The sequence below is a fragment of the Saccostrea cucullata genome, unplaced genomic scaffold, assembly GCF_032062105.1.
Source record: "Saccostrea cucullata isolate Sc308-1 unplaced genomic scaffold, CSIRO_AGI_Scuc_v1 ctg3892, whole genome shotgun sequence".
Taxonomy (NCBI): Eukaryota; Metazoa; Mollusca; class Bivalvia; order Ostreida; family Ostreidae; genus Saccostrea; species Saccostrea cuccullata.
This window is the reverse complement of record NW_026919622.1, coordinates 82,786-154,874: the sequence shown is the minus strand read 5'-3', so window position 1 is coordinate 154,874 and position 72,089 is coordinate 82,786. Positions and strand designations below refer to the sequence as shown.

General features: G+C 35.8%; 2 protein-coding genes across 2 annotated transcripts; one reads left to right on the top strand and one right to left on the bottom strand.

Moving 5' to 3' along the window:
• Positions 1 to 27,493: 27,493 nt before the first annotated feature.
• LOC134234614 (uncharacterized) lies at positions 27,494 to 31,517 on the bottom strand. Its single transcript, XM_062716694.1, has 2 exons — positions 31,270 to 31,517; positions 27,494 to 30,125 (listed from the first exon to the last, which is right to left on the bottom strand). Exons 1-2 carry the CDS (start codon positions 31,449 to 31,451, stop codon positions 27,494 to 27,496), a joined length of 2,814 nt encoding a protein of 937 aa, XP_062572678.1. The 5' UTR covers positions 31,452 to 31,517.
• A 16,708-nt stretch (positions 31,518 to 48,225) lies between these two features.
• LOC134234674 (uncharacterized protein K02A2.6-like) lies at positions 48,226 to 52,290 on the top strand. The gene has a single exon (XM_062716737.1). It carries the CDS (start codon positions 48,226 to 48,228, stop codon positions 52,288 to 52,290), a length of 4,065 nt encoding a protein of 1,354 aa, XP_062572721.1.
• Positions 52,291 to 72,089: the final 19,799 nt, after the last annotated feature.

Here is a 72,089-nt window from a genome sequence, read left to right as displayed (position 1 = left end):
CCTTCACCCAAGGATACTTTGTGGTAAGTTTGGTTGAAATTGGCCCATGGGTTCTTGAGAAGAAGTCGAAAATGTGAAAAGTTTACAGACAGACAGACGGACAGACAGACAGACGGACGCCGGACAAAATGTGATCAGAAAAGCTCACTTGAGCCTTCGGCTCAGGTGAGCTAAAAACTAAATCATGTTGATATTAATCGGCAATGCATTTTAAATTTTCCACGGTCGTAATATCCTGCCAAGAAATAATCATAAAAAGGATATGGCGGAAAAGCAATATCTGATTCTTATTCTCATAAATAAAACTTTATTTAACATGATAAAGAAGAATATAGAAGTTTTAAATTCATAATTTATGATGCAATAGGTGAAGGTAAGTTTTGCCAAGAATCTTGGCATTTAGACGTTGACAGAGGTTTTATAACGAAGCGAACGACAACTCTGGGTAGAGATTGCCCCTTCTGGTGTATTGTCCGGCAAGCGGTATATCTAGTCTTCCCCACTCCCGACGCCCGACTCCCGACGGTCCCGGATTTGGGATTTTTAGCGATTTCTTTTTTACCGGTGCACAGATTTTATTAAAATTTTTCAGGCACATTTTCTCGGTTTATATAAATTCATTAGTGCATAAAAACTTTAGGGAAACTTGTCTTTTGTTACTGAATCAGCAGTATCACCTGCCAAAAAGCGGTAAATCTAGTACTCTGTTATAAATGTTAAAACCAAAAACGGACACCGATGTTTTCGTAAAATCGCGATTAAAACAACAAAATGAAGAATATATTTTTTAACAAATAACTGGAAAACCCCTTTTAAATGCTAGATAATTTTTACGCACTGAAAATCACATGTATATTTTTTTTTAAATTAAGAGTTATGCTTATTAATTATCGATACATAGCGATGAGCGGAGACGTGAGTTTTCATAGATCATATTGATATTATTTGGGAAGATATATCCTCTTTTAAAAAGATAGAATTCATGTTTCAGTGAAATTGAAGGTGTAAGAAAAGTATGAACAATTTATTTTATAGATTCCAACATCAAAATGACTTTTAAAGTCGGGTTCCTTTTAAACCTGTTAATCGTGTTAATGAAGACGATAATCACTTATCATAAAAGCTTTATTAAAACAGCGTTAGCTTGATTAAAATAATTAATTTCCTAATCACATGGCTGATACATGGAAAATGGAGAGATATATTCTGTCAAATTAAAAAAAAAGTAATTATATATTGTAAACTGCTTCTAAATCAAAGCTATTAGTTATTAACCATTTTATTTCCTTTACGAACTTTGGTTATTTTTTCTCAAACCAGGAACAATGTTTATTTAGTCTTATTTAATTTTTGATTTGATTCTTATGCATTTATTAATGATTTAGTGTTTGCACTATAGTTAATTAGATGACTAATATCGATGTTAATTGGGGGGATACACACGTGTTGTTTTTACGAATTGGGTTTGTTTTGAAAACAATTAAGGGACTGAGATGTTAATAGATCCCTTATAGAACTGAGCAGCGGATCCTGAAGTTTTACCTTTGAAGTATCTCCCTTTGATCTCAAAAACTGTAAAAAGAAATCTGGGCGAACGGACCCTGTGCGAACGAGAAATTGGGAGAACGGACTCTGGGCGAACGAAAAATCGGGCGAACGGGATATCGGGCGAACAATTTTTAGGGCGAACGAACATGGAACCCTTGTTAACATAACATGTAACCGGGGACAAACCATGGTCCTTAAAATATTACTGGTAATCTGATAACATTTTTGTCATTGTTTAGAATAAGTAGAATTTAGAGTTAACTTAAAATCAGTCAACAAAAAGTAAAGTCAAATAAAACTAAATTAATTAATAGGGGGGGGGGGGGCTCCGACGTATATATTATGTCAATGTCGTACGTAGAGCCTGTGAACATAATGTGGCAATGAACGATTTATACTCGGAAAAAAAGAAATTATATTGGTGTTTTAGGCATACAAATTATCTGGTATGTAAATGAGGTTTTCCGCTTATTTGTTGAAAAAAATATTATTCATTTTGTTGTTTTTAATCGCTATTCTACAAAAGCATCGGTGCCCGTTTTGGGTTTTAACATTTATAACAGAGTACTAGATTTACCGCTTTTTGGCATGTGAAACATCTAGTTCGGTAACAAAAAACAAGTTACCTAAAGTTTTTATGCACTAATGAATTCATATAAACCCAGAAAATATGCCTAATAAGTTTTAATAAAATCTGTGCACCGGTAAAAAAGAAATCGCTAAAAATCCTAAATCCGGGACCGTCGGGAGTCGGGAAGACTAGATATACCGCTTGCCGTATTGTCCTGACCGGTGCGCTTATTCTTTCCGCTTTAAATAATTAGGCAAACCTCGTCTGACAAGCTCTTTAGGAAAGCTATTACTTGTATAAATAAGTTAAATTCACTTTACAATTCACGTCTTCTCTAGTAACATAGATAAACTTGTTTGTTGTGTTTGTGCTTGTATTTAATTAAAAAAGTTAGCTTCAACGAATAGTTTATAGAATGAATTACTTTTCAATTTCACAGACGTTTTAAGTAACTCGGACCAGAAATAATTCGGTTAAACAGAGTCCCTGCATGCACGTGATAATGTGGTACCAACAATAACACGCATAGTCTCGTTCAACCAGACGCTCGGCTGTCTCCGGAAATCTCAGACAAGCAGAGAGTCTGGTAAAGAGTCACGTTGGCGACTGTTACCGACAGAGGGCGCTATATTTTTCTTTCACTTTGGTTAATGGCGACTCCTCTGAAAACAAACGTTTTATCAATTGTTGTTCCCTCTGTAGAATTGTGTGTGTCCTGTTCTACTTTATCCGTACTGAAATATTATATACTAAAAAAGTCAGGTGAGAAAGGACCTAGTTTTTAAATTGCAAGTGAAGTTTTTAAGACTTCGTTTGTAAGCGAACAAAATTATGGATCTTATGTTTGCAAGGCATGTTACAGAATTTTAAAAAGGATAATAAACACAGGCGAAACACTTAGAAAAACTTTTAACCAGTGTGAAAGTGAAGACACAAAGTTTGCATATCAAGAAAGTTGAGAAAAGAGTTATAGCAAGGACGCCAAACAGCAAGGAAAAGAGGATTTTTGTGTCTTCATGTTCTCAAACAACCAGTAAGATCATTTACGATTGTTTAATACATGTGTAACCGGAAGTAGAACTCTTCAGTGTATAAATAACCAAAGTTACTAGCCAGTTCGGCTTAAAGGAGTAAACTATCTCCAGTTATCAATGATCAACCCAGGTAAGGGGATTTCTGAACTAGGGTCAACGCTAAATGAAAACACAGTTGTAAGTTTTAACAATTTAATAAAGTGAGAATTAACCGTTGTAAATGATAACAAATAATAAATAATGATCAAAATTTAACAAACAGAAAAGTCTTTGAAAATGGCACAGGATAAATAAAGCTTTATCAAAAATTGATTTAATCTGTTAAGTGAATCTCTATAATTTCAATGATAATAATCTCAAATAATAAATAATTGAAAAATGTAATGAAAAATGGGAGGAATGTGGCAAACTTATGAAAAATAATTTATGTCCCTACTGGGCTTCCATACTTATGAAAATGGTCAAAAATCCTAAAAGGATAAAAAAAAAAATGTAAAGGGAATGAGCTACATCACCCAATATGACACTATCAACACTCTAGAGTTAATCTGAAAATATCAATACAAATTTTAGGCTCTAAATAATAACTAACCCAGAAAATAAACAACACCCAAAATAAATAATGAATAGTGGTTCCAGAAAATAAACCTGTAATCTACATATCCCTAGACCAGGCTGGACTTGGAAAGGAAACTTAAATTACTTTCAATACCCTACATCCTAACTGTTTCCTAACATGAGAAAAACGTGAAACTAAATCTAAACCAAAACCTAGAGAACTGTTAAACTAACCATGAGGTTTTCTTAGTCCACTAAGTATCTAATCAAACAGTGCTCATAAACCATGAGGTTTTCTTAGCACAGAAAAGAGGAACTAACCATGAGAGCGTTTAGAATCGTGTAAATTTCGTTTTGTAAGTTTTTATCGGAATGTTATTTCTATAATAAGCCTTTCCCTTGTTTGTTTTTCTTAATTTATTGGATAAAATCAAAATAAAATGAAAAAGCGCAATTTGCATAATAGAATGCAGAACGAACTACTTATCGCTCGTAAACAAGCAATAAAGTAAGTCGTACAATATTATGTTCTCGTCAAATAGCGCGATCAATATTGTGATAAACCGTACTTAGATCTCTTACGCCTTTCCTGAAAAATCTGATTTAATTATACCCCCCGCAAACGAAGTTTAGGGGGGGTATATTGGAATCACCATGTCCGTCTGTCTGTCTGTCCGTCTGTCTGTCTGTAGACGAGATTTTGTCCAGACCATTACTCAGAAACTATTCGAAGGATTTGTCTAAAAATTTGTACACATATTATTCACCATATGAAGTTGTGCACCTGATATTTTTCATCTTGATTGGATTATTATTTTTAATTTTACAGGTGTTTTTTCATTTTTATTTTGTGGTTTTGTTTGGACCGTTTCTCAGAAACTATTGCAAGGATTAATCTGAAAATTTGTACAATTATTATTCACCATATGAAGTTGTGAACCTGCAATTTTCAACTCTTTTTGTTCATTTTTCTGCATTTTACAGGCTTTTTAAGATTTTAATTGACTTGTTCATTTTGGGCTCATGTATAAGGTTTGAGACATAGAATCAAGAATATCTGTACAAAAACGTGAACTACAGCTTAAAACTACTCATAAAACCTTTTAAAAAAAAGAAACATCAAGTGTTAAAAACAGTTTTTACATTGCACAGAAGATAATGTAATTTCATTTGTCTCTTGGGAATAATGACTGGACATGCATCCAATTAAAGATAAATTAATGAGTTTGGTGTTGGAAGTTGTTAAGGCATATCTCTTATCAAGTGTGTGTGTGTTATCAAATCTTCAGGGAATAAGGCACAAGAATTAAAGATCTCTCTTCTCTTATTCTCTTAATTGTAATTTATTGTCTGTCAAAACACTTCATTACTGGATGACCAGTTCTTTATTTTCAAAATGCCTTTCAAATTGATATATCAAGATTAATTTGATTTTGTATATAAATGTTTTTTTTTTCAACAATCAGTTTGCAGAGTGACATAACACATAATTGCAATATATTTTTTTAATGCAGTAATAAAGAAAAATTTAAATGAAAAAAATGTTACAGTGGAATTACAATGTATTGATATTGATGTTTCATTTGGTTGCACCTCCGTTTCATTCATTAAGAAACATGATGAGCAATTATATTTCATTGCAAATTTTTTTAAGTAAATTGTGAACATCTCTAGATCCATAAAGTATTTTTGAATTGGCACCTTCTCTGAAAAACCCAGCGGGGGGTATTTGTCCCTATTGGACAGTTCTAGTTATTATTTACTTCTTATTGTGGTTAAGATAATCTTGAAATCAATTCATTGAAAATATTTTTTTTTTTTTACAAAAAAAAAAAAAAAAATTCAATGCTTACATAGCTACATGTAGTTAGTCGACAAGTATACATGCACACGGCATGATTTTCGGGAGTTTTGATTATATGTGTTATCTCTTGAGCTTATTTGTTACTAATTAAGAGGCCGTGTCAGTAACCATTGAGTATTGTATATAAAGTGAGTGGAATGTGAAAAAAAATATTTTGCTTTAATATTTGGGTGCATGGAAGTATAGATGAATGTCCTTTCAAACATGAGTTTTTTGGGTCACATCTTCCTTGTTACCATAGCAACGGTGATTTTAATGCTTGAAAAGTGTGAAATTTGATTATTGATAACCCTGTCAAAATTAATTACAGAATCAAACTATGTTTTTCTTAATTTCAATATACATGGAAGATTTAATTTTTCCCATGTTTATTTTAAAGCATTTGGGGCCTACTTTGCTTTGTTTCTACCAAATGCTGTAAAATCAACATGATTTTTATAAATATTTTACACGAAAACGCAACCAAACTCTATCATAACCATACATGCAATAGAAACTACGAGCTTTGAAGTTATAAATCCAATAATAAAATATGGTAGTTGGGTACTCTATAGCAAATAATTTGATTTAGAATGTACTACAAATATGAAAACGCGCGAACAATTATCTCCCTTTTGTGGAACTCTCCTGCTGATAAAGAACAGAAAGTTGCTGTTGCAGCAGAAGTCGGAGAAGAAAAACACCATGTAAAGATGTTAAAGCAGGTCTTGTGCATTTACAGAGGACATGACAGCATCAACAGTTTGTAGGTGACTGAAAAGTCTTATTTATAGTCAGAAATATCTGACGTTTTCCTGGCTTTTTAACTATTTCTATATTTTACGTGCGAGGAAAACGCCAGAACCGGCGCCTTTACGAAAACTGGGAATTCCAAGCAGAGGCAGCATTCTCGGGTGTATTTTTGATACTTGCAATTACTTGTCAAACTCACAATTTATCAATAGTACAATGCCTCTAGTACTTACCAATATAGTTTTTATGTTTTTTTTTGTAAATATATGATCCGATGGAAACATTTTCTCTGACTGTCGAGATTTGTTTTCATTTCGTGCGTTTACAAATTAAAAAAAAATATACAAGTCCTGTATCGAAATGATGAGTGATTATTTTCTTTTCATTGATATTGTCAAGTACTTAAAGCATTGTGCCATTGATAAATTGTGACAACGGCATTTAATGCGGTTCCCAAATATGGGAAATCAACTCTGACTGGAAATGGCGATATTTCCAGTTTTCGTAATGGCGCTGGTTCTGACGTTTGCCTGGCACAGAAAATATAAAAAAAAACAACTGGAAAATGCCAGATATTTCAGACTTTATTATTTAGAGCATATTTATCAATCACTGATAAGGTCAAATTGGTAGATTTCCACTCATGTATGTCTGCGTATTAGTGTTCTTTTGATAAGTAATATTTCAAACAATATTTCTTAAAATTTATAGCCATACCCGCTATACCTCATTATCTCAGGTCTATCAATATGTATTTTTTCGGAGAGCTACAGTTCTGCAGCTACACTAAAACAAGATAACAAAACTTGAGGTTGCTAATATTGATTTGAAAAGGGGAAGGGAAACTAGGATAACAGACTCAACTCTGGTTTCAAAATTTGCTCCTGACCCTTAAAGTGGAGGGGAGGGGAACCAGGATATATAAATGTGAACTACAGGAAATAAGGAGTGGGTGGGGTGCTATTCCTCCTAAGCCCTTGATCCGGTTGGGCACAATTTCCGAATACGATAATTCTGAAAATGTGAGACTAAATATGTAATATCGCGATTACCTCTCAGTTATCTAACTTAGTACCACTCTTTTGCGGGGGAGTCGAAAAAGCTCGTATCTCAGATTACAGGGGCACAATGGCATTGTCTACAAAATGACAATCAAATGATTTGAACAATTTTATGCTGAAAGTACAATGTATTGCCAAGAATTGAATTCCAAGTAGATTGTCAAATAAAGAAAGCTTAGATTATTTCATCAGCTTTAAAATGCCATGATTTTCAATGAAAATTTAATGAGAAGAGCCCGCTTAGTTAAGAATATTGTGAAAAATGTAACATTGAAGGATTAGCTCCTCTCAAAAATTAATTAGGCTGGTTCAGCAATTGTTAAGGACGGTATTCCACCAGGATTTTTTTACTTATCTGTCCTCAAAAATTCTACAATGATCGATCTTGCTTTGTATTCAATAGCACATTTGTCCCAAGCCAACAGACGTTCCCTACCTCCATTGCAAAAGAGTTCCACTAAGTTAAGTAATCGTGATATCAAGTATTGGAGTATCCCCTTTGTGCAGTTTAATGTCTTAATATATCATATCCCAGTCACTATATATGCTATAGGCTCAAGTAAGTTTGTAAACAGGTCTAAATATTTTCAGGAGAATCATGATGATGATCAGTTGCAATGTGAACTACCAAATCTCCATGAAGTACAAGCAGATCCAATTAATGTGGAACAAATAAAGGTTTGTATTGAAATTTTTACATGTACTGAATTATTATGCCCAAAGAGCATGAACATATTTTTGTTTGTCCTTTCTGTCTATCTGTTGTCAGCTTTAACCTTTACCATGACTTTTGAACTGTGAGATCATATTTGGTATACTTAATCCACTAATTAAGTTCTTTTAGATTACACCAACATCAGTAACCTTTAGACCTTGATCTTTTTGCTAAAACTAGCTTTTCTATATTTGTTGACGCTGGGGGCATACTGTTTCACAAACTTATCTTGCTTTAAATTACTTATAGCATCAGCTTGTTTATTATAAAGAATCAGCAACTATATGCAGTAGGGTCTTGTAAATTTGTAAACAGATATGAAATACTTTCAGGAGAATCATGATGATGATGAGCTGCTGTGTGAACTACCAAATAACCATGAAGTACAACCAGATTCAAAGCATATGGAACAAATAGAGGTTTGTACTGAATTTTTTACATGTACTAAATTGTTTAGAACTACTTTGAGCATCAGCTTGTTCTTAAGAGCCCAGCCTCAGAGAGTACCAGTAATCACTTTGTTCATCCATTTCTTTGTTGAGAGATAACTCAAATGCTATATGTCCTGGAAACTTCAAACTTGAAAGGATTGTGACTCAATAACTTAAATCCATTTGACCTATGAACTTCATATTTTAAACCCAGACAAGAAGCCTAAAATGGGCCAATATTGCTCACCTGGTCTTCTGTCAAAGGTTGTTAAAGACTGATATCATGAGGCACATTTGTGTCATGTAAGCTGTGCTTTTGAGGCAGGTATGAAATGCATTTCAGATAAGACAATTTCATTGAAGTCTACTGTGACCTTAGCATTGAAGTTCGACATTGAGTTAGGGTCATGGCACACCACCTTATCATTAGGAGCATTGTATGCCAAGTATGAAGCTGTTCCATGAGGCATATAGAAATACAGACCTGAAAACTCCATCAAATTTTACCTTGACCTTGAAGGTGTGACTTTGGCTCAGGGCTGTGAAACACTGTCTCAGCATGCATATTATTTGTGTCAAAATGAACTTGTTTTAAATGAAGTTGTTAGTTGGATTGATTTTGTATCTTTCTTTTGTAGGTGGAATCAACTTCAGGCGACAACTTTTCCAAACACCTTGTGAAAGTCATCTGAATGCCAGGATTCTCAAGAGCATGAAGATAGTCCATTACATAGAAGGAAGACCTTGATTATGTATCTTGATGCCATTGGTGAAAAGGCAGAAGTCTAACACTGACTGTGAAGAAAATGACTTGACAGCTGAAGGGAACATGAACTATTTGAATCAGATTTCTGATATGGCTCTTAAAGCAGTGAACTAAAAAACATTTTCTTACTAAGTTTAAGATTTTGATATCAAAGTTTTTGGAAGGGGGATATAGGAATCGCCCTGTTTGTTTGTCCATCTGTTTGTGGACAACACTTAGATTATACTGCTCTAGCTCTAGTTGTTTAAAACAGATAATATCTAAAATCAAATGTGTCATACTTCTTGTTTATTGTGCATAAATGTACTTTGAAGAACATACTGTATAAGTAGAATTTTTAGCGAGGATTTAATTTTTGCATTATTAGAGATGGTGCTGACATCACTAAAATTGAATATTGCTAAAAATTAATGCCTTATTATTTGAAATAGCTTCTTTAGTAAACATTTTAAAATCGCTAAAATTACTTCTGGCTAAAAATAAAATACCAGACTTTGGTAGAAATTGCTAAATTTGCATCTCGCTAAAATTTCCACTTATACGATATATTATTATTTCTAGCAAAATATTTCTGTAAAATATTTGACTGTACACTTCAGAAAAAATTCAGTCTCAGAATCAGGTACAAGGTGCTGTAATAGCAAGGGGACTCTTAGGGATCACTTCTCCATTGTCTGTCAGTCTGACTAGCTGACCATCAGTCTATCTGTCTGTCACAATTTGATATGTCATTCCTGAGGCACACATTTTCAATGGAAAACTCTTCTTTTATGTTCATATCTGTGATACTTTTAGTGAGCATTGATATTTGACCAGTTGATTGGTCTTTGATAGTAAAATAAGATAAAACTTGAAATATAAAGTTGCTGTAGACTATATTTTCACAAGCCTTGCTGATGTTAAGGTTTATCTTCATTTGAATAAGTATAAGGTCGTCTTGTGTTTAACAGGTACGACTTCTCATTATACCCCCTGTTAACGAAGTTTGGGGGGTGTATATAAGAATCAGCTTGTCTGTCTGTATATGTCTAATGTCTGTCCGTCTGTTTAGCTGTGCAAACATGTACGGTCCATATCTTTCTTATGGAGGAACATTAGAATCTTCTACTCCATACAAAGATTGCTCATGACTTAAGAGTTTGTCATGACCTTGACACAAGGTCATTTGGGGAGGTTCAAGGTCACTGGAAGAAAAATTTCATTATTTGTGTCCGTTCCATATCTTTCTTATGGATTAACTTGGTAAGTTCCCATTTTACAAAAAGATTCCTCATGACCTAAGGGTGTGTCATGACCTTGACCCAAGGTCATCTGTGCATGTTCAAGGTCACTAAAAGAAAAATTGTAAAATTCATGTTTGGCACATATCTTTATTTTGGATTAACTTGAATCTACTACTACACACAAAGAGGGTTTATGACCTGGTGTGTTATGACCTTCAGCAAAGTTTATTTAAGTTCAAGGTCACCAAAAGGAAAACTTCTTAATATGTGCATGGTCCATATATTGCTTATGGGTAAACTGGTTAGTTCCTATTTCACATAAAGATTCCTTATAACCTAAGGGTGTATCATTACCTTGATGCAATGCTATCTATGCAAGTTCAAGGTTATAAAAGCAACAAGTTCATAATTCATGTTTTGTTCATATCTGTCTTATGGAAAAACTTGGTAAGTTCCTAATTTACACAAAAATCGCTTATTGTATTGAGGATGTGTCATGACCTTGACCCAAGGTTCTTTGTGTAAGTTTAATGTCACTGAAAGGAAACAATTCATAATTTGTGCCTGGTCCATATCATTCTTATTGATAAACTTGGATAATTTCTTGTTTACACAAAGATTACTTATGACATAAGGGTGTGTCATGACTTTGACCCAAGGTCAATTGTCCAAGTTCAAGGGCACAGACAGTAAAAAAAAATAGGGGTATTTTGTCCCATTTGGACAGTTCTAGTTGTTTTAATGTTTATAAGTTGAATAATAAACATGGTACAGCAATGTAAATTAGCCAGTAGACAGCATTGGAGTCCCTTTGGGTTGAACATTGCGTCAATTTGACATATAACTTCAGCTTTTGTTATGTCATTTATGGTCAAGTTTTTGCGTATTTGGTCCACATTCTGACTATATTGTATAACTATTAGACACTGTAGAGCAATGGTACTTATTATTACTTATATGATGGGGTAAGTACAACAGGGTTGACAGTTGATCAGGATGCCATGACCCAAATATTCCACTTGAAAGGCTTTAATTTCCCGAGTGTATGTTTTATGTTTTGCCGATCCTAGTCAAGTCAGTTGCTAGGGTATAAATTCCGTTGCTATGGAGATTACTTTTCCTATTGTTTTGTAAAAAAGTCCTACATTTTACGGAGTTTTTTTCTAAAGTACTATGTTTCTGTAGATATGGCATCCAACTGTTAAATATATGTTGTAATATTAAAAAAAAATTACCAAAACTTGCGAAAATCCATTGAAAATGTTTTGAAAAAATGCAAATTTTGATTTCTGAAAAAAAAAATTGGGACATCTGACTACCAATTTTTATTTTATTATTTCATAGTATTGGGATATATCTTTAACTTTGTATGACATACAATATCTACGGTTGTTGCGTTTTTAAGTATTCAACTTTTGAAAAAACTTAATTTTCTACAGATATTCCCATCATGAAAACCTTGTCATTTTTCGGTTGCCATAGCAACCATATCAAAATTTTTATAAATACTTACAGACATAAAGATATTTTCTTCTGATGCATCTTTAATTATTTCAGTATAAGAAAACAAATTTAGACCTTCCAATTTTCCCCTCCTCTGCATTTAAATATGTCTAAATTTGTATTATTTTACCAAGTTTCATTGAGAATTTACTATGCAAAACACATTTGTTGCCATGGAAACCTATCATGATGAATAAATTTGTAAAATTTGTCTTAAATGTGTTTTTTGCTGTTGTTCAAATATTTTAGGGTGGTTTTTCCCCAATTCAAAATTTTTGACTTTCCATGTAAATCTCAATGGTTACTGACACGACCTCTTAATTTTAAATTTCTGCTAATAAAAAAGTTGAATAATTAGCAAGTTTATCAGACATTGAATAAATGGAAACATAAGGATAAAATTTGTAATTATTATTTAAGTCATTCAATGCTACCATTTTTGTTGAATCGTATCCCTCTTTCTGCATATCATGATATCCAATTCAATCAAATTATACGACCCATATACATGTACATCGTCTTAATAGAACGAACAAAATCCGTTTTCTTTGATCGGGGAATTACCTTAGAAATAATTATTTTTAATCTGAATTATCAAGTCTTGCATGTGTTTATTTACAGAAATATCATTTTCTTTTTTTTCAAAGTCTATGAAATAATATTAATAATTCTTTGAAATCTTAAATAAATTTTAAGCTTTATTTCGTTTTGAAAATATTAATTCCTAAATCGTTTGAACTATTTTGAGTGAAGAAACGTGCGTTTGCGTTAACAATCGTGCAAGATCGTGTAACGTGTAGAATCGTGAACGTGAACGATCGTTCGTGTAACAGGTTTAATCGTGCGTTAATCGTGCGGAATCGTTCGTGTAAAACTTAAGTGTTGATTTCAGCACAGTGCAAGGGAGATATTTTAAAGATCATCTACGGTCAGTATTAAACTAAGAATACCAAGCTCTCAATGAATCATATCTATTATTACTGTATCTGAATAAGCCGAAAAACTGAAATATACTGTTTTGACTTCTAGATAACTATAAATCATTGCCAACTACTGTGTCTTATCAAATAAATAAAACATCTATCATTGACCTTGTATCCACAAAAATCAAATACAGAGCTAACTTGAATTTTATTCTCAAAAGAAAATAAATGACTACCAAAAACTAACTCATTAATAATGTAATTAAGATCTACTGTTAAAACTAGACTGAGATATTTCAAAAATTAAATATCATTTGTTATCACTACAAAAGGTCAACTCAAACCTTTTATATATCAAGTTATATTATATAAAGAATTCAAAACTAAAAATAACTATTTACAAAGGCATTTAAAAAAAATTAAAAAATAAAATAAAATACCTAGATACATGCCTGGCCTCAATGAGAGTAGATAACAGGGGGTTTGATTGTTCTACCCCACCTTGACTGTCTAAGGGGTTCAGGACTAGGTAAATTAAAACAGGAGGATCAGTCTCCTCATCTTCCTCTTGATCATTATAATCTACAGGAGTATGATCTACAGGGGTTCTAATGACTCATCAAGGGAAGTAACTACTGGTGTCCAGTTTCTAGGAGGTAAAATGCCTTCATAGGGTTTTAACTGATCTACATGTACCACAATGAGAGGGCTTTTAGGGTCTTTTTGAACTTGATAAGTTACATCTGTAATCTTCTCAATAACCTTATATGGCCCTATCCATCCTAACCCTAACTTAACACCAGCTGAGGGTGGATACCACCTCCAGACAAAGTCATTTTCTGTAAACTCTCTAGGTTTTAATCCCCTGTCATAGTACTTCTTCTGTTTTGATGCTGCCTGTCTAAGATTTTCTGACACAAAATTGTAAGAATCAGATAAAACTATTCTTAACCACTCTAAATATTCTACAGGGCAAGTGGAGATAGGTGAAACAGGAGGATTCCCTAACATCAGATCAACTGGGCTCATAATTTCATGGTCAAACATGACTAAATTTGGTGAGCAACCTGAACTTTCTTGAATGGTTGACCTATATGCCATAAGAACAAAGGGTATATTGTCATCCCAATTATCCCTATTTTTATTTGCATAAGCTGACAACATTTGCAAAAGTGTCCTATTCATCCTCTCAACTAAACCATCTGACTGTGGCCTATATGGAGTAGTACGTGTCTTTTCAATGCCTAACTTCTCACATAAGACAGAAAATAGTTCCGACTCGAACTCGCGACCTTGGTCTTAGTGAATCTGTTTAGGGACACCAAATCTACAGATGAATTCACTAACTATCTTATCTGCTACTGTCAAAGCTGTGTGATTAGGTACTGGATAAGCTTCAGCCCACTTAGAAAAATAATCACAGACAACTATGATGTATTCATTACCATTACTTGTTCTGGGTAAAGGGCCTAAAATATCAACTCCTAACCTATCTAAAGGAGCACCTATGACTGATTGATGAAGAGATGACCTCCCAAGACCTGGACCAGCTTTTGCTCGGGCACAAACATCACACTCTCTACACCAACGTTTAATGTCTGAAGACATACCAGGCCAATATACCCTACGCTTTATGGATTTAATGGTACGTTCCCTACCTAAGTGACCAGCAGTTTTATTCTCATGCAGCTCGTGAAATATCTGAGATCTAATGTGTCTAGGAGCAATCAACAACAAACACTCCTTATCATCTAATGACTTCCATTTGTAATACATGTTTTCTTTGACTTCTAGAGATTCTCATAATCCCCAATAAGTTTTTAAGTCAGGAGAAGCATCCAATACAACATGCCTAGGGGGTTTAACAATGGAACTTTCTTTTAACCTAATAAATTGCCTAATTGCAGGTTCTTCTTGTTGCCAAGTTCTCAACTAATCAACTGACCAAGTATCCAACCAGTTAGGTACAACATCATAACTATCATCACCATTGTCATCGACAGAATTGTGGGACCCTGACTCCGCCGAGTTGAACCATTGGTCGGTTCTCACAGGAGCAACCTTAGTGGCCGAGGACAATAATATGCTGTCCATTTGCTTTGGTGTACCTGTTCGACCACCAGAATCCACACAACCCCCCAAATGACAATCAGGACAATCCGCACGCTTACAATAACTGGAAGGCCTTTTTGACAAACTATCAGCATTGCAATGATATTTCCCTGGCCTATGTTGAATGGAAAAATCATAAGTCTCCAAAACTGAAAGCCATCTAGCCAAAATTCCTTCTGGATTCTTAAAGTTCTTCAACCACACAAGGGAAGCATGATCTGTTCTAACCGTGAAATGTCTACCCCAAAGGAAATGTCTATACAGGCGAATGAAAGTAACTACTGCCAATAACTCCTTATAAGTGGTACAGTATCTGACTTTGGATTTATTCAAAGTCCTACTAGCATAAGCAATGACCTTCTCCTTGCCATTTTGTACTTGAGATAGAACAGCACCTAAACCTGTCAAACTAGCATCTGTATCTAAGATGAACTCTGAGGTACTATCAGGATAAGCTAACACAGGAGCTGAACAAAGGAGTTCCTTAAGTTTCTCAAATTATTTCTGACAATCTGAAGTCCAACAAAATTTCTTCCCTTTTCTTGTCAAATATGTTAAAGGGGCTGCAAAAGTGGAAAACTCAGGAATAAACCTCCTATAATATCCTGCTAACCCTAAGAAGCTTCTAACCTCTGTGACATTACTAGGTACAGGCCATTTCTTAACTTTGTCAATTTTACTAGGATCACATTGAATACCTTTATCAGACACCACATGACCTAAAAATGACACTTCTTTCTGGAATAGTCCATCAGTCCTGAAGCAAGTCCATCAGAGTGCATCCTAAGATGAATCATCCATGCAAGTTTGGTAAACATAGGGCTTATAGTTACTTGCAAATGAAACCTGTATAAAAAAAAATTAACCTTTCCACTAATCCAAAAAATGTAGGTCAGATTCAGTATCCGAAGCCAGCCTAGTAGAATGCACCCTCAGATGTACCTTCCATGCAAATTTGGTCATTATAGGGCTCAAAGTTACTTGGAAATGAATCCTGCACCATAAACTTTAACCTCTTTACTCGTCCAGAAATTGTAGGTCAAATTCAGCATCCGAAGCAATTCTGGTAGTATGCATCCTAAGATGTACCATCCATTCAATTTAGTCGTTATAGGGTTCATAGTACTGTACCTTGGAAATGAAACCTGCACCCAAATTTTAAACCTGTTCACTCAACCTGAAAATGTAGGTCAGATTCAGCATCCGAAGCAGGTCTTGTAATATGCATCCTAAGATGTACCATCCATGCAAGTTTGGTCATTATACGTCTCATAGTAACTTGGAAATGAAACCTACACCAAAAACTTTAACCTGTTCACTCAGCCGGAAAATGTAGGTCAGATTCAGCATCCGAAGTAAGTCTAGTAGATTACATCATAAGATGTACCATCCATGCACGTTTGGTCATTATAGGGGTCAACGTATCTTCGAAATGAAACCTTCACCAAAAACTTTAACCTGTTCACTCAACCGGAAAATGTAGGTCAGATTCAGCATCCGAAGCAAGGCTGGTAGTATGCATCCTAAGATGTATCATCCATGTAAGTTTGGTCATAATATGTGTCATAGTATCTTGGAATCACCAAAAACTTTAACCTGTTCACTCAACCGGAAAATGTAGGTCAAATTCAGCATTAGAAGCAAGGATGGTAGTATGCATCCTAAGATGTATCATCCATGTAAGTTTGGTCATTATATGTCTCATAGTAACTTGGAAATGAAACCTGCACCAAAAACTTTAACTTGTTCACTCAACCGGAAAATGTAGGTCAGATTCAGCATCCGAAGCAAGCCCGGTAGTATGCATCCTAAGATGTATCATCCATGTAAGTTTGGTCATTATATGTCTCATAGTAACTTGGAAATGAAACCTGCACCAAAAACTTTAACCTGTTCACTCAACCGGAAAATGTAGGTCAGATTCAGCATCCGAAGCAAGTTTAGTAGAAAACATCCTTAGATGTACCATCCATGCAAGTTTGGTCATTATAGGGCTCAAAGTATCTTCAAAATGAAACCATCACCAAAAACTTTAACCTGTTCACTCAACCGGAAAATGTAGGTCAGATTCAGCATCCGAAGCAAGCCTGGTAGTATGCATCCTTAGATGTATCATCCATACAAGTTTGGTCAACATAGGGCTTATAGTTACTTGGAAATAATCATACACCAAAAACTGCACAAAAAATGTTAACCTGGACCAAAAACATTAACTTGGTCATTCCTTTGCTGAAATTGCAGCATCTGAAACTTTGACTGGTACAATGAAACACACTAGCAACATCTTCCATGCATGTCTAATCAATATAGGACATAGAAGTGCTTAAAAAGAAAACTGCTCCGCCGACGCCGACGCCGAGGGTATCACATAAGCTCCCCCCAACTTCGTTGAGGTGAGCTAAAAAAGTCTTTTTCAAAGTCATTTTTGGCATGTTTTCTTTTGTTGAAATTAAAGTCGATGTAAGACATCAACCAAGGTTCTTGTCTATATTCTAAAATTCTGTGGATTTGAGACATTTTCATTCCTAGCGACAAATATAACTGTAGATTTCGGTAATGAAGGACGTAATGTTTTTTACTCTCTAAAGTGGGAATCAATTTCGATGTTTTACCACGCCCTCGCAATTTCAATCCATCTGTAGCGTACAAATCCCCCCAAAGTTCTTCACTGTAGGGGGAGAGTTCTTCATCCTGCACGATTTTGTGTTCTGGCGCTAAGGGATAACAATTGTGGGAATCGTGTATTTCGGCTGGATATACCAAATCTACCTCTAATGTGTAACCCATTCGACCGTCAGTACGTATTTGCATGACACCAAAGTTGTCAATTTCTTCTTTCGTTAACCAGCGCATGAATCCGATGGGGAGAGGGAAACGCATGACTCCACCATAGAGATTATTCGCATCCAAATAAATGAGACTTTTGATAGGTTTGGTAGGATCATAACCTTCAATATCTGGGTGATTGGCTGCGCTGTATTTTTTGCTGATCATAGAAACTCCGCCACGTAGTCCCAATTACCATGGCAACACCTTTCATCGAAATCAAAAACCGATACAAAGAATTATGTATCTTAGTGTAGTCTACTTGTGTGCCAAGTTATATTGAAATTAGACCAAAACTGTAGGAGGAGTAGCATTTTGAACAAGAGGCCCATGGGCCTTATAGGTCACCTGAGCATTATGCAACAACTTTCTAGTGATTAAATTTAATTCATCATAACAATACACTTAGCAGTTGCTTAGTTTGTTTACTCAATACCCATGCATACACAAGGTAGGGGAACAGAAAATGCAATTCAACTAATCATCTATATTCAGCAATAATCAGTAGTGCCCCTACTACACATGAACCCCTGACCCTTAGGCCTTGATATCTGATTAATACCAAGGAGCAGATTTCAAACCATTCATTCATTTTCAGTATATAAGTACACCCCCCCCCCCCATATTACCCCTGACCCTGGGGCCTTGAAATTCACAATTCTGGAAGATTAGGGCCCTTGTAGATAATAACTATATAGGTAGTTCATCTGCTTAATACCCTAGAGCAGAGAAGAAAATTTTTAAAGATTTCATGAATTTTCATTATATAATCTATAGAGCCCCGCACCAACACCATAACTCCTGACCCTGGGGCCATAAAATTCATAATTTTGGTAGAGGCACTCTTGCTCATCATAACTATGCACTTAGTTAGTTTATTTAATACCAAGGTGCAATGAAAAAGATTTTCAAAGAATTCCTGTATTTTCACTATATAATCAATAGAGCCCCGCCCTAACACCAGAACCCCTGACCCTGGGGCCATAAAATTCACAATTTTGGTAGAGGCACTCTTGCTCATCATAACTATGTACTTAGTTGGTTTATTTTATACCCAGGAGCAGAGAAGAAGATTTTCAAAGAAATAATGCATTTTCACTACCTACTTATTTAGCCCCGCCCTAGCACTATAACCCCTGACCCTAGGGTCATGAATTTCACAATTTTGGTAGAGGACTCATTGCTGATTACAATCATGCAAACAGTTTGCCTGCTTGTTGTCCAGTAGTAAAGAGGAAGATTTTTAAAGATTGCATTAATTTTAGTGGTTTTGGACCCATCCCTCAGGCCCCAGGGGGGCAGGGATCATGAAATTCACAATTTTTGTTCCCCGTCACCCATAGATAGTTTGTGCCAAATTTGGTTGAAATTGGTTCAGTGGTTTCAGAGAAGAAGATGAAAATGTTCAAATGTTAACGCACGACACACGACGACGGACGAAAACGGATAGCAATAGGTCACCTGAGTTTACTCAGGTGACCTAATAAAAAAGCGAACAGAACAACAATATCCCAAAGATTAATAATTTCTTTGAGTAAATAATATAGACAAAAAACATCTATTCTACCTTAAAAGTGCTGCTAGAATCCCACTGTACTGTCAGTAAAATAATTATTATACGCATTCGCACGAAACCTCACCCAATGTTTTCAATTTGAAACGTATCAACCGAGATTTTTTGTAAAAACCATTCTTAACTGGGGATTCTAGCAGCACTTTTCAAATATTTTAGAAGACAAACTTTCAATCTGTACAAATCTTATGTTTTGAAATATCCAGCTTATTGTTGTTCTGTGGCAATTTAATGTCTCAAATGACAGAGGAAAGGCCGACCGAGATATGTATATAGCTGACTGTCTTCGGAAGAGAATATAATCGATGAAAATAGGTTAACATACCTGTTTAATAAGCTGATCTCCGTATGAATTTCACATAATTTTCTCGATATTTGCTTTTAAACTCCATTTTACATATCTTTGTTCATACCGTCTTAGCCATATTCTCATTACACGACATGGTGAATTCCCAGGTTACTTAATATACATAAGACGTCATCGGTCGTAGAGTTTAATCAAAATGACAGAATACAGCATAACAAAATACGAACATTTTATTTTTGCGAATGTTGAAACGTTTCTATTCATTTTCTCGTTTTAAATTACATCTCTGAATATCAATAATGCGAAAACTTGTGTTCTAAAATTGACGTCATCTCGTGTACTATGACGTCATAATTTAGCACTGATTTAGTCAAGGTAGAATATTTTGTATGCTTCCTTATTCCCCCTGCGTATATATATTTATTTATTTGGTGCATGCATGTGCAACATGCAAATGGTTCCAATTAAAAATCAAAATTACCTTTCTCTTCCACATAATCTCAGGATCTCTTCACAATTATATATTGTCATATATCTTTCAAATTACCTTTTCTGAGGAATTATGAAGTTCTAAAAAATATAATCAACAGCATGTCAGCAACTTTAAAAAAGTTGAAAAAAAAGTATTTTTACACGATCTATTGTGACGTCATCAATGAATCTATTGTGTAATATTTATAAGCATTTCCAGGCGAGAATCAATTATATCAGTTGCAGAACAAACATAAAAAGTGTCAAAAATCTTGATTATTTAAATATTTTCTTATTTGCAAACTATTATAATCTCTTAATTTTAAGGACTTAGTTTAAAAAAAATCACTTAAATTAAAAATCACAATGACTTTGAAATAGGCCGCGACACACCTTCTACATAAGATGTATAAACTGGCCAAGTTTGATGACTCTGAGTCTAACAGTTTTCTAGTTGTGGGCCGGAAAGGATTTTTCCATATTTGGCTTTAACTTCTCAATTAAAGGTCAGAGCGACCTACTCTTATTGTGCGCAACACACCTTCTACCCAAGACGCATCAGATGACAAAGTTTGATAATCCTAGGCCTATGAACCGGAAACGAAAAAGCTAACAGACGGACGGACACGAAGCCTATAACATAATACGTCCCGTCTGAAGACTGGCGTATAAAAACAAACACAAGTATAAAAACAAGAGGCCCACGGGCCTTATAGGTCACCTGAGTATCATGCAACAACTTTCCAGCGATTGCATTTGTTCATGCTTTAAGCCATAAAATTCACAAATTTTGAAGGAGGCACCATTGCTTATCAAAGGACAGATTTCAAAGCATTAATTTATTTTTATTCAAAGTACCCCCCTGGTACCTCTGACCCAGCGGCCCTGAAAGTATCTATTTTGAAAGAGGCCCCTTTCTTCGTTATAAGGCTAGCATTTTTTATGTTCAGGCTTAGTTGTGTTAGGTAAATGTGTAGACATTGTTCTAAAATTTACCTGATGCCTAAAATTATAATTCCTATCATAAAACAGACAGGGAGAATTGGGGAGTAGAGTTTTTTTCAATTAAATGTAAAATAATTTTTCTGGCTGATACAAATGATACTACATGCCTGTGTATATTTGTATATTCTTGCCTTTTAATAGTTGAATTTTTATTTTAAAATTTCTTCAGGTTATTGTTTATTTCTTCCTCAAATGGACTTAACTTCTCCCATAGTTTTATTCATTACATCTGATGCATAAGCAACCCTTTTCTGAAGAATGATGCTTAGACTTTAAGCTATAACAGAGTCCTAAACAAAGTCCCTGGCAATATGCAATAGCTACCACGGGCAGTTTAAAACCTGGGGGAGGAAAATAATTTACAGACAGATACTTTTAAAACGTATACATAATTATCTCACCAGCATGTCATTGTGCAGCAAAGTCGTCAGCATTTTTAGGTCACCTGAGTAAACTCAGGTGACCTATTGCTATCCGTTTTTGTCCGTCGTCGTCCGTCGTCTGTCGTCCGTCGTGCGTTAATATTTAAACATTTTTAACTTCTTCTCTGAAACAACTGAACCAATTTCAACCAAATTTGTCATATAGCATCTATGGGTGAAGGGGAACAAAAATTGTGAATTTCGTGATCCCCGCCCCCCTGGGGCCTGGGGGTCGGGCAAATAGTGCAATCTTGAATAATTTTCTTCTTTACTCCCGGACATCAAGCAGTCAAACTGTTGGTATGATTGTAATCAGCATTGAGTCCTCTACAAAAATTGTGAAATTCATGGCCCCAAGGTCAGGGGTTCTGGTGTTAGGGCGGGGCTCTTTTGATTATATAGTGAAAATGCAGTAAGTCTTTAAAAATCTTCTCCTCTGCTCCTGGGTATTAAATAAACAAATTAAGTTCATAGTTATGATGAGCAAGAGTGGCTCTACCAAATTTGTGAATTTTATGGCCCCAGGGTCAGGGGTTCTGGTGTTAGGGCGGGGCTCTATTGATTATATAGTGAAAATGCATTATTTCTTTGAAAATCTTCTCTGCTACTGGGTATTAAACAAACAAAGTATATAGTTATGATGAGGAAAAATGCCTCTTCATAAATTGTGAATTTTATGGCCCCAGGGTCAAGGGTTCTGGTGTTAGGGCGGGGCTCTATATTGATTATACAATGAAAATGCATTAAATCTTTGAAAATCTTCGTCTCTGCTCCTAGGTATTTTATACACTAATTCAGTAAATAATTATGATGAGCAAGAGTGCCTCTACCAAAATTGTGAATTTCATGGCCCCATGGTCAGGGGTTCTGGTGTTAGGACAGGGCTTTATTGTATATAGTGAAAATGTATTAAATCTTTGAAAATCTTCTTCTCTGCTCCTAGGTTTTAAATAAACTAACTAAGTAAATAGTTATGATGAACAAGAGTGCCTCTACCAAAATTGTGAAACTCATGACCCTGGGTCAGGGGTTTTGGTGTTAGGGCGGGGCTCTATTGATTATATAGTGAAAATGCATTAAATCTTTGGAAATCTTCTTCTCTGCTCCTAGGTTTTAAATAAATTATCTAAGTACATAGTTATGATGAGCAAGAGTGCCTCTACCAAAATTGTGAATGCCTTAGCATGTAGCTTAAAACATGAAACAAATTCAATCATTTGAAAGTTGTTGCATGATGCTCAGGTGACCTATAAGGCCCGTGGGTCTCTTGTATTTGTCCTTTGAACGGGTGAAACGTTTTGATTGGCATTCGTATCAAATAATTTTACACTAAACCAAGCTATCTTCTCAGACCATCTGGCTTTAACCGCTTTCATCTTAAAACCGGAAGTGCGAGTTCGTACATTTGAAATCTCGATCCCGACTCAAATTTGACATCGGAAGGAAAAAAAATGTTTTTTTTTTTCTAAATTCATTTGAAACCTTGAGCGCAGGGTTTGTAAAACTGCACATAAAATAAATCCACGTCTAAAATATGTAATTAAATCATTAGTTTTGAATATAAACTAGGAGCAAAGGATTCGATGTTCAAAGAAATCATGCATTTCACTATACAATCATTAGAGCCCCCCCCCCCCTTAAAACAGGAACCCCTAACCCTGGGGCCATAAAATTCATAATTTTGTTAAAGGCACTCTTGCTCATCATAACTACGTACTTAGTTAGTTTATTTAATACCCAGGAGCAGAGAAGAAGGTTTTCAAAGAAATAATGCATTTTCACTACCTACTTATTTAGCCCCGTCCTAGCACTAGAATCCCTGACCCCAGGGCCATGAATTTCACAATTTTGTTAGATGACTCATTGCTGATTACAATCGTGCAAACGGTTTGACTGCTTGATGTCCAGGAGTAAAGAAGAAGATTTTAAAAGATTGCATTAATTTTAGTGGTTTTGCCCCCCCCCGCCCCAAAGGGGCAAGGATAATGAAATTCACAATTTTTGTTCCCCTTCACCCATAGATGCTTTGTGCCAAATTTGGTTGAAATTGGTACATTATTTGCTGAGAAGAAGCTGAATATGTTCAAATGTTAACGCACGACGGACGACGACGGACAAAAACAGATAGCAATAGGTCACCTGAGTTTACTCAGGTGACCTAATAAAATGCATATTTTATATTTATAGGAAAGACGTAATTTCAAATGATGATTTCATATATCTTTTTTTAAAAAAGAAAGTTATTTCCTTCTGCAAAATTAGAGAATCAAATTCTGAAACTATTCAATTAATAATGAAATATTATATAAATAGATATAACTGGAAATCACAATTTTTGACTTGCATAATTAATTTTTGGACTCCCGATTCTGTTTGATTTTTCTGACATGGGGTGCAAAGAACCAAGGTGCCTGAGGCTGTGGCTCCATATCTGAATTGCAGATCCAACACGCTGGAAACAAAAGTGCTCTCTACCGTGTGGCCCCTCAGCAATGCCAAATCTTGCTGTGGCGTAAATAAAAAAAATTGATGAAGGTCTCAGTTGTCACTTTTCTGGCAAGGCATGGCTTTCCAGGAGTGATCGGCTGCATTGACAGATGCCACATTCCCATCAAAGGACGCACCGAGGATCGCGCAAGATTTTCAATTGTTCTCCAGGGAATTTGTAACGAGAATATGCAGTTCATCGAAGTCTTTGTTTGTTTGCCAGGATCCGTCCATGATTCTAGAGTCATAAGGAACAGCCCTATTATAGCTCAGTTTGAGAAGATGCCTGGTAATTTGCATATCCTGGGTGACTCAGCTTACCCCCTCTCTACCTTTCTGATGACCCCATTCAAGGAGACAGGCAACCTGCGTGAACTAGAAAGAAGGTTTATCATCCTAAACAGCACGACCAGATCACTCATTGAACGATCGTTTGCGCTTCTGAAAGGGAAATTCAGAAGACTCAAATCCTAAGACATGAGTCTTGAACAGGAGATACCTGGCGTTGTTATGTCCTGTGTTTACTTGCATAAAATTCACAATTTTGGTAGAGGCGCTCTAACTCATCAAAACTATGTTCTTAATTGGTTTATTAAATACCAAGGAGCAGAATTTTTTTTTTCAAAGAAATAATACATTTTCACTATATAATCAATATAGGGACCTGCCTTTACAACAGAACCCCTGACCCTGGGGCCATAAAACTCACAATTGTGGTAAAGGCAATCTTGTTTATCATAACTTTATACTTAGTTGGTATATTTAATACCTAAGAGCAGAGAAGAAGATTTTCAAAGAAATAATAATTTTCACTATATAATCAATCGAGAGCCCAACACTAACACAAGAACACTTGACCATGGGGCCATAAAATTCACAATTGTGGTAGAGGCACTCTAGCTCATCATAACTATGTACTTAGTCGGTTTATTTAATACTCAGGGCAGAGTCGAAGATTTTTAAAGAAATCATGCATTTTTACTATATACTTCTTTAGCCCTACCTTAGCAGTAGAACCCCTGACCCTGGGGCCATAAATTTCACTATTTTGGTAAAGGACGGCTAGTTTTCTTCCTGTTTCTTGAACGTTTGGGGACATGATAATTTTACAGTGATTCACAAGTATGCGTTTATGACATATATTAACACAACAGCACTGCAGTAGATGGATGTTCATACCAAACGCATTGAGTTCGCGTGGTAACATTCGAAAGATCATTTTAAGAGAATGTTTGGCACAACAGAAACAAATCTCTTGGTAACCGATCATTTGACAAACTGCCATGTCCTGTCGGAAGTTGCATCGGTGATACTTTTTTTTCCACTCCTATCGAGTATGTTAAAGCTTACCTCAGAAAAGTAGGACAACAGAATTGGCAATATCAGGTAATTTGTGGCGAGGTCTGCCATGACTACATGTATTTTACTGCGCAGTGGTATGTGATTGAGACTTTTGTCCATGTTTGCCAAACATAGCATTCCCTATGAAGTCATAAAATAGACATCGGTATATTTCACAGGAATTCAGAGAACTTGCTAAGGATTGGAACTTCCAGCATACTACCTCTAGTCCTTACCATCAACGGACTTGCAGTGAGGACAGTTAAACCCATAAAACGACTACTTGAGAAATCGAGAGTTGACGGAAGTGACCCTTATTTGGAATATAGTAGTTGAAGGTTAAAAGATTGGATATTGCTAAACAATGTCAATGAATAAATGCACTCCATGTGTTTACAAGCAGGTAGATGAACCCAATTTAGCTATGCTACAAAGTATTTATCAATTTTTTAAAATTTCTTTCATGCAAAAGGCCTACAGAAGGATGTTACAACAGATCCCTATCCTAGTCAATGGGGTGTTGCTAAAACGCGGAACGGAAAACGGAACGGAAAACGGAACGGAACGGAAAACGGAAAGAAAATGTTAACATCCCCCAAAAAATTAATAACATAGATCTGAAAAGTTTATTCACTCGTTTTTGTGATATTTAGAAAAAGATATTCTGAATCCAGTTAATAAATCTTCAGTTTACACCTATCTATAGTAAAGAATAATGTCCTCTGTAGAAGTTTCAATCTACTTTTCACGAAATTTCGTACCAGCTTACAATACACTTTTCTCAGGCCTCTTAGAAGTATCTTCATTATCATAAAACGTAAAATTCTTGTCATTCTTACACTACAATACATTCTTTATACCTCCACTCAAATGTATGTATTTAACAAGGATATAACCTAGAATCATTAACTTATTATTACATGTATTTTCACGAATGTCCAAAAAAAAAAAAACAAAAAAAAAAACGGGGGTGAAGGAGCGTTGCTGTTTGGGGGGGGGGGGGGGGGCGATTATTTATTTATGTTTACTAAACAACAGAAACTGAACATAAAAAATAATTATTATGAAAGTATCCACTCAATAGCTAGTGTAGTGTCTAATAATTGTTACGTTTTGCGTCATTTTTTTTTTTTTAAATTTTTTGGGGAAGGGCTGTTTCCAATCCTGTTCCTATATAATTTTAATACTCAGTTCTCTCAAATTAAAAAAAAAGAAATTGTCATTAAATTGCTTTCACACCCAGATGCAGCATTAACTATCTCAAGACTGCCCCCCCCTTCCCAATCGCCGCCTCATTGGCCATCAATGGATACTGCATTATTTAACTATTATTTTCAATATAAATATATCATAGGCGTTAGTCACAGGGAGGGGGCAGCGGGACACTAGCCCCCCCCCCCCCTTTCAGATCGGGGGGGGGGGGGGGGGGCAAGAGTATGTCTGTGCCCCCCACACTTTTCATTGAAGAACAAAATCACAGCTATATTTCCCCAACATTTCATTTTCTCTACTAAAGGAAAAGTTGGCCACAACCCCCCCCCCCCCCCCCCCCCCCCCCACGAAATAGGATTTTCGAGTTTGGGGAACTTGCAATTTCTTTGTTTTTGTTTTTTGTTTTTTGCTTGTCAAAGAATTTCTGGAGTTGAGACCATCCCCATCGCGCAAGTTTGTGACTTCGCCTCCGTATATAGTATAAGATGCTGGATGCTGCAGTTTACAGTAATAATAAACATTTGACAGAACACAACTGACAGTATGCAGGTTTATTCAGATATGATTATACACAGGACTTGCACAGTAATAAACTATCTTTCCCGTCTCATAATTTTGCAAAAACAGTTTTATAACTCTACAGTAAATCTTTATTTTTATGGTAAGTTAGTTTTATCGTTCTTTTTTCAAAAGATAACCTGTCCTCTTTCTGCTTATTAAAATTCTTATGAGAGGAATACGTCAAACATCACTTTAATAATAGAAAATGTTTTCTCCCCCCAAACATGAATTTACAAAAAAGGGGGACTTAGTACTTCACATTAAAACACTTAAGATAAGTCTTATGCACGTCTTGTAGCTGCATTGCGACATCAGGAGGGCAAATAACGAGAGTGTCTTCGGTAAATTCCGGATTCTTCGTCGTAAGACATGCCTTCTTTAAATGATAATGGACATTTTGAGGCGTAAGAGTGAGTTTCGTAATGCCATCTTGCATATAGGCCCGATATTCCTTCCTGCAAATCACTACATCATAAGGGGGAGCAGGTACGAATGGGGGTACTCTGATTGCCTTTGAACACCCGTAACACACTCTTACTTTTGTACCTTTTAAAAATTTCAAAAAGTAATTGTTCTCTAAATCGTCAGATGCGGTCACTGTGCTATCCACTGGATAACGCGATCTTCGTTTCGTAGACAATGCGTCTTCAAATTCATACTGGCTAGTGGATTTCCTCTTTGTCGATCTATCCTTATGTCCCGGTTTCTTTTGAGGTTTTTGGGGCATTTTCTCTTTCGAAATCGTTGAAATGCTTAGTTCTCCGCATTTCTTATACCAACGCAAAAATTTATCTAGAGTTCCTTTTTTCTCGGCAACAGCTACAGCATGAGAACATATTTGCTTGGCTTTATATCCATCACACGGACATTCTATTTTTCCACTTTTAAATGTTTCAATAAAGTGAGGATTTTTTTTGGATTTGCTCACAACAAGCATTGCGGTACCGTCCCCAGGTGCATTTACAATATTGCTATCTTTTTCTAAGATCTCCACAGCTTTTTCCCAAACCTTTTGGAAAACATGTTCTGATAATCCAGTTTCCTCAAATCCAATACTTATGCCACGAGTGGATCTTGAAGTTCCCGAAGTGGAGGCACCCTCGCTGTCTACAGAGTGACGTGATGGCTTAGGGGGAGCCTTCACAAAGTTTTTAAGGTGGGCTTGTCGGGTGCTACTTGACAATTTAAACCAATCTGTTTGGCATATTTCATATTGTTTGTATTCAGGTCTCAATTCGTAAGGCCCAACTCCAATTATGGCCTTTTCAACATCTTTGTTCTGACTGTCAACTAAAGAAAATAGTTTTGTACAAAATTCTCCTAATTGAGATTCTTTGTAGTCTACTTTTTTTTCTTTCAGCTTCTTGTTTACGGATTCGTTTGCATTTGTGGTATACTCGGCATAACCAAGTCCTGCAGATATTCTCAGGGGTAACAGAAGATGTTCTTTAAATGTGTCCGCCTTTTCCTTGAGAAACCATTTATAAAATAGGGGGTCGTTTGTTTTACGGTCTTCAATTTCTCTTTCATTCCAAATTATTTCATAATTCTTTAACTCTGTATCAAACTCTGCTTCCGAGGTGGCATCGACTAATCCATATTCCACCTCGGAATCACGTTTCACACCAAATATATCTCTGATATACTCACCAATGGTTGATTCTGAAACACCAAGTCCTTGGAGTTTTCTTGAAATGTTATTTCGCATGTGCCGAAAGCATTTAATATTCAAACTTTGAGGGAAGAAATTTTTCACGCCCTTAAAAATGGCCTTCTCGTCGTCTGTTCCAATGAAAAGAATTTCGCTTAGACCAGGCCGGAGAGATGTACATGTGCTTGCCAGGTAGGAATATGACATTGGAAGCTTCTGCTGGTGAATGAGAACGGGACCAATCATTGTAGGGGAATTTCCGGTTCGTCGATGTCGAAGTTGTAAGTGTTTATATGTAGCAACTGTTACAAGAAATTGGCCTAAATTAAAAGTAGGGTCTATACCTAATACAGCCGTCTCTGCAGGGTTAGTGAGGAACTTCTCCATTTCTGATAACTGCCTGTCAGTTACACAGACGCACATGGGTTCGGGTGCAGCTTGAATGGACCTTATGAAAGGATTAGTCCTGGACTGTTCCGATTTGCAGTGTTGTATGATTGAAAACAAATCGTCTTTATCCTTTGATCCTTTATCCCCTCCGGATGCTGAATTTTTAATATTATAAATCTGCTTTATATTTCTGGGGATTTTACACATGCTCTCTGCCTCCAAGCCGCCGACAGATTCGAATGCGTTTTCAAAAGCATCTTTTGGCTTCATCTCCTTATTTACCTTTTCAACTGTTGACTTTGTTGTCCGTACATAGATTCCTCCCGATTTGCTATTTCCATGAGGTCTTGGCTTTGGTGGGGGGGTATTTCCATGGAAAACAAACTGCAAGATGACTACTTTATGTTGATTTCCTTTCCAATCAAAAAGTTCGTATATTCTTCTTTTAAAACTTGCGTCGCTTTTTAAGGAATAGTAAGACCTTTTGAGCATGTAGATGCCATGTCTCATGACGCTGGGATTTTTTCTCAAGACTTTTATAACTTTCTCATTATCAGCAATAGAAACGTAGTCTCTTTGAACTCTCTCATTTTTCATGGCTCCAAGTTCGTGTGATCGTATATCTTCCAGATGTTCTAATTTACTCGTGTCAACAACAAAAATTTTAGTTTCCTTGCAGCTAAAAGGTAACTTGGTTACCAAATGATCCTTTGTATTTACTATTACTGACACTGCTTCTTTTACCCCAAATTTCTTATCAATCGAAGAAAAGATTGGCATACTTTGATTGCCTTCGTAGAATTCTATTTCTGGCGATTTGGTTGGACGTTCCAAAGATCTGAAATTAAAAAAATCAACTTTTTTAAACAAGCACTAATCCCCCAGTATGACAGCTTATGGCAAAACCAAGTCTAACTCCAACGTCAAAAGATCAAAAATGTTATTCAAAGAAATGACCCGTCTCAATGAATAAACTGGTACGAATTATGAACTGACTTGCAAGCATTACCAATTCAAACGTATTGACCCACTTATTAGCTCACCTGAGCCGAAGTTCTGATCAAAATTTGTCAGTTGTCTGTCGTTGACGTTGTAAACTTTTCACATTTTCATCCTCTTTTCAAGTTTGTTCAAATGAAGGGCCAATAATTATGAATAAGAGAAAAATTAATGGCGTTTTTTAAAAATAACCTACTCAAGAACCACTGGGCCAGGAAATATGAAACTCGTATGGAATCATCCTCAGGTAGTGTAGATTCAAGTTTGTTCAATTCATGATCCCTAGGGGGTGGTTAAAATTCAAGCCCCCCACCCACCCAACTCCATAAACTTTTAGTACTGATCTGATATGTGCTTTTTTCCTAGCCACTGTGCTCAGGTTAGCGCTCTGGACCCTGGGCCTCTTGTTTTTTTAAGTGGGTCAAATTACATGGTCAAAGTCAAAGGTTAATGGTAACCAGGGGAAAGCCTTGTCATAAGTAATATATATGAACTAGTAAAAACCCACTGATCAAAGGTTTTGGTAAAGTTTTAAAAAATTCCAGCTCAAAATTCTAAGTACAATTGTAAAAATTGTTGATATCGAAAAGAAGATTCTGTCACAAGAAATTCACATGAAAGCCCTAATACTAACTGTTTGAAAGTTGTGATCATGGATAAATTTCTTTAAAATCGGGTCCAACTCTGTGGTCAAGGTCAAAACTCAAAAAGTCTAGACTAAAGGTCTTGTTACAAAAATATAAACAAAAAAAATTAGAATTCAATGACAGCGATATTATTCTTTACATCACATCAAGCATCTGTTTCTCTATTATTTTTGTCCCCCGCTTTTGCGAAAGCGAGGGGGCATTAAATCTCATTCGTCTGTCCGTCGGTCCGTCTGTCTGTCCGTCAGTCCGTCAGTCTGTCCGTTACAAAAACTTTAAGCTTGCGTATAACTTTTGATATATATATATATATATATATATATATAGTATTATTACCCTTGATCCGACTCAAAGTCAGAGCTGGTCTCCAACACGGGTGAAATTGGTGATTTTGGAGAAGAGTCCGAGCTTGAAAGGATAACGATTGGTTCAGGGCCTAGCTGAGATAGCTCAAGATTTGAAGGTTTGATATCAGAACTGGAACTGGATATGGAAATTCGATCAACATCATTGCTCATATAAGTCGGGACTTCATCAAGCGACGGCAAGCTGTCTTTCTCAGAAGAATTTGATAATTCAGAGTCGGACCTACAACATTAAAAATAAAACACATGTAGTAACAAAATATTATGGCACAATTGGAAAAAGACGCTCCTTTCTTATGTTTCTTTTTTAAAAATCTTAGATCGATTTTCTTTTTACTTATGTACATGCGATCTGACGTGATATTACTAGTACGTATACGCGTAAAAATATCAGTAATGCAAACTTCCGTCTCATATGATACTGGTACTTGCACTTTCAACGGACACTTTTCACATACACACACACACCCTCACCCTTCCTCACACACACGCACAAAAAGTTCTTAGTGATGAGTATTTAGATAAAATGCATTTTTTAAGGAAGACAAAGTGGTAAAATGCCTTATAACATGCAACGATTTTTAAAGGAGGGAGGTTTTTTTAATTAAAAGGGGGAGTTTGTTTCCATGTCCGAAGTAAAGTAGTCAAAATTTGAAGCAACCATAATGATACAATATCTAAAACATGTTGAGAATTAGATATCTTGAACATTCTATGATTGTAATTCTTGTGATCCATTATGATTCATGAATTATTATTACATGTAAAATTGATACAGTCTATAACAATCTTTGAACCAGGATCGAGAATGGTCGTTCGTTCCTGTGTAATGCGAGAGTGCCCCCTCACAGCGTTTACTATCCTTTCTTTAAGTAAAATTCGCTTTTGTTGTGTGAAATTGATTATAATCATATTTAAACACCACTTTTTTTTTCTGAGAAAGTATTTTTCTGTAGTATTTTCCCCTTTAGATGCTGGTTAGACCCCTAATTTTATTTTTATTTATTTTTTTTTTTGCTGCAAGGTGGAGCATTGACAAATTCCAGAATCAAGAAAAGTAATCAGTTGTTTTGTTTAATTTCTCAGCTTTTAACCCCCCTCCCTTATAAGACAATTGATTTAGAAATATCTTTTGACATAATAAATTATCAAAACCTTATTTTGTGTGGAAACTACCAAAAGTAAAGGTTTATTAGCATATGCTAGGATAAAATAGGATAAAAACATGTACACAGGGCCACAGTAGTAACGTTTTTATTTGTTTAAACAAATTAATTTGTTAAAACAAAATATAAAAGATACTGCTGTGACCTTAGTACGCTTCCGTATTCTTCCACTATTCTCAAGACCATTCTCTCATTAGTACTTTCACATGCATTCAAGACTACATGCACATATTGGAAAATCGCCGAGCGAGAATTTCATTCCTATATATTGTATTTATTCAGATTTCCAAAACTAATCCAACAATTGCAAGAACAATAAAATCAAAATTTCTACATAAGAACGGAGTACAATCTGTTTTTATTGAACAGAATATGGATGTCAGTGATTGACGGGGAAATCTCATATATTTTTGTGCAAGCATGCATGTTCTTTTTTTTTAATAATGGGGGATATCCACATTTGATACCAATGCAGGCACGGATCCAGAATTTTTTTTCCAGGGGGACCCAAGTAAAAAAAAATCCAATCCCAGAAATTTCTTGACAAGCAAAAAAAAAAAACAAAAAAAAAACAACTACAAAACATGAATGAAAAACCTATTTCGTGGGGGGGGGGGGGGGTGTCTATGACTTTTATTGACTCAAATCTTTCACTTTTCCTACCTATTTCACACATATTCGAGTCCGCGTTTTCCAAGGTAACTTTTTCGTGCTTTAGTATATACATTTTTTAACCTTGTAAATTCCAGGGGGTGGTCCTGAACCCCCCCCCCCCCCCCTAGATCCGCGCATGCAATACATGCCTGAACGTAGACCATGGATGTTTTTGAAATGTTGCACATAAGTTGCATCTTTGTCCAAATCGAAATTTTAATTTTTATAATAAAACACGAAATATCCCTCAAATAGATGTATTTCTAGAAGCTATCATTAATCTGCTTAAAATCAGTCGCTGAACTTTGGTGGTACATGTATATACATTGTAAAACATTGTAATATAATTAAGCATAATTTTAAAATAGAAAGATAGTAGAAAAAATACATTACCTATTGCTATCCTCCAAAAACTTCTCGAAGCTCTCTTGCCACATGGTTCTCTGAGAATACGGAAAGCTGAATGAAAACTGGGGGACTGCATGTTCCATGAGTCCGGCAAAGATACCGGGTATTCAAAAAAGGCCGACCTTTGAAAACTACGCTGTCATCATTTCAAATGTTGACACCAGACTTTGATGTTTTCAATTTATTGATGCTTTATTGCAATTTTTCACAACTGGTTGAATAAACCAAGCCCAAAGATAAAAGAATATGCCGAGAAAGTGGAAAATCAAAGCTTGAGAACTAAAAACTGAAGAAAAAAATCCAGTAATTATGGACTTAGAAAAGGGACAGCTATATTCTAGTAAATTAAAAGTTTCAACATAAGTACATAAGTCATTTTATTTAGGTACTCGGCTCGTCTTACCATAACTTAGCCTCAGAATTTTTTGTGAGACGGGGTGGGGTTGGGGGGGGGGGGGTGCTGTTCTAAGGCCATTCAAATTAAGACGGATGTAGCACACACCCCGCTTTAGGCGGCCGTATTGAGAGCATGCCCCCCCCTCCCAATAAAAAAAAAACTTCTTATCGAGCAATGTGCATTTGTAGATCATGCAGCAACGGAAAAATAACTTATTACTTTAAAATAAATTTTAAAATATACTTTTATATTTTTCCTTCCGTTTTCCGTTCCGTTCCGTTTTCCGTTCCGTTTTCCGTTCCGCGTTTTAGCAACACCCTAGTCAATGAAGGAAAAAAGGCTTGTAGTTACGCTCTTGATCCTAATGTTTACTAGTAAATCTTGATTGTGATATCATTAACACGAACTAAACGTAATATCACTGACACATACACACCAGCGTAGAGGGGACACATTTCTGATTGAGATCAGACTTGATATATTTCCTTCCGAATTCAAACTGTCTTGATCTTTAGGAATTCCTTATGCTTTGCATTGGTTTCAAAGTTCTAGCACATCATACACTGTAAATTAGTATACCTGTGTGCATTACTGAAGTAAAAATTGTCTTCTTTTTAAATTTATTGAAAAGTATTATGTTTTAATTTCTTTCTCCATTATTTATGTACAGTTTATGCACACAACGAGAATTTCAAACCCACTTCAAAGAAAACTGCTTGCTCTATTGTAATGGTTAGCGATGAAGATAAAATACGGGTATGTCTTATGTCATGTAAAATCCATTAAATTGATATAAATGTTTCCATCAGAAAATACCGTTTCTATTTTAATTGTTGTATAAAGAATGTAAATGACTACAATGTATGTAGAACTGTAGCTCTCAAAAAATAAATTTATAGAGCAAAGAGCTTTAGTGCCACTCCTTGAAAAAGACTGTTACAGTTCATTTATTGCGCACAAAAATAGCACCGATTCTCTATTTATTTTTGATTTTAAATTGCTGTCTCAAAAATTAATAACTGTATGTTCCTAACATATTCTTTAACTTTTATACTATTCAACTATATTGATTAACTTTCCTTACATTCAGACATTATTTAAATTAAGTCTTAGAATTTAAGATTTTAATTTTTAACTTATTTTCCATAGATATGTTGACCTAAAAACTTGCATTGATGGTGATTATTCTGCTTTAATACTTTTCTAATTTTCGTTTTACAGTCTTCTCCAAAATTAAGAGACGGATACTTTAGATATAAATGTGGACCCTTTGGAACTACAAAAAGTTTGAAGCTGAGGAGATAGTGGCTACTGTATGGCCTGAGGCAGGTCAGCTATACCCGGTACAGAACTGTCCGTCTCGCCCCCATATGTTCCGTAAACTTGGAAGTTATAGAGCCCATTACCGGGTACGTGAGTTTTCATAAGGACGTGTGCGCGATGTACGACTGTCCAAGATTATTTTGTCGTCAAATTCTCTACAAGTGTAATGACATGTATTGGCATATCCATCAGGATCACAAGGATCTTCACAAGGACGATATGTCGACCCCAAAGGCTACCCGATGCCGCAAAGACCATTCACAAGAGATTAGAGACTTAGCTGCTAGCGCAAGAAAACGTTCTTCACAGGAACCGTTAATCACACTTCCAGATAACTGCAACCCTAGGGATCAGAGGTTTCCTTTTGGGGGATTTAACCATTAACTTTGTTCATTTAATACATATCATATTTGAAGGGAAAATTACTGTAAACTTGGTTTTTTAAGTTTAGTGGTCTAGATTGATTATTTACTGTTTAACGTCCCTCTCCAGAATATTTCACTGATATAGAGACGTCACCACTGCCGGTGAAGGACTGCAAATTTAGGCCTATGCTCGGCACTCAGGGCCATTGAGCAGGGAGGGGTCTTTATCGTGTCACACCTGCTGTGACACGGGGCCTCGGTTTATACGGTCTCATCCGAAGGGCCGCCCCATTTAGTCGCCTCTTACGACAAGCAAGGGGGTACTGAGGACCAATTCTAACCCGGATCCCCACAGGATTTAGTGGTTTAGATTTATATTTCTATTTTACAAGTATTTGTTGATATTTCTGTCTGGTAATTCCATTTACCTTTAGTTTTCAGTTGTTGTTCACTTAAAAATCCTTTATTATTTTCTTTTAGTTCGGACATGAGTGGACACACAGGAGGTGTCATCCATGTTGGCAGTCTTTCCATAGTACTATTGATAGCTATGTTCTGATTGGTTAACTTAGCGTAGGATCTTTGGTAGTCATTGTTTTTTTTTTTGTTATTTCGGGCCTAGATAGGGTATTTAAACCCGTGTTCGAGCAGTTTTCTTCACTTTGGTTGGGGAACACAGCATCATGGATAGTTCCTCCATTTTGTGCTAAGAAAACCCCACGGTTTCTGAGCACTATTTGATTAGATATACTGTACTTAGCGGGCTATGAAAACCTAGTTTAACAGTTCTCTAGGTCTTAGCTTAGATTTAGTTTTTCACATGTTAGGAAACGGTTAGGATATAGGTTATTTAAAGTTAATTTAGTTTCCCCTATCCAAGACCTGCTTAGTCTATGGATGTGTATATAAGAGGTTTACTATCTAGAACCACTATCTAATACTGAATTTGGGGTGATTTTTCGAGGTGACGTAAGTCAGCCTCGATAGCTGCTCTACAGCTTAATGGCGGAATCTGTGATCACTACTTTTTGCATTTTCTTATTGATATTCGCTCTTTGGGACAATTCAGTAATCTTGTTATTCAAATATGATACCTTAGGAAGCAAGGATCAAATCAGAGATAGGTTGCTAATATGTAAACAATAGCACTTGCAAGATTGATTGGAAATATTAAAATGTTAATTTTTATCAGTTCTCTAAGAAATATAGTCCTCTGATTATGCATGTATTGAAATCAGAAATCCAGTCACATAACAAGACCTACAATGTATTCAATTTAATTTCCAAGTAATAAGTAATGTTTTTATGGATTTACAAATACTAAAAACAAGTTCCTGACTGGGAATAAGATATGAAGTATTCCTACGCTCTGAACTATTTTAGCGAGGGTCAAATGTAAACAACTGGCTGCAGCAGAGATCGTGACCTACATGTATGTGTATTGAACGCCGATCGCTGGCAAGGGAGAGAACAGAACAGTATACACTAAAACAAAACAGAAGAAAGAGTTCTACTTGAATATAAACATACAATTAATTAATAAAATTTGGAGTTAACATAGAGGCGTCTGAGGTGTAATTGTCCTTACTGAGCTCAAAATTCACCATGAGTTATTACAAACGCGAAAGTTATTTTTGCACTTCATCGTAAATAATCACAAAAGCGAAGTTAATTTCACACTTTGTTTTTATCATTCATGAAAAAAAATCTATTTAGATCGTAAAAATATCGTCCCGATCTTAATTATAAATCTGTTTGGTGCTATCACTGTTGAAAAAGGTGAATAACAGCGGGACACCTTTACCTAATTCGTTGCATACTACTGACCACTTCATCGTATACTCGGTCGGAACACCTCTAGAATTTAGGATTACGCAAGTTATACACAACAAGACATAACACAGCTGGACATCTTTCATATGTCATACCGAATACATAATAGTTAATACTTGTAATTAAGTTATTATAGTGTGGTTTCTACTATTTATAATTTTAAGAATTCAAAAAAAAAGTAAGAAAAAGAAAAGAAAGTAATTATAAGGGATTTGAAAACGAACTTTGAAGAGGATGCATTGTAAAAACATTAAATTGATAATAGCGAATAATTTGTTTTCAAGCTGTACACATAATATATATTTTACTTATACCTTATGCTAAGTGTTTTAATTTGATAGTAGTAGCATTTTAAATCTTAATCAATTTGAATCTTAATCAAAATGTATTTATATATTTTGAATTGATGACCAAATTCAGTCACTAAAGTTAAATCACAAATCCCCTAATCTACTATGATCTAGGAAGTCAAATTTTAAAATGCAGGATTTATAAAATTTTTTTAAAATGTCAAAATGGGCCTGCTTTTGGATCTAAAAAATACTGAAGAGAATATTTTTTTTATTGTATTAAATGTTTTCTTCGATGTTCCGGGGCACTTTTCATTTTTACCATGAAAAAATTACTAGTACATGTATTTGTGGAAAAGTAACACTGAGATTAAGAGTGAGCTCATCTAAGTTTTATGGCCCCAGAGCATGCATGTTGCAATTTCGAAAATATGACACTTACATGTACATTATTTTATTTTTCATACATTCATATTTGCATTGCAAAGATTTTTTTGTTAGAATTTCAATATTTGTATAACTGAGCATTGCCAAAACCTCTAAATTCGTCACTATACCCTACATGTACCTCCATCACTTTTCGGAAAGTCAACGCAGTTTGTTAATTCGAGCGATTGTTACGTAATTTATGAATACTGGTAATCTACAATCACATTCAAAGCTACTATAGCAATAATCTTTTCCCCTTATGTGCTATTCCATAAATGGCGCTAACATTATCATTTTTGGGCTGTCAATCATTTTTATGAAGGTCTATTACAGTTTGTACAAAGTTCAACATGACTACCATGTTGAATAGGGCCACATTATTTTATTTTTAAATATACAATTGCATCAATGTACTACGCGTTGTGATTACGTAAGCGCTCCATTTTTACATATATAACAATTATAAGGAATGTTTTGTTGTGGACAAAGTGACAGATTATACGTTACTGTAGGAACACATGGTTAGTAATATTTTGAGATGACAGTTTTAAAACACGGTGAAGTAAATCGAGAAACATCGCACTTCTTTGTGCTCAATTAATATACAGTTTTGTTTTGTTTTGTTTTTTTCGATGGGTGACACCCTAGCTCTCCGGTCTGTGATTTTTTTTCGGAGAGCTACAGTTCTGCAGGTACTGTATAACAAGAAACAAAACAAAGTATAATGTGAAGAAAAATGCGAGATATTTTCCCTTTATTTTGGTGACGGCCCGCGTACTTAATTAATGATATTTAGTTCAGATTATATAAATCACATAAGTTACAAAATATATTGTCGTGTTGCTCACTTTTTTTAAATTCAAATTATTTTTACTCAAGCCCTAGAGGGGCTTGAGTTATCTAACACGATGCTAGGTCATAGATTTACTCAGTTAAAATACACAAAAGCTTTATTTTTGTAGATTAAAATATTTCTAGAGACAAAAATGAAGCTTAGCTTGAAAAAGCCTATATACTCAAAGATATTAAGCGTTAAGTGGCGGATTCTTTTCTATGGCGAATGAACAATGAGTGAAGCTCCGCAGCCGCAACAGTTTCTATACAGAGATTTTGCGCTTTCCTTTGCGTAGGGATCTCAGGTAACTTTTGCAGACGCCGTGAAAGCATCTTTGGACGAGTCCACTGTTTACTCTGAAAGGTGACGCAGGTGACCCCATCGTTAACAAATTCTACCGTGCATGGCAAGAAAATGTATGGTTGTACCCCCTATATTGAAATTGCTTGTCACGAGCCTGAGAGTTATGTACATGTGCACTTTAAGTGACAGTAAAATAACAGTACATCATTAATGTTAAATTCTCCCTCGTACGTTTGTCAAAAAAATCGTTCTAGTTATCTTCAGTTTTGGTAACAGAACCTATATATGTAACTTCTTTTTGATTTGTCCGGAATATGTGTTAAACATGCCGCACATCCATATGCAACTTTTCTCAATGTCAATTACTTTTAGTACCAATTTTCATTAGTTTTTTTTTTTTGGTACATCACTAATAGTGGAGGGGGGACTAGACTTTCAAGTAACATTTCTTATACTAAAAGTAAGGTTGCGGAAAAAAGTAGGGAGGGGGGGGGGGGTTGCTACGCCCCTGAGATGAACCAGTAGTCACGTGGAATTTTTGGAGCCCCCCAATCCACTTTGAAAAACGATTCTACTCTACCTGTAGGCTTGTAACAAGCTATTTGGACTGATGTGTATTAAATTTTGAACGATGTACTTAATTTAGCAAAAATTCATCTTAAAAAGTAGTACGATTGATTTTATTTATTCTAATTAAATTCAACATATGAATTTTGCTTTATGGTCGTTTTTTTTTATTCAACAGAAGATTGAACTCGATAGCCCTCATCTTAATTAAACCATTATAGGATATTAATGACACTTCCTAGTTGACTTTCTACAGATTGAGTTTCTCTGATGTTTTGTCAGCATATACTTGTTAATAGGGTTTCTCCTAAATTAAAATGTTTGTATTTGCCAGTTACTTGGGGGTGACTTTCACATATTACTGGAAGACGTCACCTCGATTCAGTACTTTCAGTACTTTGATTTATTTTCTGGGTTAGTTATTTATAGAGCCTAGAATTAGCATTTATATTTTCAGTTCAACTTAATACTGTTTATAGTAGTCATATTAGGTGATATAGTTCATTCCCTTTACATTTTCGTAATCTCATTGATTTTTATAAGATTTTTGACCATTTTAATGAGTATGGAAGCTCAGTAGGGACATTAATTACTTGTTATAGTTTTGCCACATTCCTCCCATTTTCTATTACATTTTAACTACTTATTTTTATAAATTGAGATTATTTATTGTGGTTATTGTGAATCACCTTCCAGATTAAATTACATTTTTGATAAAGCTTTATTAATCCTGTGCAATTTTCAAAGACTTTACTACATGTACTTGTTTAATTTTGATCATTATTATTTGTTATCATTTACAACGGTTAATTCTCACTTTATCAAGTTGATAAAACTTGCAACTACACTGTTTTCATTTAGCGATGACCATAGTTCAGAAATTGCCTTACCTGTGTTGATCATTTATAACTGGAAATAGTTTACTCCTTTAAGCCAATACGTAATATCGCGATTACTTCGCAGTTATCTAACTTACTACCGCTCTTTTGCGAAGGAGTCGAGAAATCTCAAATCTCACGAGATTACAGGGGCACATGGCTATGTTTACAGTAGTGACAATCGAATGATTTGAGCAATTTTATGCCAAAGGTACAATGTATTGCCAAGAATTTAATTCCAAATAGTAGATTGTCAAATAAGGAAAGTTTAGATTATTTTATCAGCTTTAAAATGCGACGATTTTTAATGAAAATTTAATTAGAAGAGCCCGCTTGGTTAAACATATCGTAAAAAATGTAACATTTTAAGATTAGATCCTCTCAAAAATTAATTAGACTGGTTCGGCAATTGTTTTGCAAGGTATTCCACCAGGATTTTTTACTTATCTGTCCTTATAAATTCTACAATGATTGATCTTGCATTGTATTCAATAGCACAGTTGTCCCCAGCCAACAGACGTTTCCTACCTCCATCGCGAAAGAGTTCCGCTAAGTTAAGTAATCGCGATATCAAGTATTTGGCTGGTAACTTTGGTACCTTAGTGTATGTCAAATGACATCAGAGACATAATTAGCTTTAACCAGTGATTATGTCGCTGTTAACCTCAAATGTTTGACAAGACTACCAAATCATTACTAATAGTATTTCAAGGAAGCCCTTATAAAGTACATAACATGGCCCAAACTCAAACCTCTTCTTGTTTGAGATTGTACATCTCAGACTTAACATCTCACGAGTCATTTAAATGACGAGTTAACTTTAAAAATAATGTAAGCAGTTTATTAGAACGTACTTACTTTATTCGTATTTTTACTGGACAATATTCGGGACGAGGAGAAGGATGTGACAAGACTATATCACCTGGGTTAATATAATCTAGGTAATAGTTACATGATGACACGAGATGATGCATACAAAATATCGTCGAGTTATTGCACGCGGGGAGGCGTTAGCTTCCGAGTTTGCAATAACGAAACGATATTTTGTATGCATAATCGAGCTGTCAATCATGTAACTGATTTATCCCATGACCCTTCATTTGACCTCTTCCCATATTAGGTATTTTCTTTATATCAAGTAATAAAGAGTCTGAATCAGAACCACGTGATAGTCTTAACGCGAAGGGTTTTTGGTATCCAAGTCAGGCGCGGATCCAGAATTTTTTTCCAGGGGGGGTCCATCTCAGTCAAAAAAAAAAAAATTCTCATCCCAGAAATTTCTTGACAAGCAAAAAAAAAAACCCGTAAAATCGCGCAAACGTTAAAAACCTAATTCGTGGGAGGGGGGGGGGTAGTAGTGAGTGGTGACTTCTATTGCTTCAAATCTTTTTTCTTTCCCATTTCACACATGTTCACGCTTACCGGGGGGGGGGGGGGTCTGAGTTTTCCAGGGGGGTCCATGGTAACTGTTTTCTTGTTATAGTATATACAATTTTTAGTCTTGTAAATTCCAGGGGGGGTCCGGACCCCCCTCCCAACCCCCCCCCCCCTCTAAATCCGCGCATGCAAGTTACGGATTTACAAATTTGGTAAATTTTCTTAGTACTGTACCACATGATTATTTTCTTGATATAATCAATTCATTTGTATTATAAGGATTTGGAGAAAGTAGTAGAAGGGGTCTATAGCGTAAAGAATCGCCGTTTTTGCAGCAAGACTACAACGAGGATGAATTTCAATCGAGTCGAATTGAAATTCATCCTCCTTGTAGGCTTGTTGTTAAGGAAACTTATCCACATCACTTATGACACGAAGCAATTGTATTCATGTGTTCAAAATTGTACAAACGGTGAAGCAGAAAATCCAACATATTACCCAAGCCTTAGCTTAACCAATGTAAGAAAGAGTTCATTACACAAGCCTTAGCTTAACCAATGTAAGAAGGAGTTCATTACCCAAGTCTTAACCTAACCAATGTAGGAAGGAGTTCATTTCCTTAGCCTTAGCCTAACCAATATAGGAAGGAGTTCATCTTAAGGTTTCAGCTTCATACTTTTCAAATTAATTGATTTTCTTTTTATCACAAATTGTACGGTATTATGAACCAAATCTGAGATGTCGTACGACCCCGAATTTCTATGGTGATATATCACATATGCGATAATACTTTCCACGCCCCTTTATATATCACTACAGGACGCAGAAATCAAGTCATGATTTTATTTCACACTTTTATAACTACAGAAAATTAAAATGAACATATTTAGCTATTTCTTAGCTTTTAACTCAATTAAAAAAAACATGTATTAGAATCAGATGAAAAGATTAATCCATTTTGAAATATTGTACAGTCACTCAACAGACGGTTAATCCATTTTGAAAGTTACGGTACACTAACACATCTAAAGATTAATCAATTTTGAAAGTTACGGTACAGTTACACAACATAAAACGGCTGTTTTCTGGCGGTATTTGTGCATTTGTGAGATCTTTTCCAAATTCCCGCTGGGTTGTAGATGTAAACCTAGTATCCGCTGATTTTGAAGTTGCGCCTCCTAATAGTTAAAACATAACACTTTGTAACAATGCTTAATAACATTTGATAACAATAACAGTGTACATGTTGAGCGGCCAATTACCGCACCCGATGTAACACTCCAACATAAAATGTACACAATTTACCTTCGTCAGGGCTTTGGAGTTGATTCCTTGGGGAAAAGGTGTTTTGCCTTTCCTTCTGCACTTTGCGGTGTAGGCATTCCGGCGTTTGATGTTCCTGTGGATGGAGAATAGGTGATGCGTTTGGGACATGGAATTCGCAATTTCGTTAAATCGAGAAACCCCCAAAATTGTCTGTTCGGCAACCATGGTGTTGTAATCAGGAGGGAGGGTTTGGTCAGCACTGTACAGTTCCCTACACTTGAGGTTGTCCAAATGTAACCGGTCAAGAATTTTGGTGATGTTTCTCAACATCATGTGAAATGGTGGTGGCAAGGGCAAGTCCTCTTTTGATGCTTTCAAGGAGTCGAGTTGACACATGTTGTCGTAGCATAAAATGTAGTTTTCTATTACCTCTTCTAGATCCTCTTCTTGGACATCTTTAATTTCAGCTTAAGGTACATCAGGCGTACACCGTCAAAGTCGGAACGTTCCAGTTGCTTTTGCAGTTTGCTTTCCATACGAAAGAGGAAAGATATCAGCAAATGTAAATATTTGCGATTGTTAGAATAATAATTTAACTTACCGGGGCTCTAGTAACACTTTTAAGCATAATTGACGTTTTTCAACTATATTTATAACCCTTACAGGTTTTTAAAACTTTGAGGTTCAATTGTTCTGCTAGCTGTTTTCTTAGAGCACATTTCGCTTTTAATAGTAGTCACATGATGGTGCATGTTTTTGCCTTAGGCACTTTTTTATCTTTATGCAATAATATGTAATAATTGTTTCCGGCTTTGGTAAATCATAAAGCTTAATTTTCATTAAAAAGTCTAAATTTTTCCCCAAAAGGGTAATATCTCCTTAAAACATGGTAAAATGTGGTACAAGTTTTTTTGTATACATAGTTCCTGGTCGGTTCAAACTGGATATAGTCTGAAAAACTCGTGATATTCGAGTGACAATAAAATAGCCCATGGGCCTTTTATTTTCAGTAACAATTATTTTTGCTAAATGAAGGATATGGAAATAACGAACAGTATTCAATCTCAACGTCTAAATGAATTTTATAACGTGTTGAATATATGAAGTAAAGCACATATAAACCAATGAAATATACTTACTTCTTTACAGTACATAAATAATGCTTAAAAAATCTAATAATTCGATAAGATAGAAAAATTAAAAAATCTCTTGAAACAAGAATATCAAGTCTTGTTTAAAGTCATCATTTCGTAAATTCTATGGTCGATACAATGACCTTGTCAGCAAATACAATTTATCATTGAATGAATTGCTGACTGACGGTTTTCATACCAATAGTTAGTCCATTATTTATACACTGAATTGACCACGGATTTCTTCCGTTATTTCCTGATTATGACAACGAGCACACGGCGGGTGTGACCGGTCGGCAGGGGATGCTCACTCTTCCATGGCACCTGATCCCACCTCTGATGCTTCGGAGGTCCGTGTTTGCTCTGCTCTTATTTTGTATATTTGTTTAATGGACGTTGAGATTGAATACTGTTCGTTATTTCCATATCCTTCTTGAGCTTGTAGTAATTTTTAAAGAAATTGTGAAGTAAGTGGACTTTTCTTGTCAATACTTCTTGCACTACTATCTACTTTACCCTGCTGTGTCTTGACAATTTGCACCTATGCAGTCATGCATAACAGTAATTCCCCTCCGACCTGACTGGCGGGCGAGGCAACAACTTTCACTTGTAATTGTAGCTTTGAACATCCCATATATACTCACAGCTGCTGGAATACTCTGTTGGTTTCTGCAAAATGGCAAAATATATTTGTCTCTCATCTCCTTGGTGAAATTGAAACATTTAATCCCATTTTTAAAAATCTGCAACGTTAACAAGAGGCCCACGGGCCTTAAAGGTCACCTGAGCATTATGCAACAACTTTCCAGTTATTGAATTTGATTTATGTTTTAAGCCAGATGCTATATGGCATTCACAATTTTGAAAGAGGCACCATTGATCATCATAACAATACAGTTAGCAGTTGCTTAGCTTGGCTAATGAAGACCCATACGCAGGGTAGGGGAACAACATTGCATTCCAACTAATCAGTAATATTCAGCAATAATCAGTAGTGCCCCTAAAACTGTGACATAAACCCCTGACCCTAGGTCCACACATTGCGCAAATTTTAAAAAGGCACCCTTAAAATTGCCTATCAAAAAATAAATAAATGTTTTATAAATATAAAGGAGCAGATTTCAAACAATTCATTTTCAGATATAAGTAGAGCCTTACGCCCCCCCCCCCCCCCCCCCCCCCCCCGAACCCAAGGAGGGCCTTGAAATCCACAATTCTGCAAGATTAGGGCCCTTGCTCATCATTACTATTAAGGTAGTTCATCTGCTTCATACCCAGAGACACATCGTCTCGAGCCACGGTCCGGAGTCCGCGTATAGCTCTCTCCTACCCGTGGCTGCTTGATCACAAAAAGTGTCGTTATCTTGAATATTCACGCCTATCTATTGTGACGTCATATTCAGTCAGTGGAAAGTTTTGTTTCCAGTGAAATCAATATCTGACGTCAACAGTATACAAGGAATATTTCCTATACTGCGATTGGATATTGAAAGGTCGCGATAAAGTTCATCATCCGACTATGCTTTACTCGCATTGGTCAATATTTTAATGAGCTACGAAGAATTCTCTCCTCGTTGAACCACGACCAGAATGGGAGAGTAGCGTACATGTTGGCCGTGGTTTGCGACGATGCCCAGAGACACTGAGAAGAAAATTTTCAAAGATTGCATGTATTTTCACTATATAATCAATAGAGACCCGCCCTTAGACACCAGAGCCCCTGACCTTGGGGCCATGAAATTCATAATTTTAGAAGAGGCATTCTTGCTCATCATAACTACATGTATGTACTTAGTTAGTTTATTTAATACCTAGGAACAGAGAAGAAGATTTTCAAAAAATTCATGTATTTTCACTATAAAGTCATAAGACCCCCCCCCCCCCCAACACAAGAACCCTTGACCCTGGCCATAAAATTCATAATTTTGGTTGGCTCAGGCAAGTTTGCTCATCATAACTATACACTTAGTTAGTTTATTTAATACCTACAAGCATAGAAGAAGATTTTCAAAGAATGCATGCATTTTCACTATATAATGAATAGATCCCCCCCTTCCCAACACCATAACCCTTCACCCTGGGGCCATAAAATTCATAATTTTGGTTGAGGCACTCTTGCTCATCATAACTATGCACTTAGTTTGTTTATTTAATACCTAGGAGCATAGAAGATTTTCAAAGAATGCATGCATTTTCACTATATAATGAATAGACCCCCCCCTTCCCAACACCATAACCCTCTACCCTGGGGCCATAAAAATTCACAATTCGGGTAAAAACATCCTTGCTCATCATAACTATGCACTTAGTTAGTTAATTTAATACAAAGGGGCATAGAAGAAGATTTTCAAAGAATGCATGCATTTTCACTATATATAATCAATAGAGCCGTACCCTAACACCAGAACCCCTGACCCTGGGGCCATAAAATTCACAATTTTGGTAGAGGCACTCTTGCTCATCATAACTATGTACTTAGTTGGTTTATTTAATATCCAGGAGCAGAGAAGAAGATTTTCAAAGAAATAATGCATTTTCACTAAGTATATACTTATTTAGCCCCGCCCTAGCACTAGAAACTCTGACCCCAGGGCCATGAATTTCACAATTTTGGTAGAGGACTCAATGCTGATTACAATCATGCAAACAATTTGACTGCTTTATGTCCAGGAGTAAAGGAGAAAATTTTTAAAGATTGCATCAATTTTAGAGGTTTTGGCCCCACGCCTCAGGCCCCAGGGGGGCAGGGATCATGAAATTCACAATTTTTGTTCCCCTTCACCAATAGATGCTTTATGCCAAATTTGGTTGAAATTGGTTGAGTGGTTGCAGAGAAGAAGCTGAAAATGTTCAAATGTTAACACACGACGGACGACGCACGACGAACGACGCACGACGACGGACGAAAACGGATAGCAATAGGTCACCTGAGTTTACTCAGGTGACCTAAAAATTCAATAACCATAGTTCCTTTGGATGACACTGGAAAACAGAAGTTCTGTAAAACAGAGTATTATATCAAATGGTGGGGTCTCCATATCAGTGAAAAAAAATCTCCAGGGGAAGGTGTAAAGAAACAAAAGACGACGAGGAAAATATTAAGTGGGTAACTGCAAGTTCGTAAAAATCAAAACGATGTGACATCTAAAGAACGTTCAGGTAAATAAGGAAATAAAAATTTTGAAAATAAAATGTTGTAAAATTAATTTTTTATTTTTAGTTCAACTTCACATTTTATAACTAGAAAGAGTAGGAAATGGAACGAGAAGGAAAATCGTTCTTCTTGTTCTGTTAATTTTCTTCAATTTTCTGAAAAGATGGCTGGATTACGTAAATAATTAAAGTAAGATAAAGAAAATTTTTTTCAACACATCTTTAGAAATATGTGCACTTGTAAATTTAGAACTCAATAACTTTTATGATTTCGCAAAACCTATCCTAATTATAACACAAGATTTCCATAATTTTTATTTGTCATTTAAGTGTAGGAAAAATAAAGCATCCACAATTAAAGTTCATATAAATGTTTCTGTAGTATCCGGAATTATAATGTGCTATCATGATTCTGTTATTAGTTTATGTAGCGGAAGTGTACAGTGGATAAATGATGTAAACAGCATGGTTGTCGTATCTGGAATGTATCTAGAAAACATCGGTCATCCTTACTAATCTTTAAGCATCGATACAACAACTGGCGACGAGGATGGACATTACGTTGCCATTATTTCCGCAGTTTGACCCGGAAACAGACAAAATCAACGCAGGGCCCCGATGGGACAGGTGGATAGGACGCCTGGAAAATTTGTTCATAGCCCTGAAATTAGTGAATCCAGTGGTACCCGAAGGCGAGGAACCTGATATGAACGTGATAAAGAGTATAGACGATAGAAAAAGAGCCTTATTGTTACACTATGTCGGCGAGAGAACGTACGATATATACGAGGCGCAGAAGGGGACAACAACTCCAGATTACAGCGGTACAAAAAAGGTACTTACTGATTATTTTCGCCCTAGAAAGAACACGCAGATGGAAATATATAACTTCCGTTGTTACAAACAAAAAGAAGGGCAGTCCCTTGATGAATTCCTGACAGAACTTCGAAAACTGTCGAAAAACTGTGAATTTGCTGACACAGACAGTGAAATTTTGTCACAAATTATTCAGAACTGTAGATCTAATCAGTTAAGACGTAGGGCACTGAGAGAAGCTGACAAGACTCTTGATGAAATTATTCAGCTTGGTCGAGCAATGGAAATCTCGGACTCGCAAGCTACAGCAATGGAGAGGCTAGACACAGCAAGTGTTAACAAAGTGTTTAACAAACGACCAAACCGACATCACTCAAAACCAGTAAAGCAACGAAACCATGTCTCGAAACCAAAACACAAAGGACAGTGTTATAATTGTGGTGGACCTTTTCCACACTCGGACCGTCCGTGTCCAGCAAAAGGACAAAAGTGTCATGACTGTAAGAAAGTAGGACATTACAGAAAAATGTGTCGCAGTAAGAAGCCTCAGAAAGTGAGATTAGTCAACAAAGAGGACAATAACCAAGACTATAGTGACAGTGATTCGGATGGTTATTGTTATGGAGTAAAACTCGTGGGACGCACAGAGAGTATCAACACGGTGAGAGGTCCTTATGTTACAGTGAACTTAAACGACAAGAAACTTAAACTGTTAGCTGACAGCGGATCATCTGTGAACATTCTAGATGAGACAGATTATGAGAAAATCGGAGAACCAGCCTTACACAAAGGAAAAACGCATGGAAAATTAGTTCCGTATGGTGTAAAGGACACAATTAAAGTGCTCGGCACATGTGATGTTAAGATTGAAACTCCACAGAAATATACTGTGTGTACATTCTATGTAGTGAAGGGGAGAGGAGGATCCCTACTAGGATACCCTACTGCGAGTGAACTGAACATTATTAAAGTGATCAACAAAGTGGAAACACTTGGAAGTAATGTTGAGAATGACTTTCCTCATCTGTTCAGAGGAATAGGTAAATTCCGAGGACAGCAAGTGAAGATTCATATTGATGATTCAGTACCTCCCGTAGCACAGAAACCCCGGAGGACCCCATTTCACCTACGCAGTAAAGTCGAAAAAGAGATTCAACATCTACTAGACACAGACATCATTGAAAAGGTTGAAGGTGAACCAACCCCATGGATCTCCCCCATAGTTACTCCGCCCAAAAAGAATGGTGAAGATATACGCCTCTGCATTGACATGAGAGAGCCAAACAAAGCTGTATGCAGAGAGAGACATACTATGCCCACAATCGAAGAACTAATTTTGGATCTGAATGGAGCAAAAGTTTTCAGCAAACTTGATCTCCGCAGCGGATATCATCAATTAGAGCTACACCCTGATTCTCGATTCATTACTACCTTCAGTACACACCTTGGCATTTACCGATATAAGCGTTTAAATTTCGGGATATCTTCAGCATCGGAAATATTTCATGAGACAATTCGACAAGTTATTCAGGACATCCCAGGTGCAAGAAACATTTCTGATGACATAGTAATATTCGGCACAGATCTCCAGCAGCATGACAGAGCTCTTCAGAAAGTCTTACAGCGACTCTCCGATAGTGGACTTACCCTTAACCAGAAAAAGTGTGAGTTCCGAACGAAACGGATTTCCTTCTTTGGTGTTGTATTCTCGGATAAAGGCATATTCCCAGATCCAGAGAAAGTAAAGGCTGTAAAGGAGTTCAGTCGACCTGAAAATGTCAAGGAACTAAGGAGTTTCCTGGGAATGACAAACTACAGCTCACGCTTTATCAAAGACTATGCCGATATATTTCAACCCTTAAGGGAACTTACCCATAACAACGTTCAGTGGCACTGGAGTCCAAAGTGTGAGGAAGCTTTCCGTAAGCTGAAGGACAGTCTGTGTGGAGACACCGTTATATCGTATTATGATCCTTCAAAACCAGTGACGGTGAGAGTTGATGCTAGCCCAGTGGGGTTAGGCGCCATCCTTTTACAAGAGGACAATAAAGTTGTCTGCTACGCAAGCAGAGCTTTAACCCCTGTTGAGTCAAGATACAGCCAAACCGAGAGGGAAGCCCTAGCAGTCACTTGGGCGTGTGAACACTTTGACCTTTACATGAGAGGTTTGCATAACTTTACCATAATCACTGATCACAAACCTCTAGAGACCATTTGGAAAAAGCCGCGACCACCACTCCGCATTGAGAGGTGGGGACTACGCTTACAACCGTACAAGTTCACAATAAAATATTCACCTGGAAAGGAGAATATGGCAGACTACGTTTCAAGACACCCTGTTCAGCCAGCAACAGATGCGAGAGATTTGTCAGAAGAGTATGTGAACTTCATCGCCCTGGAGTCCTTGCCACGAGCAATAGAATTAGATGATGTGAAACGAGCCACACTAAATGACATTACTTTACAAAAGGCCATTGAGTTTACTAGAAATGGTGACTGGTACAAGATGAAAACTCTGAAACAGGACGAAGCAGATCTCGAGGAACTAACAGCAATCAGTACAGTGCGAGACGAACTTACTGTTCACAGTGATAACATTCTGCTACGTGACACACGCATTATCTTACCAAAGGCCCTTCGTGACAGAGCTATAGACATCGCACATGAAGGTCATCAGGGAATGGCAAGAACAAAAGATTTTCTTAGGTCAAATGCATGGTTTCCTGGTATGGATGGAAGAGTTGAAAATCGCGTCACAAACTGCTCAGCCTGTCAACTCCTTACTCCAGAACGTCATACCATGGAGCCGTTGAAAATGTCGGAACTACCTGGTGGACCTTGGGAGAATTTGAGTATCGACTTCTGCGGACCATTACCCAGTGGAGACGATTTATTTGTGATAATTGACGAGTATTCGCGTTACCCAGTAGTCGAGATTGTGAAATCCGTCTCAGCAAAGTCCGTCATACCTGTATTGGACAAAGTTATCAGTGCATATGGGAAACCCAAGATAATAAAGAGTGACAATGGAAGCCCATTCCAATCATACGAATTCAGAAGATATGCAGAACATATGGGATTTATCCATCGGAGGATAACACCACGATGGCCCAGAGCCAATGCTCAAGCCGAAAGTTTTAATAAGCCGTTAATGAAAGCTGTGTGCTCCGCTCATATTGAGGGACTTAACTGGCGGCAAGAGTTGTATCGTTTTCTCAGACAATATCGTGCCACGCCACACTCATCTACTGGACGTACACCTTTCATGTTACTGTTCAATCGGGATCCGAAGACAAGGTTACCAGTAACCACTCACAGAGATTCGACTCCAAACGACTTTCAAGTTAGAGAGAAAGATAGCAAGAAGAAATTCGACATGAGGAGTTATGCAGACAAGCGAAATCAAGCAAAGGAAAGAGACATTAGTGTAGGAGATTCTGTCGTGATGAGAAATGAAAAACGTGGTAAGATGCAGCCATACTTTTCATATGATCCAAAAATCGTTACGGACAAGAAAGGATCCATGATCACCGTGGACAGGGAAGTAACACGCAACATGTCACAGTTCAAGAAAATCAATTCAGCAGTGAATGAAGAGTTGGAAAACAGAGCAAGGATGCAGGAGGATAATCGTGAGGAAATCGAGTTAGAGATGCACAGTTCTAAAGCAGATTTAGAAGAGTCCAAGACCAGTCCATCCGTGAAGAACACATCTCAGAAACCTGTTATGCAACCATTGAGGCGAAGCCAAAGATCGAAACAGCTTCCTGTAAATCTTAAAGATTTTGTGTTAAACTGACATTATGTTAAGTTGTGGCCATGCTGTGAAAAGGGGCACAATAATCCCCAGCAGGTCACTGGACTAGGAAGTCCTTATTGTTTTATTTCTATATTCCTAAGCATGTTATGATTGCAAAAGACATTTGTCTATCATAAGTTCAGTGTTTGAATATTAACTGCTTAATCTTGATTAGTGGCACATGAAAAATGAACTGTTTAAAACTGATAATAATTTTGGATGCTTTGGAATTTTAATTTTGTACCAACTATCTAAAGAGGGGAGGAATGTAGTATCCGGAATTATAATGTCCTATCATGATTCTGTTATTAGTTTATGTACCGGAAGTGTACAGTGAATAAATGATGTAAACAGCATGGTTGTCGTATCTGGAATGTATCTAGAAAACATCGGTCATCCATACTAATCTTTAAGCATCGATACAACAGTTTCATAGGAAGTTTTTGAAACTTGAAGAACAGTCAATGATATTTCTTTATTTCTGTTGAACTTGGTGAATTGTTTTCTTCCTTAAGGTTTCAATATCAGCCTGAGAGAGAAAGGCATCAACCAGTTTGTTGTACATTGATGTTGACTTGACAGCCGTTTATTTCGTTTCGTTGAAGAGCTCATTTTTTGTACAGAAGGCATCTTTCAAGTTTCGCCTATTTGCGCTGCGATATCCATTCATTTTATGAAACAGATAATAATGACTGGTCTGCTTGTTAAACTGAGGTCCAAGCAGAGCGTGTTAATTTTAAAAGAGGTGCATCTTCTTTAAATGCACAACTTCTTATCTCCATAAGCAGAGTTTGGTATGGAAATTCATCCTCCTTGTAGGCTTGTTGTTAAGGAAACTTATCCACATCACTTATGACACGAAGCAATTGTATTCATGTGTTCAAAATTGTACAAACGATGAAGCAGAAAATCCAACATATAACCCAAGCCTTAGCTTAACCAATGTAAGAAAGAGTTCATTACACAAGCCTTAGCTTAACCAATGTAAGAAGGAGTTCATTACCCAAGTCTTAACCTAACCAATGTAGGAAGGAGTTCATTTCCTTAGCCTTAGCCTAACCAATATAGGAAGGAGTTCATCTTAAGGTTTCAGCTTCATACTTTTCAAATTAATTGATTTTCTTTTTATCACAAATTGTACGGTATTATGAACCAAATCTGAGATGTCGTACGACCTCGAATTTCTATGGTGATATATCACATATGCGATAATACTTTCCACGCCCCTTTATATATCACTACAGGACGCAGAAATCAAGTCATGATTTTATTTCACACTTTTATAACTACAGAAAATTAAAATGAACATGTTTAGCTATTTCTTAGCCTTTAACTCAATCAAGATACATGTATTTAACTCAGATGAAAAGATTAATCCATTTTGAAAATTACGGTACAGTCACGCAACAAAAGATTAATCCATTTTGAAAGTTACGGTACAGTTACACATCAAAAGATTAATCCATTTTGAAAGTTACGGTACAGTTACACAACATAAAACGGCTATTTTCTGGGGGTATTTGTGCATTTGTGAGATCTTTTCCAAATTCCCGCTCGGTTGTAGATGTAGACCTAGTATCTGCTGATTTTGAAGTTGCGCCTCCTAATAGTTAAAACATAACACTTTGTAACAATGCTTAATAACATTTGATAACAATAACAGTGTACATGTTGAGCGGCCAATTACCGCACCCGATGTAACACTCCAACATAAAATGTACACAATTTACCTTCGTCAGGGCTCTGGAGTTGATTCCTTGGGGAAAAGGTGTTTTGCCTTTCCTTCTGCACTTTGCGGTGTAGGCATTCCGACGTTTGATGTTCCTGTGGATGGAGAAAAGGTGATGCGTTTGGGACATGGAATTCGCAATTTCGTTAAATCGAGAAACCCCCAAAATTGTCTGTTCGGCAACCATGGTGTTGTAATCAGGAGGGAGGGTTTGGTCAGCACTGTACAGTTCCCTACACTTGAGGTTGTCCAAATGTAACCGGTCAATAATTTTGGTGATGTTTCTCAACATCATGTGAAATGGTGGTGGCAAGGGCAAGTCCTCTTTTGATGCTTTCAAGGAGTCGAGTTGACACATGTTGTCGTAGCATAAAATGTAGTTTTCTATTACCTCTTCTAGATCCTCTTCTTGGACATCTTTAATTTCAGCTTAAGGTACATCAGGCGTACACCGTCAAAGTCGGAACGTTCCAGTTGCTTTTGCAGTTTGCTTTCCATACGCAAGAGGAAAGATATCAGCAAATGTAAATATTTGCGATTGTTAGAATAATAATTTAAATTACCGGGGCTCTAGTAACACTTTTAAGCATAATTGACGTTTTTCAACTATATTTATAACCCTTACAGGTTTTTAAAACTTTGAGGTTCAATTGTTCTGCTAGCTGTTTTCTTAGAGCACATTTCGGTTTTAATAGTAGTCACATGATGGTGCATGTTTTTGCCTTAGGCACTCTTTTATCTTTATGCAATAATATGTAATAATTGTTTCCGGCTTTGGTAAATCATAAAGCTTAATTTTCATTAAAAAGTCTAAATTTTTCCCCAAAAGGGTAATATCTCCTTAAAACATGGTAAAATGTGGTACAAGTTTTTTTGTATACATAGTTCCTGGTCGGTTCAAACTGGATATAGTCTGAAAAACTCGTGATACTCGGTTGACAATAAAATAGCCCATGGGCCTTTTATTTTCAGTAACAATTATTTTTGCTAAATGAAGGATATGGAAATAACGAACAGTATTCAATCTCAACGTCTAAATGAATTTTATAACGTGTTGACTATATGAAGTAAAGCACATATAACCCATGAAATATACTTACTTCTTTACAGTACATAAATAATGCTTAAAAAATCTAATAATTCGATAAGATAGAAAAATTAAAAAATCTCTTGAAACAAGAATATCAAGTCTTGTTTAAAGTCATCATTTCGTAAATTCTATGGTCGATACAATGACCTTGTCAGCAAATACAATTTATCATTGAATGAATTGCTGACTGACGGTTTTCATACCAATAGTTAGTCCATTATTTATACACTGAATTGACCACGGATTTCTTCCGTTATTTCCTGATTATGACAACGAGCACACGGCAGGTGTGACCGGTTGGCAGGGGATGCTCACTCCTCCATGGCACCTGATCCCACCTCTGATGCTTCGGAGGTCCGTGTTTGCTCTGCTCTTATTTTGTATATTTGTTTAATGGAAGTTGAGATTGAATACTGTTCGTTATTTCCATATCCTTCTTGAGCTTGTAGTAATTTTTAAAGAAATAACCATTATCATAATTGTGAAGTAAGTGGACTTTTCTTGTCAGTACTTCTTCTTGCACTACCATCTACTTTACCCTGCTGTGTCTTGACAATTTGCACCTATGCAGTCATGCATAACAGTAATTCCCCTCCGACCTGACTGGCGGGCGAGGCAACAACTTTCACTTGTAGTTGTAGCTTTGAACATCCCATATATACTCACAGCTGCTGGAATACTCTGTTGGTTTCTGCAAAATATATTTGTCTCTCATCTCCTTGGTGAAATTGAAACATTTAATACCATTTTTAAAACTCTGCAACGTAAAAATGCAATAACCATGGGTCCTTTGGATGACACTGGAAAACAGAAGTTCTGTAAAACATAAGTTCTGTAAAACAGTATTATAGCAAATGGTGGGGTCTCCATATCAGTGGAAAAAATCTCCAGGGGAAGGTGTAAAGAAACAAAAGACGACGAGGAAAATATTGGGTGGGTAACTGCAAGTTGGTAAAAATCAAAACGATGTAACATCTAAAGAACGTTCAGGTAAATAATAGTAATTTTGAAAATAAAATGTAAAATTATTTTTTTTTTTACAATTCAACTTTACATTTTATAACTAGAAAGAGTAGGAAATGGAACGAGAAGGAGAATTGTTCTTCTTGTTCTGTTAATTTTCTTCGATTTTCTGAAAGGATGGCTGGATAACGTAAATAAATAAAGTAAGATAAAGAAAAAATTTTCAAACACATCCTTAGAAATATGTGCATTTGTAAATTTAGAACGCAATAATTTTAATGATTTTGCAAAATCTATCCTAATTATAACACAAAATTTCTATAATTTTTATTTGTCATTTAAGTGTAGGAAAAATAAAGCATCCACAATTAAAGTTCATATAAATGTTTCATAGGAAGTTTTTGAAATTTCAAGAACAGTCAATGATATTTCTTTATTTCTGTTGAACTTGGTGAATTGTTTTCTTCCTTAAGGTTTCAATATCAGCCTGAGAGAGTAAGGCATCAACCAGTTTGTTGTACATTGATGTTGACTTGACAGCCGTTTATTTCGTTTCGTTGAAGAGCTCATTTTTTGTGTAGAAGGCATGTCTCAAGTTTTGCCCATTTGCCCTGCGATATCCATTCATTTTATGAAACAGATAATAGTGACTGGTCTGCTTATTAAATTGAGGTTCAAACAGAGCGTGTTGATTTTAAAAGAGGTGCATCTCTTTTAAATGCACAACTTTTTATATCCATAAGCAGATTTTGGTTTGGATTTTCAACAGCGACTTTAAATATGTCAAAATGAAATGTCACGTTCAGTTTACATGCTTTTTGTTGCCTCATGTTTTTTGACCTGTGAATGTCTCAATATTAGTAACAGCGCTTTAATGTCCAGGACCACTAAAGTCGTAAGAAATGAATAATGGATAAGAAAGAAGGAATAAGTTCATTTTGCTTTTAAAGAGCATTATTTCAATTTCAGTCCTGATGGCGATCACGCATTTAGGGAAATATATAGGAAATAGCACAAAGCAGTAATAAGGAAATCTCCTACATTACCTTCAAATGTGTAGGGTGCTCTGTATGGTCTAGGAATAATCATCTGTGAATTTTGATGGATTTCAATGATTTTGTATACAGTATATTGCCTCAAGGTAAAACGGGGGTATATCGGAGACTGTATTACTCAAAGAACAGGTGACTTATGATGATGTGTGAGGTAGATCATGGAGATTGATTGATTGATTTCATATTGTTTAACGCCAAGTCGGCAATATTTCAGCCATATTTTGGCGGGCAAGTATTAACCGGTTTTTAGGTCACCTGAGTAAACTCAGGTGACCTATTGCTATCTGTTTTCGTCCGTCGTCGTGCGTTGTGCGTTAACATTTAAACATTTTAAGCTTCTTCTCTGCAACTACTCAACCAATTTCAACCAAATTTGGCAAAAAGCATCTATGGGTAAAGGGGAACAAAAATTGTGAATTTCATGATCCCTGCACCCCTGGGGCCTGAGGGGTGGGGCCAAAACCACTAAAATTAATGCAATCTTTAAAAATCTTCTTCTTTACTCCTGGACATCAAGCAGTCAAACTGTTTGCATGATTGTAATCAACATTGAGTCTTCTAGCAAAATTGTGAAATTCATGGCCCTGGGGTCAGGGGTTCTAGTGCTAGGGCGGGGCTAAATAAGTTTATAGTGAAAATGCATTATTTCTTTGAAAATCTTCTTCTCTGCCCCTGGTCATTAAATAAACTAACTAATCACATAGTTATGATGAGCAAGAGTGCCTCTACCAAAATTGTGAATTTAATGGCCCCAGGGTCAGGGGTTCTGGTGTTGGGGGGGGGGGGAGGGGCTCTATTGATTATATAGTGAAAATACATGAATTCTTTGAAAATCTTCTTCTTTGCTCCTAGGTATTAAATAAACTATTGAAGTGCATAGTTATAATGAGCAAGAGTGCCTCTACCAAAATTGTGAATTTTACAGCCCCAGGGTCAGAGGTTCTTGTGTTCAGGGGGGGGGGCTATTGATTATATAGTGAAAATACATGAATTCTTTGAAAATCTTCTTCTTTGCTTCTAGGTAATAAATAAACTAACTAAATGCATAGTTATAATGAGCATGAGAGCCTCTGCCGAAATTGTGAATTTTAGGACCTCAGGGTCAGGAGTTCTTGTGTTTGGGGGGGAGGGGGGCTCTATTGATTATGTAGTGAAAATTCATGAATTCTTTGAAAATCTTATTCTCTGCTCCTAGGTATTAAATAAACTAAATATATAGTTATAATGAGCAAGAGTGCCTCTACCACAATTGTGAATTTTTGGGCCCAAGGGTCAGGGTTCTGGTGCTAGGGGGGGGGGGGGCTCTATTGATTATAGTGAAATACATAAAATCTTTAAAAATTTTCTTCTCTGCTCCTGGGTTTTAAGCAGTTGAATTACCTATATAGTTACGAACAAGGACCGTTAGCTTCCAGAATTGTGAATTTCAAGGATCCAGGGTCAGGGGTACCATAGAGGGGGGGGGGCTGTACTTATAGACTGAAAATGAATGAATTGTTTGAATTCTGCTCCTTAGTATTAATCAAATATATTTGAAAAATAAGGATATCTTTTCAAAAATTGTGCAATGTGTGGATCTAGGCCTAAGGGTCAGGAGTTCATGTGTAGTAGGGGCATTACTGATTATTGCTGAATATGAATAATTAGTTGAAATGTATTTTTTGTTCCTCTGCCTTGTCTATGGGTATTAAGTAACCAAACTAAGCAACTGCTAAGTGTTTAGTTATGATGATCAATGATGCCTCTTTCAAAATTGTGAATGCCATAGCATCTGGCTTAAAACATGAATCAAATTCAATCACTGGAAAGTTGTTGCATAATGCTCAGGTGACCTATAAGGCCCATGGGCCTCTTGTTGAAAGCTTTTGGTTTCTCTGGCGGCCCCCAATGAGCCTACTCTTTATCGAACTCCAGAGAAACGGTCTTTTGCTTGCCAAGGGGGTTGTTATCCTTTACACGGGGCACCATTTAATGTCCCATCCGACGGACTTCAAATTTAAAAATATGTAAACTGTTAAAAATAAAATTATCTAAATACATCTAAATACATCCTATAAAATTACTCTAGTCATTTCTATATTTTATTGTAAAAATCAGTTTAAATAAATATTCCAAAATTGCATGTACATTGACATTTTTAAAAAGGTCATACATAGTTTTTGCGTTACCAAAAACTTCGAATTGGCGAAAAGTCAGAACATTCTAATAAAATATGATTTACAGTAATCGGACAGTCACAGGATATACACTCCGGCTGAGACTCCCGATTGAGCAAGTATTCATGTGTAATTTTAGAGTGACCGATACGTATTCTTGATATAATTACTTCGTCTTGACGTTTCAGACCGAAGTCACATGATTTGTTAACTTTGTTTTCAATAGCATTAAGCTTACTTTCATCACAAAAATTCCAATAAATTTGCCAAATAGAATCGACATAAATTTTAACTAGGTATTTCAAATCGGTGTAAGGAATTTTAAATAAAGTAATTATACCCCCCGCAAACGAAGTTTAGGGGGGGTATATTGGAATCACCATGTCCGTCTGTCCGTCTGTCTGTAGACAAGATTTTGTCCGGACCATTACTCAGAAACTATTGGAAGGATTTGTCTGAAAATTTGTACACATATTATTCACCATATGAAGTTGTGCACCTGATATTTTTCATCTTGAATGGATTATTATTTTGAATTTTACAGGTGTTTTTTCATTTTTATTTTGGGGTTTTGTTTGGACCGTTTCTCAGAAACTATTGCAAGGATTAATCTGAAAATTTGTACAATTATTATTCACCATATGAAGTTGTGCACCTAGAATTTGCAACTCTTTTTGTTCATTTTTCTGCATTTTACAGGTTTTTTAAAATTTAAATTGACTTGTTCATTTTGGGCTCATGTATAAGGTTTGAGACATAGAATCTAGAATATCTGTACAAAAACGTGAACTACAGCTTAAAACTACTCATAACAACTTTAAAAAAAGAAACATCAAGTGTTAAAAACAGTTTTTACATTGCACAGAAGATAATGTAATTTTATTTGTCTCTTGGGAATAATGACTGGACATGCATCCAGTTAAAGATAAATTAATGAGTTTGGTTTTGGAAGTTGTTTAGGCATATATCTTATCAAGTGTGTGTGTTATCAAATCTTCAGGGAATAAGGCACAAGAATTAAAGATCTCTCTTCTCTTATTCTCTTAATTGTAATTTATTGTCTGTCAAAACACTTCATTACTGGATGACCAGTTCTTTATTTTCAAAATGCATTTCAAATTGATATATCAAGATTAATTTGATTTTGTATAATGTTTTTTTTTCAACAATCAGTTTGCAGAGTGACATAACACATGATTGCAATATATTTTTTAATGCAGTATAAATGAAGCAAAATTAAATGAAAAAAAAAATGTTACAATGGAATTACAATGTATTAGTATTGATGTTTCATTTGGTTGCACCTCCGTTTCATTCTTTAAGGAACATGATGAGCAATTATATTTCACTGCAAATTTTTGTACGCCCGTCTTAAGACAGGACGTATTATGTTATAGACTTCATGTCCGTCCGTCCGTCTGTCCATTCCTGTCCGGCTCATAACTTCAATACTATTAGGCCTAGGATTATCAAACTTTGTCAACTGATACTTCTTGGGTAGACGGTGTGTCGCGCACCAAAAGTAGGTTGCTCTGACCTTTAATAAAGATGATATGGCCAAATATGGAAAAATCCTGTCCGGCTCATAACTAGAAAACTATTAGACCTAGAGCTATCAAACTTGGCAAAAGTATACATCTTAGGTAGAAGGTGTGTCACAACCTATTTCAAGGTCACTGTGACCTTTAATTTTAGTGAATTTTTTAAAAAATTTAAGTTTTTTCAATTTTAAATTTCATAATCCTAAAAATGTAAAAACTAGAGTTGTATCCTTATTAAAAAGTATTAAATCAAGTAAAAACTTATTTTTTCATCATATACTTTACAGCAATCTTAAACAAATGTCAGTGTTTAATGAGAGGAATTCAGTTTGTCCCATGGGCATAATTAGCAAGCACTGGTCAGGAAGAATTTTGATAGTAGAAAGTTGCATGTCAAATTAGAGAGAAATTAATGGGTTTAGTGTGAGGAGGTTTGGTGTTATCCCTTGTGTATTGGGCAAATGGACAGCCAGCCTAGCTGTTAGATTAAAAATAGCTCTTGGTGGCTAGCTAAGTTTTAAAATAAATTTGATAAAAAGTAATAAAACTTATTTGATATTGCATAATAAACTAATAATCTGATATTATATAATATTAATTAATTAAAAACTAATTTTATGGGATGGGGTTGAATCAGCATGCCTACTTGACAATATGAATTAAATATAAAACCTGTCTGACATTAACTCTAAAAAGAGTATTTTATATGTTTTAAAAGTGTTTTAGGATAAAAAGTGCAGATCCATTAATATTTAGGGAGTAATGAGTAGAAAAGCATCCAGTCAAAGATTAATTAATGAGTTCAATGTAGGAAGGCTATCTGATCAAGCGCTGCCTTATCTGTCTTTGGGGATTAGACAGAAGAAGTCTGCTGGTCATAGCAAATGTCATTTGATGGCCAGCCTTTTTTTTCAAAATTAATTTGACATAGATTAAGTTGTTAAGACTAATTTGATATTGTTTATTATGATGGCCGGCATTTGACAAGGTCTAACACAAACAGTATAGAAATCTGTCAGTTATGTAATATTTGTTTTAATTATGTCTACAGCACAGGGGATGGATAAAGAAATATTTCTTTTAAAAATGGAAAAATCATGGAATCTTAAAACCAAGGTTGAAGTGATTTTCTTGCAGTCTAAACTGTTAAAGATAATTGTGTAATATTTTGACAGGCGTATCATGCTGTGGCGTGACACTTTATTTTAAGTAAATTGTGAACATCTCTAGATCCATAAAGTATTTTTGAATTGGCACCTTCTCTGAAAAACCCAGCGGGGGGTATTTGTCCCTATTGGACAGTTCTAGTTTCATGTTGAAGTGCTGTTTTTGCTGCATTGTCAGCCTCAGTGTTTCCAGGGATGCCGATGTGGCTCGGAATCCAACAAAAATTAACTGTTTTACCCTGTTGAGCGAAATAATTATACTGTATCAATATATCTAAAATATAAGGGTGATCAAGATTCCTGTTTTTAATGGATTGTAAGCAGGAAAGAGAGTCCGAAAATATAGTAAATATGTTGTCACTGGAAGACTTTATGTATTCAAATGCAAGTTGTATGGCTTTCGCTTCCGCAGTGAATATTGTTGCTTCATTTGGAAGACGTGTTGAGAAAATATTATTATCAATTACTGCAGCTGACGCAACTGTATCCTTGTCTTTCGAACCATCTGTATAGATCTCGACTGTAGGGCCATTAGAATGTTTTATTTCTGCTAATTTCTGTTTAAAAATAAGAAAATTTGTTTCTGATTTCTTAAATTCAGTTAAAGATATATCAACACTTGGTTTTATTAATTTCCAGGGCGGTATTTCAGAAAAATGTGAGGGTTTTATAATATCCAAAGGAAGGTCAGAGTCTCTAATATGCTTTTTACATCGTAGGCCAAGTGGTTTTATACACGTTTTTCTTTTATGATACAAGTCCTCATTTTGCGGATCATAGAGACTACTGCTTCGTAATGCATGTCACTGAGAAAAATAAAGTTTCCATCCTCATGTATATCAATCCTCATGTATATCAAAACCTGCATGTAGTACCTTGTTTTGCTGCATTTTGTTTTAAATATCCTTATTTAGTTGGTTTAGGTGTTCTGTTACCCTTAGCCTGAACAAAGGGTCGTCAAGTTGGTATGGACTATGGAGGTAGGAGACATGGGATTCGGTATCAACATATTTTTCGTTTTCTTGCCTGGACTGCTTGTTTATCAGAATCATGATCTGTGTCAGACGCTGAGGTGTTCAGACGGCAAGAAGGCAATGTGGAACTCTTTGTCAAACTCATAGAACTACTTGCGTCCACAAAACATATTTGCAGAGTCATTGGTTTATTGCCTAACAAGTTGCTGACCTCATAAAAATACTTTTTAGTTTTCCATCCCAACTCTCATTTTTTTAATCAAATACTGTTTTATAGTCTCTCTTAATACTTTTCCATTTATTTTTCTATTTTTCTCCTTTAACAAACCTACCATTTTTTTGTTTCCTCGAGCTTGTTCCAAAGGCCTTTGAATCCCTTAAAAAAATGTATGTGATATCAGCCTTGATGTTTCTGCTGTCCCTCGGGTCACCCTTCGACAGTGTTGTTGGAGCTCGCTGGAAGACAACTTTCGAAAGACGTCATCATCTGTGGGGTTGGGAATACCTTCCTGGATCATCTCAGACGCTTTGCAGTCTTCAGTTGTTAAAGGACACCCTCATCATACTTGAAATTGCACTGCTTCCCCATGAATACACTGTACAGCTGATGTTTATCAGTTGTTCAACCAGAGGGAAAGCGACGCATGAAGTGCCAAATGTCCTAGAATATTACATGATAATATGTATATCTATTTGAATTTTTTTAAATTCATACATAACTTAGGCATTTAATGCTTATATGTTTTATTCAACTAATTTTTTATTTTTACTAAGAAAATCTTAAAGTTATTGCACTATTAAAAAATTACATTCATATCATTGATATGTAATGCATTTTTTAAAGACAATTGATAAAAGCAGGAAAAACAGAACATAATAAAGTTAGTTTCTATACAGTATGATATTGATACCTTATATGAAGAAAAGGCCATGCTCCAAAGTACTTCTGTACAGAGGACGTTCCACAGCAGTCCCTATCAACATTAAGGGCCTTCGGAGGAGAAACTTCAGTATTCCGGTACCGAGCAACAAGGCCATCAATCATTGACTTCAAGCTTAACCATTCACCAACAGTTAAGACTGACATGAACACCTGTCCGTGTTCATTGCCAATGTTTGTGGCCCACATGGCGGTCTTCCTCCCTTTTCCTTTCATGTAAATAAGATCATTAGTTTATATAATTAATATGAAAGGATGCATTAAGAAATTCTGTGACACTCTTCCAGAAACACTAATTTAAGCACAGTCAAACCTTGTTATTTCAAACTCTATGTGACCAAGAAAAAGTTTTGAGATATCTGAAGATGATCTATAATAATAGATAACTAGTGCTAATTGTAACGGGGACCGTTACAGATGTTCCCCAAACGCTCCCAAACTCCCTTTTGGTGCCATATTCCCTGTAATCTCTATTAAATAAGAAATACTTAATGGAATTTAAACTTATCAAGGTCTTCCCAGAAGAATACAAAATATATTTAAATTTAAGCATTGTACGCTTGTTCATGTGCGTAACGGCCATATTATCTTGTCTACACTATTTATATATTTTAATATACTTGATATCAAAGATGTTATCCAAAAGTATTAAAAAATACACTCATTCGAGTGTATTTTTAATTTTACTCATTTCACGTGCATGCACGTGCAAGCAAGTACATGATGAATACACCTTCTTGTAGGAGTCCCTTATATTTATCTATGTTCAAAATCCCATCCTGTTTTGTAAAAAGCAAGGGGGTTATAGCCATTTGAAGTTTCAGCCAATCAGATTGCAGTACACATGCATGCGCGTGATTTCATGATTTTTTTATCTTAATCATATTGAAGGATATTTTAATGAATGACAATATTTAAAATTCCAAATATTTCGTCAAAAAACAAAATAAATATAGCCATTTAAAGTTTCAGCCAATCAAATTGCAGCACTCGTGCATGCGCGTGATTTCATGATTTTCTTTCTATATCGTATTGTAGGATATCCTACTGCATGAATATGTTTTAAATTTCAAAGCATTTCGTCAAAAACAAAGGAGATATAGCCATTTAAAGATTCAGCCAATCAGATTGCAGCACGCACGCATGCGCATGCTTTCATGAAAATTTTTATACATCATGTTGTAGATCTTCATAATTTAAAGCTTTGTTCAAAATTTCAAAAGATTATGACAAGAAACATGAAAAATATTGAGACTTTAGTTTCAGCCAATCAGAGCGAAGCGCACGTGCATGCACGTGAGATCTTGCTATTTTGACCATGTCATCATGTCTTTACTACTAATATATCTTTATATTATGAGTTTCAAAGCATTTCATCAAGAAATAGAAAAGTTGCGGCGATATCTATTAAATTAGTCATTTCACGTGTTGCACGTGCGCGCTCTTGCAAGCACATGCACAAGGAACATGTCATTATGCATATACAACTAATATATACTTATATTTTGAGTTTTAAAGCATATAGTCAGAAAATAGAAAAGTTACGGCTATATCTATTATACTGGTCATTTCACGTGTTGCACGTGCACGCTCTTGCAAGCACGTGCTCGGAAAATGACCTTGATTCCACAAATCTACATAACATGTCTACTAACCCTAAAAAGGTTTTACCTACTTCGGATGAACAGTTTACAAGATCACTCGCGGACAAAAAAGTACCCAGGAAGAAGAAGAAAAATAATAATAATAAAAAACTGAGTAAAAACAATATGTTCCCCAACTTCGTTTGGGGAACATAATAAAAGAGTTTTAAATAACATGTAAAGGAATAAAATTTAAAAAAAAAAAAGCAAATAAGAAAAGGGCATTTATTTCATTAGGTCATCTTTAAAAAAAATGTTTGGTTGCCCTCTTCCGACCAAACAGGTAAAAATGGCTTGACTTAAAACTTAGCATCACCTCCAAGAAGTAAATTTTAGAAGGCATTCTGCAAAATAGATTTTGAATTTAGCATTTTGAAATTTACTCAAAACAATTTTTTCGCCCACCTACCCACTATTAATTTTATCATCCTGAGTCAGGAGAGGGCAAGCAAACAATATTTTAACATTTTACCTGCAAGTTTATTCGCGATCTTCTTCGTTGAATCAATCTTTAGTATATTACCAAACTGAAATGTCAGGTGAGCTTTGATGTAATCTACTCGTTGAAGAACATCCAGCTGATGTAATACCTTCATGAACCAACTGTATTCTGGACTGTCTGCAGGTATCGGAGGCTCAGTATACTGTGTCGGCAAAAAGAAGCCGCTGTCTGCTGAAGCTTTGAATTCCCTGCAATTAGAAGATACATTTGTAATTTGATAAGTCAAGATATGACTCAACATGTTGCTCTCTTACCTGTTGTCTGACTGCACTACTGCTGTTGCCAGGTCATCTCTGTTGCATTAGGCAAACAACTTTTGGGTCACATGTATTCTTCAAGTTAAGGATGCAGGGAAAGGTAGATCTTGTGGCATTGTCCAGTTGGTCAAAACAACTTCACTCCAGTTGATGACTGTTGGTATTTAAAAAATCAATAGTATAAACTTTTTTTAGGATTATAATCATAAATTGAAAAAAATTTTTAAATATTTGGCTATCTTGATTCTTAAGAAAAGTTACAGGGAGGAGTTTCAATGATAAATAAATGCATGTTGAATTAATTAGTTTTGTCTCATGTACAAATAATTACAAATTATTTCCCTATGGATACAAAATATATTGTTCAAATATTGTTAACTTAATCATATTAATAAAATCAATCATGGTAATAAAATAATCTAAGGTATATTAGAGGTTAAGGTACCATAATTTTATTTATTTACCTTTCTTCCCACACTTCGAACAAACCAAATTCTCTGCTGCCATATTGTAGTAGCAATCCACATCTAAAACTCTCCTGGTTTTCTGATGTTCACCAGAATTGGTCAATACACCACTACAACCACTGTAAGGGCAGTGAAACTGCACATGAAACAAGTGGCGAGGCATCCACAAAACAGCCGATGACAAAAGTATCGATCTGGTTTGTTCAACACACCACGGGATAGGCTGGGTTGGGGAGGATCATACCACAACTTGGTTACCCTGCTGAAATCAAATGCAGCACCTCGTTTCCCAGTATGGAAGAAGGTTTCTGATATCTAATGGTGATCTATTTCAGGAAGTGTCTTCCTCCAACCCACAAGAAGGTCGACATGGTGTAATTCTGTTCCTATAAATGTTTTATATGTACTGGCAAAATTTATCAGAAACACCTTTAATTTGAATGTGTCAGGACTTTGACACTTAGAATAGATTAACTCTGGCCCTTTAGATTGATTGATTGTATATTGTTTAACGTCCCTCTTGAGAATTTTTCACTCATATGGAGAGTTATATGGAGAGATGAATACAGAGGCAATTAAGGATTTAAAAAAAAAGATATAATAAGATATAGTGAATTAAAACAATGGGAAAAGAATTACATATACTCTTTTTAAAAAAAATGAAAGAAAATTCCGTAAACATATAGCATTTCAATTGAATTGACCACACTCATTTATATATAAATGAACTTTTGTTTTGGTTCTATATGATTTTACAAAACTGTCTTCAAATTTTACGTTAATAACAAACGATTCATTTAGTTAGTCCCTACACAGTTCCGTAATGCACACTATGTAATATGACCCAATTAAATCGTTTTATAACACAGGACCCAATTTCTTTACTCCACGCACATCAACCACTCTTCGCTTTCATTCTCGATGATGGCAACCCCAGCCAAGTCCAAAGCCGTCCGGACTGCTTCTTACTCGGTTGTTGATTAGTCCATCAGCCCTCTGGCCGGCCAACCAATTGTGTCGTTCACTCTCCTTTTGTAATGATTTGGCCTTCAGAAATCTTGATGTTTCTTTGATTATGATTCGTATCATCTCCTTTCTAATTTCTGTGACACTGGCGAAGAAGTGTGTAGCATAAGCGAGCCCAGTGGCCTGCTGGTCCGCTTCTTCTTCGCTGAGTCCACGCTTGATCAGAAATTTTGTGGTCTTATTATAGGTGTAAATTCTAGAAGGTGGATTGAGGATTCCACGTTTCTTTAATTCTTTTATCACGTTCTGTAGGGGTTTCCTCTCACTTTTCAGCGTTGTGACACTTCCCGTTCTTGTCCTGGTCAGGGGCACCAATTAATCCGGTATATAACAATTAACTCATGTGTTTGGATTCAGAAGACTTTTGTAAGTTTATAGTTTTATTAAAAAGTCACAGCAAAGGTATCAAACAAACAATGGTACATCAAAAAATTCAATAATAAAGATTTTGGAGCCAAAATTGTGAAAGCTACTATGCTCAGTGTACACAACTTTTTTAAGTGGGTAATAACATATTTGGTCACAACAATTAGTTAATAGAAGAATCAGTTCATTAACACTGATATAGTCTGCCCCTCACGAAAGTTCTCTTCCCCATCTCCTTATAGGATACATCAATGTCCTTTATTTATGTGGACAGCGGAGAACTTGCACACTTTTTAGTAAATTAGATCGGAGCATCATCCTCATAAGTCGAAACAAATCATAAAATCAAATGTCTGTTAAATGAAGATGTTCTTATTATAACCAATCCCGTAAAGTTTGTAAACAAGTTCATAATTAAGGGTATCAATGTCCATTGTTCTATATATACACTGATAGTATCAATTATAATTTCTAACACGATCATTTTAATAAAGCAAAAATTACACCGCACAAAATTAATATATAAATTTACATTATAATTCACGCTCATTGTGTTACATCTGTTAACTGAAAGAAAAGATTTATACAAGTCAATGTACTTCTCCTTCGTAGCTTTGAAATTCTTGATGTTCCAAAAGTGGTTCTGGTGGGTTTTAGCTCAAGTGAGCTTTTCTGATCACATTTTGTCTGTCGTCCGCCCGTCTGTCTGTCTGTCCGTCCGTCCGTCTGTAAACTTCTCACATTTTCGACTTCTTCTCAAGAACCAATGGGCCAATTTTAACCAAACTTGGTACAAAGCATACTTAGGTGAAGGGGAGTTTAAATTGTTAAAATGAAGGGCAAAGTCCCCTTACAAGGGGAGATAATCAAGAAAAGTCAAAAATAGGGTGGGGGCACTAAAAAATTTTCTTCTCAAGAACCACCAGGCCAGGAAAGCTGAAACTTATGTGGGAGCATCCTTGGGTAGTGTAGATATTAAATTGTTAAAATTGTGACCCCCCGGGGGTAGGGTGGGGCCACAATAGAAAATCCAAATTTTACATAGAAATATATAGAACAAATCTTTAAAAATCTTCTTCTCAAGAACCACTGGGCCAGGAAAGCTGAAACTTATGTTGGAGCATCCTTAGGTAGTGTAGATATTAAATTGTAAAAATCATGACTCCTGGGGGTAGGGCGGGGCCACAATAGGGAATTCCAAGTTTTACATAAAAAAAAAATATATAGAACAAATCTTTAAAAATCTTCTTCTCAAGAACCACTGGGCCAGGAAAGCTGAATCTTATGTGGAAGCATCCTCAGACAGTGTAGATATTAAATTGTAAAAAGCATGACCCCCGGGGATAGGGCGGGGCCACAATAGGGAATCCAAGTTTCACATTAAATATATATAGAACAAATCTTTAATAATCTTCTCAAGAACCACTGGGCCAGGAAAGCTGAAACTTATGTTGAAGCATCCTTGGGTAGTGTAGATATTAAATTGTAAAAATCATGACCCCTGGGGGTAGGGCAGGGCCACAATAGGGAATCCAAGTTTTACAGAGATATAAATAGAAAAAATCTTCTTCTCAAAAACCATTGGGCCAAGAAAGCTGAAGTTTATATGGAAGCATCCTTTGGTAGTGTAGAGATGAAATTGTTGAAATCATGACCCCTGGGGGTGGGCAGGGCCACAATAGGGAATTCCAAGTTTTACATTGAAAAATATAGAAAAAATCTTTAAAAATCTTCCTCTCAAGAACCACTGGGCCAGGAAAACTGAAACTTATGTGGAAGCATCCTTGGGAAGTGTAGATTCTAAAGTTTAAAATAGAAAAGGGAAGGGGTTGTTTGGCATGATAGGTATAGCAAGAGGGGGAATCTGGTAAAGATCTGCATCACCCAAGTGACTCAGGTGAGCGATGTGGCCCATGGGCCTCTTGTTTTTGTCCCCCGCTTGAAAAGTGGGAGATATTCATTCGGGTTTGTCCGTCTGCCCGTCCGTCTGTAAAGCTTTCGTTTCCACACGATATCTCGAAAACCCTTTGAGCTTTTGCAATGAAAGTTAGAATAACAACTCCCTATAAACTAAAGACCCCTATTGATTTTTAGGTCCAAACGTCAAGGTCATAATAGGCAAATTCTCTCTGTTACAACACACCGTGTGAGGTAATGAATTTATATTAGTTGCTTCATATTATGTTAAATAAATTACACATTGCTTTAAAGTACCAATGCAGTATCATGGTTATTTTAGTGAGCTTTGTTATACTTACTATGCTTTCTAGATGATTGGAGACTCTGCAGAGATCGCAATAAGACAAAAAAGCAGCGAAAATGACCCAGAATTCGAAGAAAAATGGGAAGAAGAAAATCATCTTCCTCACAGATTTCACGGATGCTGATGTATACTAGTGCTGTGAAATGCCACGTAAGTTTATTTCGCCATCTTACTTATAAAAGTAGTACATGTCATCTATGTTCATTGTTTGTTACTCCTTTACTAGAAATGACATTCAACTTTTTTGTTTATGCAAAATTATTTTGGTTATATTTTGCAGCCTGTCGAAAAAAGAAATTGAAAAATGGTACATGTCCCAATGAAGACTTTCAATATTCACTTCCTCTATCAAATCTTCTTCTCTGGTGTTGCAAAAGTTAATATAGATTGGAGACTTGCCCTGTGTCCGTAGTTTTTTATTACGCCTTGTATTTTCTCTACGCAGTTAAAAGTTTTCCTCTTCCAATCCTTTAATTCAACTTTACTTCAACACACATTCCTCACATCCATTAAAACACTACTTGTTTCTGCTGCATGTGATGAATCGGTAGAGGATGAGGCAGTTTATGTTGTCCAATCAATCTTCCTTCCGAATTACTATTCTAGCTTTCAGTAAAAACAGTATACAAAATACAAAACAAGAGCAGGGCAAACATGGACCTCCGAAACATCAGAGGTGGGATCAGGTGCCATAGAGGAGTGACCATCCCCGCCTTGTGCTCGTTGTCATAATCAGGAAACAACTTAAAAAATCTGTCGGCAATTCAGTGTATAAACAATGGACTAACAATTGATATGAAAAACATCAGTCAGCATTTCATTCAATGATACATTTCATTTGCTGACAAGGTCATTGTATCGACCATAGAATTTACCAAATGAAGAATTGATTGGGGATTGCTAGCTGCTTATCACGTTGCAGTCTTGAGCTAGATAGAGTCCCTGTCCCTTGCTGCACCAATGTGGAGTTGGATCATGTATCAGACATAATCAAGGATTGATTGAGGACTAATATTACTAAGAATAATACTAAGAATTTTAGAATTTTAATATATAATATCCAAGATTTGAAAACTGGGTATAGCATTGCATATTTTTGATATTTTGAATTAAATTTCTATAAAACTATAAAATGTACAAACGTGTTTTGTTTATGTAAAATTTGAGTTTTTTAAATCAAAAATCCTAAATTTCTAAAAAAAAAAATCTAAAGCGTTATAAAGTAGGAAGTTTTAAATAATAACGACATTGTTATAGAATTTTAGATTGCTAAGCGTAAACTTTATCAACTAACGGAAAGATAACAAACTCAAACTATTAAATTCCATTCATCGTTTTCGGTGATTTGAATTTTAAAATATTTAAGGTAAAAATCTAAAAAAAACTCAAAATGTTCAACCTTTTTTTTAATTTTAGATTTTTGGAACATGAAAATTTCAATATACAAAATCAGTTGGTTTTTTTTTTAAAGTTAGAAATTTGAACTTTTATATTTACATTCTAAAACTCTAAATAATTTTTTTAAAAGATTGAACTGTTAAGTGTTACACTGACAATAATGGTTCGTAGAGTTATAACATAATGCTGTGATTCTCTAATGGTATCATTTTCTAAATTAAAAAAAATATATTTTAAGTGTTAATTTTCTGAACAAACGGTAG

Excerpts from the sequence above, each read along its gene's own strand:
- LOC134234614 (XM_062716694.1), bottom strand. The coding sequence starts at position 31,451 with ATGAGCAATGATGTTGATCGAATTTCCATATCCAGTTCCAGTTCTGAT. Across the intron at positions 30,126-31,269 it reads GACTTTGAGTCGGATCAAGG|ATCTTTGGAACGTCCAACCA; the intron begins GTAATAATACTA and ends TTTTAATTTCAG.
- LOC134234674 (XM_062716737.1), top strand. The coding sequence starts at position 48,226 with ATGGACATTACGTTGCCATTATTTCCGCAGTTTGACCCGGAAACAGAC.